This window comes from Anomaloglossus baeobatrachus, chromosome 4 (genome assembly GCF_048569485.1).
Source record: "Anomaloglossus baeobatrachus isolate aAnoBae1 chromosome 4, aAnoBae1.hap1, whole genome shotgun sequence".
Classification (NCBI taxonomy): domain Eukaryota; kingdom Metazoa; phylum Chordata; class Amphibia; order Anura; family Aromobatidae; genus Anomaloglossus; species Anomaloglossus baeobatrachus.
The window spans coordinates 686,076,276-686,148,364 of NC_134356.1; the positions used below are offsets into that span (position 1 = coordinate 686,076,276).

The following is a 72,089-nucleotide window of genomic DNA, read 5'->3' on the forward strand; positions in this document are numbered from 1 at the left end:
TTTGTTTTCGCATAAGTATATGTCCTTGTCACTTTCCCATGTGTTTGTGTTGTGTTGTGAGTTGTTTGTTACCTTTTGGACACCTTTGAGGGTGTTTTCTAGGTGTTTTTCTGTGTTTGTGATAGCCTGCAATTATTTTCTATGCGGTTCGAGTTCGGTTCGTCGAACGTTCGACGAACCGAACTCGAACGAGACCTCCGTTCGGCGAACCGAACTCGAGCCGAACCGGGACCGGTTCGCTCATCTCTAATCATGATGTCGATCTGGAAGACATCAAAGATACCAGGAACTTGCAGACATTTCAGCACCAAATTTGCAACACCAAAATGGCGTCAAAACTGTTTTTGCGCATTTTTTTGCCAAGACATGTATATTTGCTGCTGAAATTTTTACACCATATTCCTGCACTAAATCTACACCTCCTGATGAAAAAAACAGTAATATAGTTTTGAAATTTCAGCACCATATCTGTATCTCTTGGCAAAAAAAACATGTGATTTTGTGCCAGGTTTGTGAACTCAGTGATCTCACCTGAGCTAAGATCACTCAGTTCAATTTGGTCACTTGAGGTCAGGTTACCTGTAGTCACTGGTGGAGGACCATGGGACTCTCCAGCTGTGACCACCATTATCCTGAGTGATATCACCGCTCATCGCTGCTTCTCATTCTCTGCCTGATCATGATATTGTGCGGTCATATCCTATGCCTGCACGGTGTCAATTCAGATGTAGCAAAGCTGGAATAGTTGTGAGACCTTGTGTGGATTACGTTGGACCTGAATCTTTTAGGGGTGGTTAAAGGGGGGGTGAAAGAGGGGTTTTTTTTGTATTTTATTTCAAATAAAGAATTTTTGTCAGTGTTTGTGTTTATGTCTTTTCACATTTAGATTATTGATTGGGGGATCTAATAGCCACCTCTTATTACTAATCTAAAGCTGTTATTAACTCCGTATTACCCCGATTGCCAGTGCACCAGGGTAATCGGGATAAGCCAGGTAAAGTTTCGGTATTATCACATTTAATGGATGCGACAATCCTGGGTGGCTGCAGGGTGCTATTTTTAGGCTGGGATGGCCCAATAACCATGGGCCTCCCGAGTCTGATAATACCAGCTCCCATCTGTTCGGCTTTATCATGGCTGTGTGTCACACCATTTTTTTCATAATTTTGTTTCAATATTTTTTTTTAAAAATGCATGCAATCCCTCTTATTTTGATACACAACCAAGAAAAGCATATGGCTGGGGGCTGTACTCTTTAGCCGTATGCTTTATCTGTGGTGAGGGAAGAACAAATATTGCAGCTCACCCATATATTGTCCTCCAGGTTTGGATAGATGCCCGTAGTCCAATGGACAGGCAGGTCCGTGATCCAGAACAGTGGTAGGAAAGGAACAGGTAGGACTCAGCACAAATGTCATATAATAAAACTTGGAAACTTTATTTCATCCTTTTAAAATAATCAATGGTATGTCAAAAAGAACTTACCACCAATATACCTGATATCTAGTGAATTTTCCCTTTTATAGGAGACACCCTTCCCTTTTTTGGTATGGTTTTTTTTAGTAAATAATGAGCTAAAAATAGCATGAAATTAAGAGAACCGGAATAACAAATAAAAAAAATATAATAACACAGAATAACTACCAATTTTCCCATAATCATACGAATATAGGGATAAATATAAATATAATTATAAACTTAATGAATACGGATATAATATTAATAACACGTAGCATTTTCTACTTATGCAGTTATAAATTCCCTGAATCATACAGTTAGGTCCAGAAATATTTGGACAGTGACATAATTTTCGTGAGTTGGGCTCTGCATGCCACCACATTGGATTTGAAATGAAATCTCTACAACAGAATTCAAGTGCAGATTGTAACGTTTAATTTGAAGATTTGAACAAAAATATCTGATAGAAATTGTAGGAATTGTCACATTTCTTTACAAACACTCCACATTTTAGGAGGTCAAAAGTAATTGGACAAATAAACCAAACCCAAACAAAATATTTTTATTTTCAATATTTTGTTGCGAATCCTTTGGAGGCAATCACTGCCTTAAGTCTGGAACCCATGGACATCACCAAACGCTGGGTTTCCTCCTTCTTAATGCTTTGCCAGGCCTTTACAGCCGCAGCCTTCAGGTCTTGCTTGTTTGTGGGTCTTTCCGTCTTAAGTCTGGATTTGAGCAAGTGAAATGCATGCTCAATTGGGCTAAGATCTGGTGATTGACTTGGCCATTGCAGAATGTTCCACTTTTTTGCACTCATGAACTCCTGGGCAGCTTTGGCTGTATGCTTGGGGTCATTGTCCACCTGTACTATGAAGCGCCGTCCGATCAACTTTGCGGCATTTGGCTGAATCTGGGCTGAAAGTATATCCCGGTACACTTCAGAATTCATCCGGCTACTCTTGTCTGCTGTTATGTCATCAATAAACACAAGTGACCCAGTGCCATTAAAAGCCATGCATGCCCATGCCATCACGTTGCCTCCACCATGTTTTACAGAGGATGTGGTGTGCCTTGGATCATGTGCCGCTCCCTTTCTTCTCCAAACTTTTTTCTTCCCATCATTCTGGTACAGGTTGATCTTTGTCTCATCTGTCCATAGAATACTTTTCCGGAACTGAGCTGGCTTCATGAGGTGTTTTTCAGCAAATTTAACTCTGGCCTGTCTATTTTTGGAATTGATGAATGGTTTGCATCTAAATGTGAACCCTTTGTATTTACTTTCATGGAGTCTTCTCTTTACTGTTGACTTAGAGACAGATACACCTACTTCACTGAGAGTGTTCTGGACTTCAGTTGATGTTGTGAACGGGTTCTTCTTCACCAAAGAAAGTATGCGGCGATCATCCACCACTGTTGTCATCCGTGGACGCCCAGGCCTTTTTGAGTTCCCAAGCTCACCAGTCAATTCCTTTTTTCTCAGAATGTACCCGACTGTTGATTTTTCTACTCCAAGCATGTCTGCTATCTCTATGATGGATTTTTTCTTTTTTTTCAGCCTCAGGATGTTCTGCTTCACCTCAATTGAGAGTTCCTTAGACCGCATGTTGTCTGGTCACAGCAACAGCTTCCAAATGCAAAACCACACACCTGTAATCAACCCCAGACCTTTTAACTACTTCATTGATTACAGGTTAACGAGGGAGACGCCTTCAGAGTTAATTGCAGCCCTTAGAGTCCCTTGTCCAATTACTTTTGGTCCCTTGAAAAAGAGGAGGCTATGCATTACAGAGCTATGATTCCTAAACCCTTTCTCCGATTTGGATGTGAAAACTCTCATATTGCAGCTGGGAGTGTGCACTTTCAGCCCATATTATATATATAACTGTATTTCTGAACATGTTTTTGTAAACAGCTAAAATAACAAAACTTGTGTTACTGTCCAAATATTTCTGGCCCTGACTGTATATGCAGGGAGATATGTTAACGGACACAGTAAATAATCAATAAGATACACCATATACATGAATATTATAGGAAATAAATAAGAAATAAATAAATAATAAACAATACATAAAAAGTAATGAGTAATAAATAATGAATATAAAATAATATAAAAAAATAAAAAATAATTACAAAAAACAAAACATATGCAATAAATAACATAAGATGGTATTTATGCAATAAAAGATCAATAGACAATAAAAATCAAAATAGTTAACCAAACCGATTCAACTGCATATATAACATGAGAGTGGTATAAATAATATGAAATAAGTAATAATTCAAAATTATTTCCATAAATATTTTTTTTTTATTTAATTTTATTTTTATTTTTTCCGACATACAACTTTATGAATGACGGTCATGATATGATTTCATGCACTTGACATTTGTGCCTCTTTACATGCATGCATATCGCTTATAAATAATGCTCTCCCCCCCCCCCCCCGTTCTTATACATACCATCACAGGGGTTAATTATACCACATTCCTTTACTTCTTTCTCTCTTCTCATTTGCATTTCTTGGGGATACACCCTTCCTGCTCGGTGACAACCAATCACAGACTCCAAAACTGCTAGCGGGCGAGGAAAGCAATGCATATGCATGACATTAATGAGCGTCCTGAAAGCAGTGTACAGCTGTGCCAAAGATTCGGTAAGTACAGCGCGCATACTTTATTCTTTATTTCTTATTTTTAATTCTTTTATTTTCATTTCCAGAGTTCCCAGACTGAGCTTTACTCAGGGAACTCTGTACTTTTGCAGTCTTTGTTCACCTATCACTATTTATAATTGATTCGCAATTAAAAAATTAAATGTGAATAATATTTTCAGATCAAATTCAAGCAAACTGCAGAATTCAATTTCATCACATTCGAACAGGACAACTATAAAGCAATTTATTTTCTGTTTTGTTTACAAAACAATATTCATTGACTATTGTTTAGACTATTGGCCAGAAAAGACCTCTCCTAATGAGAGAATTAACAATCTTCAATCATCTAAACCGCCTTTCTAATCTGTATAGTTCAGTCACTTAAACATGATTCTCAGGATCTTCAGGGAATCTTCTGTTTTTCTAACACTGATTAAGACATCTGGGAAATGTTACCAATTACATGAGAAGATACAAAAATGGTTTTGTATCACATTACTACTGAAAATGGCCCAGATGTCTTCTTAGCCACCAATAATGTGCACTATTAATATAAAGAATTTACCTTACTGACACATAAATGTGTGCTGAGAATTAGACATAAATCATTTAGATCCGTCTTTTAGGATTTGAAAGTCTATCCAAATACTAAAATCTGTTACACTGTGTGCAGAATTATTAGGCAAAGGAATATTTTGATCCCATGATGCTTTTTATACATGTTGTCCTACTCCAAGCTGTATAGGCTGAGAGCCAACTACCAATTAAGTAAATCCGGTGATGTGCATCTCTGTAATGAGGAGGGGTGCGGTGTAATGACATCAACACCCTATATAAGGGGGGCTTAATTATTAGGCAACTTCCTTTCCTTTGGCAAAATGGGTCAGAAGAGAGATGTGACGGGCTCTGAAAAGTCCATATTGTGAGAGTCTTGCAGAGGGATGCAGCAGTTTTGAAATTGCCAAACTTTTGAAGCGTGATCACCGAACAATCAAGCGTTTCATGGCAAATAGCCAACAGGGTCGCAAGAAGCGTGTTGGGCAAAAAAGGAGCAAAATAACTGCCCATGAATTGAGGAAAATCAAGCGTGAAGCTGCTAAGATGCCATTTGCCACCACTTTGGCCATATTTCAGAGCTGCAATGTTACTGGAGTATCAAAATCCACAAGGTGTGCCATACTCAGGGACATGGCCAAGTAAGGAAGACTGAAAACCACCACCTCTGAACAAGAAACATGAGATAAATTGTCAAGACTGGGCCAAGAAATATCTTAAGATTGATTTTTCAGGTTTTATGGACTGATGAAATGAGAGTGACTCTTGATGGGTCAGATGTATTGGCCAGAGGCTGGATCAGTAAAGGGCAGAGAGCTCCACTCCGAATCAGACGCCAGCAAGGTGTAGGTGGGTACTAGTATGGGCTGGTATCATCAAAGATCAACTTGTGGGACCTTTTTGGGTTGAGGATGGAGTGAAGCTCAACTCCCAGACCTACTGCCAGTTTCTGGAAGACAACTTCTTCAAGCAGTGGTACAGGAAGAAGTCGGTATCGTTCAAGAAAAACATGATTTTCATGCAGTACAATGTTCCATCACATGCATCCAACTACTCCACAGCGTGGCTGGCCAGTAAAGGTCTAAAAGATAAAAAAATAATGACATGGCCCCTTTGTTCACCTGATCTGAACCCCATAGAGAACCTGTGGTCCCTCATAAAATGTAAGATCTACAGGGAGGGAAAACAGTACACCTCTGGGAACAGTGTCTGGAGGCTGCAGTGGCTGCTGCACGCAATGTTGATCGTAAACAGATCAAGCAATGACAGAATCTATGGATGGTCGGCTGCTGAGTGTCATCAGAAAGAAAGGGGGCTATATTGGTCACTAACGTTTTGGGGTTTTGTTTTTGCATGTCAGAAATGTTTATTTCTAATTTTTGTGCTGTTATATTGGTTTACCTTGTGACAATAAACAAGTGAGATGTGAATAGATTTGGTTTTTATTAAGTTGCCTAATAATTCTGTACAGTAATAGTTACCTGCACAGACAGATATCCTCCTAAGAGAGCCAAATCTAAAAACCCCTCCAACTGCCAAAAATATTAAGCTTTTATATTTATGAGTCTTTTGGGTTGATTGAGAACATAGTTGTTGATGAATATTAAAAAAAATAAAAAATCCTCTAAGATACAACTTGCCTAATAATTCTGCACACACTGTATTCATTGTAGTTATCTTGACTTACCATTGGGGAAAAAAGTATTTCATCCTCTACTGATTTTGAAATTTTCCTCACCTACAAAGAATATAGAGGTCTATAACTTTTAGTGTAGGTACACTACGACTCAAGAGACAGAATCCCCCAAAAATGCAGAAAATCACAATCTTTAAATCATGATCTTTAAATATTTAATTTTCATTTTACCCCATAAAATATGTATTTATATGTACAGTATATATATATATATATATATATATATATATATATATATATATATATATATATATATATATATATATTTGCAACCAAACAAAATTCTTAATTCAAGGCAATAAGTATGAATCCTGAATATTGAGATGTGGAAATTAATTTTTTTGGTTTATTCTTATTTTATTGTAAATCCCCATAATCCTGAAGCTTAATCTTAATGTGTTTACCTATCAAAGTGCGCATGTTGGTTCCAATAATTTTTGTATCCTTTCTTATTGCTATTCTACTTGAGCCACCTGAATACGGTGACCAGTCACAGGTGCATGCTTTTGAGATGTGATTCTACCTACATTTTCTAGTCCCATTCTCTTTTGTAAAGGCAGTTTGTTTTTTTACCTTTATCCTTTCAACTTTTAAATACTTGGTTTAATTAATAACTTTAGATACCATTCACTTGTTAATACACCCCAATGTCAACACATTTTTTTTCCAGTTACAAACCTGTTGGTGGCAACTTGCAAACTAAAATATTTGGATATCTTTTTTTTCAGTTTGGGTAAAGTGAGTATTGTCAATATTAAATAATAATAATAATAATAATACTGATTAAAAAAAAGAAAAGTTTCAAGAGGTTGTCTGCTTGCAGACTTGTGGATATAGACTGAACAACTCCTTGAAGGTTTTGCAACTGTTTGGGGTACTTTGCACACTGCGACATCGCTAGCCGATGCTAGCGATGCTGAGCGCGATAGTACCCGCCCCCGTCGCACATGCCATATCTTGTGATCGCTGCCGTAGCGAACATTATCACTACGGCAGCTTCACACGCACTTACCTGCCCTGCGATGTCGCTCTGGCCGGCGACCCGCCTCCTTCCTAAGGGAGCGGGTCGTGTGGCGTCATAGCGACGTCACACAGCAGGCGGCCAATAGAAGTGGAGGGGCGGAGATGAGCGGGATGTAAACATCCTGCCCACCTCCTTCCTTCCGCATATTCGGTGGAGGCAGGTAAGGAGATGTTCCTTGCTCCTGCGGCTTCACACACAGCGATGTGTGCTGCCGCAGGAACGAGGAACAACATCGTAACAGCGGTCGATCAGACATTATGGAAATGGCCGATGCTACACAGATCGCCGATTTACGACGCTTTTGTGATCGTTTATCGGCGCATCTCGGCTTTACCCGTTGCGACGTCGTTAACAGTGCCACACGTGCTTCACTTTCGATTTGACCCCAATGATATCGCAGTAGCGATGTTGCAACGTGCAAAGTACCCCTTTGACTCTTCACAATTAACAATCTTTGGAGCACATCAATTCTGCTGATTGCTGCTACAACTTAAGGCCCCTTTACACACTGCAATATTGCTAGTGACATCGCTGTAACGTCACCGGTTTTGTGATGTAATAGCAACCTCCCCAGCGACATTGCAGTGTGTGACACGCATCAGCGACCTGGCCCCCACTGTGAGGTCGCTGATCGCTACAAATCTGTCAGGAACATTTTTGGGTCCTTTGTTTCCCGCTGCGCAGCATGCATCAGTGTGTTTGACACCGTTACAACGATATCGTTAGCGACTTAGAATCCAGCCCGTAGGCGTGCTATAGCGTTCCCTTTCCTGCCCCCTTACCTCCGATTAGTGGTCATTGTTGCTTTCTTATTGGGCGGCTTTCACTGAAAAGAAGGCAACTTTAACGCTTCCGTCCTTTGTTTTAAAGCTACCTTGTTCCTCAGCGTGCTGGTTTGTGGATCATTAGAGAATTCTCCAATCTGCAATACTATAAAGCCTATCAGTAAGCATCATTTGATGGAAGCTGTATCGATTCTGTATAGATAAACCAGTGTGGAGTCGCCGCACAGAGAACTCTACAAAGATCCGCTAAGCAACAGAAGCTCAGGAACAAAGGATATACAATCGCGACTTTTGTCAATCTTTCCAAGCTCATGGTCGCCAATAAGAACGCACTAGCGATTACCAATCAGAGCTAAGGGGGGGCGTGTAAAAAGGACACCTGGGTGGCTTCAGCGCCAAACACTATGCCCCTAACATACAGTTAGGTCCAGAAATATTTGGACAGTGACACAATTTTGGCGAGTTGGGCTCTGCATGCCACCACATTGGATTTGAAATGAAATCTCTGCAACAGAATTCAAGTGCAGATTGTAACGTTTAATTTGAAGGTTTGAACAAAAATATCTGATAGAAATTGTAGGAATTGTACACATTTCTTTACAAACACTCCACATTTTAGGAGGTCAAAAGTAATTGGACAAATAAACCAAACCCAAACAAAATATTTTTATTTTCAATATTTTGTTGCGAATCCTTTGGAGGCAATCACTGCCTTAAGTCTGGAACCCATGGACATCACCAAACGCTGGGTTTCCTCCTTCTTAATGCTTTGCCAGGCCTTTACAGCCACAGCCTTCAGGTCTTGCTTGTTTGGGGGTCTTTCCGTCTTAAGTCTGGATTTGAGCAAGTGAAATGCATGCTCAATTGGGTTAAGATCTGGTGATTGACTTGGCCATTGCAGAATGTTCCACTGTTTTGCACTCATGAACGCCTGGGTAGCTTTGGCTGTATGCTTGGGGTCATTGTCCATCTGTACTATGAAGCGCCGTCCGATCAACTTTGCGGCATTTGGCTGAATCTGGGCTGAAAGTATATTCCGGTACACTTCAGAATTCATCCGGCTACTCTTGTCTGCTGTTATGTCATCAATAAACACAAGTGACCCAGTGCCATTGAAAGCCATGCATGCCCATGCCATCACGTTGCCTCCACCATGTTTTTTAGAGGATGTGGTGTGCCTTGGATCATGTGCCGTTGGCTTTCTTCTCCAAACTTTTTTCTTCCCATCATTCTGGTACAGGTTGATCTTTGTCTCATCTGTCCATAGAATACATTTCCAGAACTGAGCTGGCTTCATGACGTGTTTTTCAGCAAATTTAATTCTGGCCTGTCTATTTTTGGAATTGATGAATGGTTTGCATCTAGATGTGAACCCTTTGTATTTACTTTCATGGAGTCTTCTCTTTACTGTTGACTTAGAGACAGATACACCTACTTCACTGAGAGTGTTCTGGACTTCAGTTGATGTTGTGAACGAGTTCTTCTTCACCAAAGAAAGTATGCGGCGATCATCCACCACTGTTGTCATCCGTGGACGCCCAGGCCTTTTTGAGTTCCCAAGCTCACCAGTCAATTCCTTTTTTCTCAGAATGTACCTGACTGTGGATTTTGCTACTCCAAGCATGTCTGCTATCTCTCAGATGGATTTTTTCTTTTTTTTCAGCCTCAGGATGTTCTGCTTCACCTCAATTGAGAGTTCCTTAGACCGCATGTTGTCTGGTCACAGCAACAGCTTCCAAATGCAAAACCACACACCTGTAATCAACCCCAGACCTTTTAACTACTTCATTGATTACAGGTTAACGAGGGAGACGCCTTCAGAGTTAATTGCAGCCCTTAGAGTCCCTTGTCCAATTACTTTTGGTCCCTTGAAAAAGAGGAGGCTATGCATTACAGAGCTATGATTCCTAAACCCTTTCTCCGATTTGGATGTGAAAACTCTCATATTGCAGCTGGGAGTGTGCACTTTCAGCCCATATTATATATATAACTGTATTTCTGAACATGTTTTTGTAAACAGCTAAAATAACAAAACTTGTGTCACTGTCCAAATATTTCTGGACCTAACTGTACGTGTGAGTCGTCAAATAGCTGCTGTGTGACACATCCCCAATGACCAGCGAGGTCGTTCTGCAGGTCCGTATCGCTGCTGCATCGTTGGCCAGATTTGCCTGTTTGACAGGTCACCAGCGACTGTTTAGAGACTTTCCAGCGATCCCGGCCAGGTCGGGAGTCGGACCCCTGGTGGGATCGCTAGAATGTCTCAGTGTGTAAAGGGGCCTTTACTTTTCTTGCATCTCTTTATTCAGGGCTAAACATTTTTTAGAGCTCTGAGAATTTTAAACTGAAAATATCTCCCCACTTTACCAAACTTAAAATTAAAGTGGAAAAAAGGGATAAAAACAGTTACACACATTTTAATTTTTGCCTACATATTTCAATAGTCTATTTTGGCAACAATTTACCAAATCATTATAATTATGCTGTGTTTTGTTTAAGCATTACTAGGTAGTGTTTAGTGATGGGCTTCAAAGTTCGTGGTCCATACCAAAACTTAAGGGCACTTTACACGCTGCGATCTTGCTACCGATATTGCTAGCGTGGGTACCCGCCCCTGTCGGTTGTGCATCACGGGATAATCGCTGCCCGTGGCGCACAACATAGCTTACACCTGTTACACATACTTACTTTCCCTGCGACGTCGCTGTGGCTGGTGAACCGCCTCCTTTATAAGGGGGCAGTTCGTGCAGCGTTACAGCGACGTCACACGGCAGCCGTCCAATAGAAGCGGAGGGGTGGAGATGAGCGGGTGGAATATCCCGCCCACCTCCTTCCTTTCTCATTGCCGGTGGATGCAGGTAAGGAGATTTTCATTGTTCCTGCAGCGTCACACATAGCGATGTGTGATGCCGCAGGAACGACGAACAACCAGCGGCATGCACTACCAACGATATTATGAAAAGGAGTGACGTGTCAACGATCAACGATTTTTGACGTTTTTGTGCTCGTTGATCATCGCTCCTAGGTGTCACACGCTGCAATGTCGCTAACAACACCGGATGTGCGTCACTAACGATGTGACCCCGACAATATATCGTTAGCGATGTCACAGTGTGTAAAGCACCCTATAGTGTCCATACAGGGACCCCAAACAAGGGTCTGTGTTATGGTTCGAGTTCCGCCACCTGGATAAAATAAAGTTAAAAGGAAGCAAAATAGAGGTGAAAACAGGACAGTTATACTTACCAAGTCTCCTGTGTGGCTGTCACACTACTTCTGGTTCCCCTCATTAGCTCTCATGAATATTTACTGCTTTCCCCTTCCACCCTCTGTGACAGCATCTGTGATTGGTTGCAGTTAGACTGCCAGCATGCCGGTGTCAGTGCTTGGTTGCTGAATGTAAAAATAAATAAATAGAAAAATGAAGTAGGGTCTGCCCCAATTTTATAACCAGCGCAGGTAAAGCTGACTACTACAGGCAGCAGCCCCAAGCAGTGTGTGTTATCTTGGCTGTGTATCAAAATATGAGGGACCCCATGCGACTTTTTTAAAATATTTAAACAAATTTAAAAACCTGTTGTGCAGTCCCCCAATTTTGATACCCAGTCAAGATAAAGCAGACAGCTGGAGCTGGTATTCTAAGGCTGAGGAGGCCGATGGTTATTGGCCCTTCCCAGCCTAAAAATAGCAGCCTGCAGCCTCCCCAAAATTTCTGCCTCCATTAGATGCACCAATTCCAGCGCTTTACTTGGCACATCCGGATTGCCCTGTTTCAGTGCCAATCGAGGTAATATAAGGGATTAGTAACTGTTGTGATTTATCAAAAATATCACAGCGGTTATTAAGCCCAAGATTAGTAATGGGGAAGGGTCTGTCGGACCCCTATTACTAACCCTGTAAGTAAAAATATACACAAAAAACACAGAAAAATAGCTTAGCAGCTATGCAATAACTTTGCAGATGATATGTACAATATGAAGCATCTGAATGTTCTTCATTGGCTTACACTCGTGATCAAAGTTTAAACAAATTGATTTGCAGTGCTCAGCCTAAGGTCAATAATCTGAGGCTGTCAAATGAGAGACCGACTCCTCGGATCTGCAGCTTTTCTTTTGTTTAATCAGAAAGGCTTAGGGGTACTTTGCACACTACGACATCGCACGTACGATGTCGATGGGGTCAAATCGAAAGTGACGCACATTCGGCGTCACTGTCGATATCGTAGTGTGCAAATCCTTTTTGATACAATTAACGAACGCAAAAGCGTCATTATCGTATCATCGGTGTAGGGTCCGACATTTCCAAAATGCCGCTGCTGCGACGGTACGATGTTGTTCCTCGCTCCTGCGGCAGCACATATCGCTGTGTGTGAAGCCGCAGGAGCGAGGAACATCTCCTACCTGCGTTCTGCCGGCAATGCGGAAGGAAGGAGGTGGACGGAATGTTTACATCCTGCTCATCTCCGCCCCTCCGTTGCTATTGGCCGCCTGCCGTGTGACGTCGCTGTGACGCCGCACGACCCGCCCCCTTAGGAAGGAGGTGGTTCGCCGGCCAGAGCGACGTTGCAGGGCAGGTGAGTGCATGTGAAGCTGCCGTAGCGATAAAATTCGCTACGCCAGCAATCACAAGATGTCGCATGTGTGACGGGGGGGCGGGGACTATCGCACTCGACATCGCAGCATTGGCTTGCGATGTCGAGATGTCACAGTGTGCAAAGTGCCCCTTAGTGTCTTCTTTGCTGGATGACCCACATGTGGTTTCGCACCAATCCATCATACTCACTTGGCCACTGGACTGGATCATCCAAGTTTTCCAAGTCTTTTCAAGCCAAAACTACTCCCAATATAATGCTTGTAGTAATACCAATAATAATTTCTGTAATTATAGAATTAATGACTGTGTTATTTTTAGGCGTCAGAGTTAATTAGAATAATTTATTGTTTTGTTTGTCAAATGTTTATTATAGAAATCCCATCACGTCATTTCTATTTCCCTGGTGCCATCCTGGGGATGTTGTTGTGCCGAGAAGTAAAGTATAAATGTGACGGAAATGTCACTGGTGGCCTCATATCTGCCAGATCTGTCCTGGGAGGGGATCACGGTGACAGATAACCTGCGGTCATATCCTCAACTCTGCTCCAGTCCGAAAGATATTGTAAGTACAATATATGGAATCTGTCTACTCTCCCTGGCAAAAATAAATTAAGGACCACAGGTGGTTGCTTTCTAACTCAAACTATTCCCAGAGTCCTTCATGAATAACAGACATAGTTTGAAGACTGAGCATCCATATTATACTGGCTGTGCTGCTGGAACCACACATCTTCAGAGATGAACCAAAAGCCTCATATATGCCAATGTAGTTGTTAGACAAGATCAGGAGACCAGTGGTTGGGGGACGTATTGTTCTCCGGGGGCCAAATGTGTAATAGGAATTTTTTCAATCTGCTTTACGATGCTGGTTTGCATCGAAGTGTAGTAGAACTGTGTTATTCCAGGTTTGCTGACTTCTCTTTCAATGTTTTACATTAGTGATCTTAGGTACTGCATGCCATTCACTCTCTTATGATGCAAATAAAGTTATTCCCTGGGTCTCTAACTAGTGGAAAATTCAAAATTCTTTGGAAAAGATGATCACTTTTATCTTTTAGGAATCCGATTTTTAGGATTGTAGCTGATCACACTAAAATGGAGCCACAGATGTAAGGCATCTCTTTAAATGCTTCAAACGGTATAGCATATCATCCAAGGCTGTAGCCAGGCTTTCCTTCATCTGGGGTAAAGGTTCAATTAATCATCCTAGTTATGTATCTAAATACCTTGCACCTTTTCAGGCACATGCAATGTAAGCCTTCCCCTAGATACACCCCTGTTATACAGTGGGGGAAAAAGTATTTAGTCAATTGTGCAAGTTCTCTTACTTCTAAATATGAGGTCAGCCTGTAATTGACATCATAGGTGACCATAACTATGAGAGACAAAACAAGAAAATAAATCCAGAAAATCCCCGCGTCTGATTTGGAAGATTATTTTTTGCGATTTTTGGTGGAAAATAAGTATTTGGTCAATAACAAAAGCTTATCTCAATATTTTGTTATATATCGCTTGTTGGCAATGACAGAGGTCAAACATTTTCTGTAAGTCTTCAAAAAGTTGGCACACACTGTTGGTGGCATGTTGGTCCATTCCTCCATGCACATCTCCTCTAGACCAGTGATGTTTTGCACCAGTCGCTGGGCAACACGGACTTTAAACTCCCTCTAAAGGTTTTCTATTGGGTTGAGATCTGGAGACTGGCTAGGCCACTTCAGGACCTTCATACACTTCTTACAAAGCCACTACTTCATTGCCCTGGTGGTGTGCTTGGGATCATTATCATGTTGAAAGTCTCAGACACGTTTCTTCTTCAATGCCCTTGCTGATGGAAGGAGGTTTGCACTCAAAATCTCATGATACATGGCCCAATTCATACATGTACATGGATCAGTTGTTCTGGTCTTTTTGCAGAGAAACAGCCCCAAAGCATGATGTTACCACCACCATGCTTCACAGTAGGTATGGTGTGTTTTTGATGCAACTCAGCATTCTGTCTTCTCCAAACATGACGAGTTGTGTTTTCACCAAACAGTCCTACTTTGGTTTCATCACACCATATGACATTCTCCCAATACTCTTCTGGATTATCCAAATGCTCTCTAACAAACATCAGATGGGCCTGAACATGTACTGGCTTAAGCAGGGGGACACATCTGGCACTGCAGGATCTAAGTCCCTGGTGGTGTACTGTTTTACTGATGGTAGCTTTTGTTACGATGGTCCCAGCTCTATGTAGGTCATTCACTAGGTCCCCCCATGTGGTACTGGGATTTTTGCTCACTGTTCTTCTAATCATTTTGACCCCATGGAGTGAGATCTTGCGTGGAGCCCCAGATTGAGGGAGATTATCACTGGTCTTGTATGTCTTCCATTTTCTTATTTTTTCTCCCACAGTTGATTTCATCACACCAAGCTGCTTGCCTATCGCAGATTCAGTCTTCCCAGTCTGGTGCAGGGCCACAATTTTATTTCTAGTGTCCTTCGACAGCTCTTTGGTCTTCACCATAGTGGAGTTTAGAGTTTGAGGTTGTGGACAGGTGTCTTTTATACTGATAACAAGTTCAAGCAGGTGCCATTACTACAGGTAATGAGTGGAGGACAGAGGAGCCTCTTATAGAAAAAGTCACAGGTCTGTGAGAGCCAGAAATCTTGCTTATTTTAAGGTGATGAAATACTGATTTTTCACCTTAATTTGCAAAAATATTTTGCCAAATCAGACGCGGTGATTTTATAGATTTGTTTTCTCATTTTGTCTCTCATAGTTGTGGTCACCTCTGATGTCAATTACAGGCCGACCTCATCTTTATAAGGGGGAGAACTTGCACAATTGATGGCGGACCAAATACTTTTTTTCTCCACTGTATGCCAAAAATCTACCTATTAACTATCAATGTTTAATTCTTAGACTAACGATTTTTTTTGTATAAAAGTATAAAATTAGGAGATGTTACATAATATTGCTTTTAATGAAATGGTAGTTGTACCTTATGTTACATAAATCTTATCTAACAGCATTTAGCTAATATTGTTATTATTATTATAGCACCATTTATTCCATGGCGCTTTATATGTGAAAAGGGTATACATAATAAAAACAAGTACAACAATCATGAACATTAGAAGGCAGAGGCTGGTACAGAGGGAGAGAGGACCCTGCCAGCGAGGGCTCACAGTCTACAGGAGGGGAGAGGACCCAGCCCATGAGGGCTCACAGTCTACAGGAGGGGAGAGGACTCTGCCCACGAGGGCTCACAGTCTACAGGAGGGGGAAGGACCCAGCCCACGAGGGCTCACAGTCTACAGGAGGGGAGAGGACTCTGCCCACGAGGGCTCACAGTCTACAGGAGGGGAGAGGACTCTGCCCACGAGGGCTCACAGTCTACAGGAGGGGAGAGGACTCTGCCCACGAGGGCTCACAGTCTACAGGAGGGGAGAGGACCCTGCCCATGAGTGCTCACAGTCAACACGGAATGGGCGAGGATACAGTAGGTGAGAGTAGAGCTGGTCATGCTGTGGTCTGGAAGAAAGAGGATTGCTGCAGGTTGTAGGTATGTCGGAAGAGGTTGGTCTTCAGGTATCTTTTTAAGGTTTTCATGGCAGGTGAGAGTTTGATATGTTGGGCTAAAGCATTTTACAGTATATGGGAGGCACGGGTGAAATCTGTATGTGATTGTGTGAAGAGGAGACAAGAAGAAACTAGTAAAAGAGTGAGGATCAAAGGTTACGTACAGGTAGGTACCGAGAGACTAGGTAATAAATGTATAGACACAGGTTGTGGATGGGTTTGTATATCATGATTAGGGTTTTGAAGATGCTCCTGTCCAGAGGGTGACAGGCCGTGCCGGGTGATGTGATGCAAGACTCGCGGGAGTCTCTCCAAAGTGTGACTCTGGCATTAAGGATATTTCCATTATTTGTTTTTTATCTGCATTGGTGAGTTGGCTCTGTGTAAGTACAGCTTTTTTTGCTTGGTAATGTTGTTACAGTATTTTATTCTCTGATCTATTTTCTTCCAGAAATGTGACATCAATCAGTATTACTTGTTTTCATTCTACTCACTGATAATGTGTGATGGCAACCAGACCGAAGTCACAGAGTTCCTGCTCCTTGGATTTAAAGGTCTATATAAATACAAATTTCTGCTCTTCATCATTTTCCTCTTTTCTTACCTGGTGATAATAAAGGGAAACCTTCTTATTATAGTGTTGGTGTCCACGAACCACAACCTGAATGTCCCAATGTTCATCTTTCTCAAGCATCTTGCTGTGGCCGACATCCTCTCAACTACGACCATTGTGCCCATGATGCTAAATATAATACTCTTCGATACGATGGAGGTTCCAGTGAGTAGCTGTATTATCCAACTTCACATGGTATTTATTTTTGGCTTCATCCAGTGTTATCTCATTGCTATAATGTCCTATGATCGTTACTTGGCCATTTGTAGCCCGATGCATTATAATTCCATAATGCAACCTCTTGTTTGCCTCAAGATGGTTCTTGGCTCCTGGTTCTTGATGTTTATTTTATCCTTTGAGATCATTTTGATTTGGCAGTTGAAATTTTGTGGTCACAGTGCCCTTGACCATTTCTTCTGTGACCTCAGATCAGTGCTTGAATTGGCTTCCTCAGACACTTACCTCTTGACTTCAGTCGATTTTGTAGTTTCTATAATTGTGGGCATTAACCCTTTTGCTTTAATTCTTATAACCTATGTCAGGATTTTCTTCAGTATAATGTCCCTTTCATCCACTGGTGGACGGGGAAAAGCCTTCTCCACCTGCAGCTCCCATCTCACCACTGTAGGTGTCTACTATGGAACCCTAATGATGGTCTACATGGCGCCAACAGATGATACTTCATTGATTATTAACAAATTTATGTCTCTTCTGTACATTGTGGTCACTCCAATGATGAATCCCATCATATACAGCCTGAGGAACAAGGAGATCAAGAGAACCATGCATCAAATGTATAAAAAACTAACAGTGTATTATTAGATACTATAACAACAATAATTGCTTGTTACATGTATTTTATGAAAAATAATATATTTTATTAAAAATTAAAGGTGCTCTCTCCATTTTACAGTGATGTGAATAATCATGACAGTACTGTAGGTAGTACTCGTTTGGATTTTAATTTTTTGCAATTCAGATAGAGCAAGAGCAAGGTTGTGTATAACAGCTACATCTAAATAATGCAAACCTGTATTATCACTATACATGATACCTAAATAATGCCACTAGGGATAGGAGAGCACTAAAATACTCGGGTGCTCGTTACTCAAGATAAGCACTTTCTAATGCTCAGGTGCTCGTCTCGATTAATGCATATAATGGAAGTAAATGGGAAATGCAAGCACCTGCAGACACTGACGGCAAACCATGGAGGTCTCTGGGGAAGGTCTGGGGAGTGAGAGACCACAACCTGAAAAGTTCTGGCTCCTAAAACCCCTGAAATACTCTGTGCTGCTGCTGGAACCTGCACTTTTCAGCTTGTAATCTACTGCAATATCTCAACATTCATTTCATGAAATACTCTGTGCTGCGGCTGGAACCTGCACTTTTCATCTTGTGATCTACTACAACATTTCAACAATCATTTCCTGAACTACCCCGTTTTGCTGGAAGATAAATCCCCTTCAACTGTGTATCTTAGTCTGTAAACAGTCACAAGATTACTATACCCTTGAAAAACTCTGTACTGCTGGATTACTCTTCTTCTTCCACTTTGAAATTTTCAGTCTGTGACCCACCCTAAGGTTAGTGCACTTCTCTAGTGAAAAGTTTTGTGCTGCTGTGAGACTCCACTTTATTGTATAGACACAGCATAATAACTAGAGATGAGCGAGCCTCTAGAGGCTCGAGTTCGATTCGGTTCGTCGAACGGAGGCCGCGTTCGAGTTCGGTTCGTCGAGCCGTTCGATGAACCTCTCGAACCCCATAGAAAACAATGGGAGGCAATCACAAACACATAAAAACATATAGAAAACACCTTCAAAGGTGTCCAAAAGGTGACAAACAACTCCCAAGACAACACAAACACATGGGAAAGTGACAAGGACATATACTCATGCGAAAACAAAACAGCTAAAAGAGGAAAAAGAGGAGACACAGATATAGGCATGGCACGCCCTTCTAAAATCATGTAAAATACAGCAAGGAGACTCCAAGCAGAGTCTCCCTTTTTTCCAAAAATTGGGCCTCACAGACACCGCTTCAATGGCATCACTTGTGCCCCAGTTGTACACTTCACAGCTAGATTTGCATCAAGCACATTACAAAATACGCCAGCCTTAACTGTCCCCAGGATGGCACCGGGGTAGGTAGCAAAGTCTTTGCTGATCCATGATTTATTCATCTTGGATCATTTTTAAAAACACAGCATGAAAGCGGACTCCAAGCAGAGTCTCCCATTTTTTTGAAAAATTGGGCCCCACAGACACCACTTCAGTGGCATCACTTGTGCCCCAGTTGTAAACTTCACAGGTACATTTGCATGAAGCACATTCCAAAATACGCCAGCCTTTACTCTCCCCAGGATGACACAGGGGTAGTAAAGTCCTGGCGGATCCATGACTTGTTCATCTTGTTGAACCTTAGTCTGTCCACATTGTCACTGGACAGACGCGTGCGCTTATCTGTCAGCACACACCCAGCAGCACTGAAGACACGTTCAGAGACAACGCTGGCTGTGGGACACGACAAGATCTCCAAGGCGTAAGTGGAGAGCTCTGGTCATTTTTCAATATTGGAAGCCCAAAATGAGCAAGGCTCCAGTTGCAAAGTCATGGCATCGATGTTCATTTGGAGATACTCCTGTATCATCCTCTCCAGCTGTTGACTATGTGTCAGACTTGTTGTCTCTTGTGGCCTTGCATTGGATAGTCTAAAAAAATTATGAAACAATTCCATAAAATTGCTGTTACCCAGCACCAGATACGGTGCTGCTGGTACTGCTTGACTGATAATGATGAGACAGTCCCATGCTTGGCAAGTTACAACTGGGAGGTTCACTCCATGCACCACTGGTGTTTGGTGGAAAAGCCGAGCTAAGATGGAGAAACAGCTTCTGCTGATACTCCTGCATACGTGCGTCCCTTTCTATGGCTGAAATTATTTCGCCAAATTTGGACTTGTACCGGGGATCTAATAGTGTGGCAACCCAGTAGTCATCATTACTTCTAATTTTGACAATACGAGGGTCATGTTGGAGGTAGTGCAGCAAGAAGGCGCTCATGTGTCTTGCTCAGCCATGCGGACCAAGTCCTCTCTGTGTTTGTGGCAGCGGGGTGATAACCGTGCTTTCTTCCTCTGACATCTCCCCCCAACCTCGTTCAACTGAAATTTGACCAAGGTCTCCCTCAACTGCTGAGTTTTCCATGTCCATCGAAAGTTCGTCCTCCATTTCTTCCTGGTCTCCTGCACCTTCCTCAACATTTTGGCTGCTATCACGCGCCCTTGTTAATCCCTCTCCCCCACCGTCCCATGCCTGCCGCCTTGGTGATGATGAACGTCTGGACCTTGGTGATGTTGTTGTCCCTTGCGCATATGAATCCTCCTGTAGTTCCTCCCCTTCCTGTTGTCCCACCCCCTGACTCCGAATAGTGTTTAGAGTGTGCTCAAGCATGTATATAACTGGAATTGTCATGCTGATAATAGCATTGTCAGCGCTAAACATATTCGTCGCCATGTCGAAACTGTGCAAAAGGGTGCATAGGTCCTTGATCTGAGACCACTCAATCAGCGTGATATGCCCCACCTCTGCATCTCGTTGGCCCAGGCTATACGTCATAACGTATTGCACCAGGGCTCGGCGGTGCTGCCACAATCGCTGTAACATGTGGAGAGTCGAATTCCAGCGTGTCGGCACATCACATTTCAGGCGATGAACCGGCAGGCCGAAAGACTTCTGGAGCGATGCAAGTCACTCAGCAGCGGTGGTTGAACGGTGCAACTGAGCAGAGGATGACCGTGCCCTGTGCAGAAGCCCATCTAGGCCGGGATAATGGGTTAAAAATTGCTGGACAGCAAGGTTCAACACGTGAGCCATACAAGGCACGTGTGTCACCTTATCCCGGTGAAGGGCCGCACCTAGGTTTGCAGCATTGTCGCACACGGCCTTACCAGGCTGCAGGTTGAGTGGAGACCACCATTTACCAAACTCAGTCTCCAGAGCTGACCACAACTCCTCCGCTGTGTGACTCTTATTTCCAGGACATTTCAAGGTAAAGACCGCCTGATGCCGTTGAGCTCTGCTGCCAGCATAGTAAGGCCGGCTTCTCACTTGCGATTTTCTCGCAGTACTGCAATGCGAGAAATTCTCGCATTGCACTCGGACACATGTTAATCAATGAGGCAGCTTTCATCTGCTATTTTTTTCTCAGTCCAAATTGGACTGAGAAAAAAGTCGCAGCATGCTTCGTTTTGGAAAGATTCTCGCGCGAGTCTCTTCAATGCAACTCTATGGGAGCGGGTAAATAAACGGATGTCACACAGACCGGCACTCACACCATCCTAGTGACATTCTTTTTTCTAAATACATTTATCGCTTGTTTCACAAAACACTGGAAATGAGTAAGGTCTCACAATGTCGGTCAATCTCTATCTCTGTCAGACGGTCTCTCCCTCTCGGTCTCTATTCTCTCTCTGTCGGTCGGTCTTTCAGTTGGTCTCTCTCTCTGTCAGTCTCTCTCTCTCTGTCCATATCGGTCTATTCCTTTCCCCTCCCTCTCTCATACTAACCGATTCCCGATCACCGGCGCGGCGCTGCACGGCTTTCACTGCTCCGGCGGCTTTTCCTCTTTTGAAAATGCTCATTATTCAATCTCGTATTCCCTGCTTTCCCCACCCAACGGTGCCTATGATTGGTTGCAGTCAGACACGCCCCCACGATGAGTGACAGCTGTCTCACTGCAACCAATCACAGCTGCCGGTGGGCGGGTCTATATCATGCAGTAAAATAAATAAATAATTAAAAAGAAACGGCATGCTGTTCCCCCCAATTTTAATACCAGCCAGGGTAAAGCCACACGGCTGAAGGCTGGTATTGTCAGGATGGGGAGCCCCACATTATGGGGAGCCAACCACCCTAACAATATCAGCCAGCCGCCGCCCGGAATAGCTGCATCCATTAGATGCGACAGTCCCGGGACTGTACCTGGCCATCCCGAATTGCCCTGGTGCAGTGGCAATCGAGGTAATAAGGAGTTAATGGCAGTAGCCCATAGCTGCCACTAAGTCCTAGATTAATCATGGCATGCGTCTCCCCGAGATACCTTCCATAATTAACCTGTAAGATTAAGAAAATTAAGACAAACACCAAAAAATGCTTTATTTGAAATAAATAACAAAAAAAACCAACCCACTTTAACCACTTTATTCAAGTCCCCAAATACCCTTCCATGTGCGACGTAATCCACAGAGATCCCTCGACGTTGTCAGCTCTGCTACATCAGAAGCTGACAGAGAGCGGTCACAGACCTTGACCGCTTTGTGAGCTCCCCGCAGCGACTGAAGTGAGTCGCGCTATCAGCGATGACATCACTCAGGTTACCCACGGCCACAGCAGAAGTCCTTCAGCTGATATCTGTGGCAGCGGGTAACCTCAGTGACGGCACCACTGATCGCGCGGCTCACCGCGGTCACTCAGGGGATTTGCGGTCACTGGTGAGACCTTCACCGGTGACCAAAAATTAGGCCATGCCACACAGAGAGAGCCGCAGGATGACAATAAAGTTGGGTGAAGTTCATCCGACTTCATTCTGATCGTGCGGCTCTGTCTGTGTCTGCTGTCAGCGGCCATTCAGCTCTGCTACATGGCTCTGTCTGTGGCTGCTGTCAGCAGCCATGTAGCAGAGCTGAATGGCAGATGACAGCTCATGAGAAAAAAAACAGATCCCATAAGCATCAAACACGCATTGCACACGCACTGCAATCATGAGAAAAATCCCAGGATCGCAGTGCAGTTGCATTGCACACTGATCTTAACGTGAACTAAAATTGGCCAATTTTTTATCATGCAACTCGGACCGATTTTACACGCATAAGTGTGTTTCCAGCATAAGGAGGTGTTCCTGATTCTTTGTGCGCAGTTACAATGCAGGTGGCCTAATAAGGCAGGCTTGAGGTGGAGGTGCAGGACCCAGACAAGGTTGAGGAGGCAGAAGCAGTGGAGGAACTTCGACATACAGAGGATTGACGCACAAGTCTTGGGGATGGCAAGACTTGTTCAGCTGACCCTTCTCCATCTGTCACCATAGTTACCCAGTGCCCAGTCAACGACATGTAATGCCCCTTTCCATGCTTACTGGTCCAAGTATCAGTGGTGAAATGCACCCGGTCACACACAGAGTTTCTCAAGGAAGCGGTGATGTTGTGTGCGACATGCTGGTGTATCGCAGGCACACCTTTCTTGGAGAAGTAGTGGTGACTGGGCATCTGGTACTGGGGCACTGCGACTGACACAAGGTCTCGAAAATCCTGTGTGTCCACCAGGCGGAAAGTCAGCATTTCGGTAGCCAAGAGCTTACAGAGGGTGAAAATTAACCTCTTAGCTTTGTCATGGCTCGGAGGAAATGGCCTTTTATTTGTCCAATTCTGAGGGACAGAGATCTGGCTACTGTGTGTAGACGGTGTTGAGTAGGGTGTCCCTGGAAAACTGCAGGTCTGTGAGGAAAGTGCAGGCGGAGACATGATGTTGCCTTCATCCAAAGTTGGTGCTCTCGATGTCTGAGAGAGCTGTACACCCACACTTGTTTCCCCTTCCAAACCAACTGACGACCTGACAAACAAACTGCCTGTTGCGGTTAAAGTGGTGGAAGGTCTGCATGGAAAAACAGGTGTGACAGCTGTCCCCACAGTCATAGAAGATGAAGAGCACGCGGAGGAACTTGAAGGGGCAGACGGTGTTTGGCCCGCTCCGCTAGGCCGCATTGCAGCACGGTGAGCTTTTCACTGGGACTTATGCTTGGTATTCATGTGACGATTCATGGAAGAAGTTGTCAAACTGGTGGGGTTTTGGCCTCTACTTATAGATTACCGACAAATTTTACAGATCACATGATTTGGGAGATCCTTTGCAAGGTCAAAAAAGGACCAGTCTAGGCAAGGCTTAGAGGCCATGCGACCTGCAGAGCCACCCAAATTTGTGCTCAGAGGCAGAGTTGTGGCTGAGGATGCAGTTGTAGACGTGCTTCCAGTACTCCGACTCTGTCCAGGAAGGCGCAAGGTAACTTCGTCGTCAGTTGCATCTTCTTCTACCACTTCTGGTGACCTCCTCGAGTGCCTGACTGTGGGTTGACAGTAAGTGGGATCTAGAACTTCATTATCAACCATTTTTGTTTGCACTTCCCTCACCCTCAGACCTAACCTCTTCCTGCCCTGACTGAATAGTTAAGTTGTCATCCCAATCTGGTATCTGCGTCTCATCGTCATCAGCATGTTCCTCATTGTCTCCACCAACAGGTGTTACAGTTTGGGAATGAGGGGCTACATTATGCTCAGAAACTTGGTCATCAGGGCCTGAATCTGACTCACAAAGCTTCTGGGCATCACTTCAAACCATTTCCTGGTCTCTACTCACTGTAGCTTGGGAGCAGACCTCTGATTCCCTGGCTATAGTGTGACTGAACAGTTCTGCTGACTCAGCCATCTCTGTTACACCATACTCCACAGGGTGGGTGGAGACTTGAGAGCTTGGAGAAAGCAAGTGCGATTGGGATGACAACTCAGAGGACTATTGTTTTTTGGATGTTGAAGTTGAGGTGGAGGAGAGGCCACTTGTTGGAGCACTTGAGATTCATTCAAGAATTTTCTTTTTTTGTGCATCATTTACCTTTGTTACCGTTGTTCGGTTCCGTAAAAAAGGGAGCACATCGATTGTCCACGGAAAGTAGTAGACATCTTACTTTTGCTGGAAGATGGCTTATCTTTAGCAGATGTTAATGTAGCTTTCCCACCTTCCTCACGGACACAAACTTTTTTTCCTTTTACAACACGCCTAATCCACTTTCCACCAGCATCTGTCCTTTTGCCACTGATTTTGTTAGCGACAAGATTGGACACTTGCAATGTGGTAGCAAAAAAGAAGAGGTGGTTTAGATTGCAGAGGTGTTCTAGCTTTATTGACAGCTGAAGGACCAACACTGACTATGACAGACAATTGTAGTATGCCCCTAACAGTGGCAGCACAGTTTGCAATTAGAATTGCGTAGCTAAATTGGACAGGTGGGTAGAGTGCCCAGGTTTTCTGTGTAGCAGGACAGGAAAGGAACACTAACTTAGTATTCCAGACACTTTTAGGATGGCACAAAAAGTGTCAGCTCTTTGGGAAAATAAAATAGCGTGGAAAAACTGGGCAGGTGGGTAGAGTGCCCGGGTTCTGTGGGTACCAGGACAGGAAAGGAACACTAACTTAGTATTCCAGAAACTTTTAGGATGGCACAAATAGTGTCCGCTCTTTGGCCAAATAAAACAGCGTGGCAAAACTGGGCAAGTGGGTGGAGTGCCCGGGTTTTGTGGGTACCAGGACAGGAAAGGAACACTAACTTAGTATTCCAGACACTTTTAGGATGGCACAAAAAGTGTCAGCTCTTTGGGCAAAAAAATTAGCGTGGCAAAACTGGGCAGGTGGGTACAGTTTCCGGGTTCTGTGGGTACCAGAACAGGAAAGGAACACTAAGTTAGTATTCCAGACACTTTTAGGATGGCACAAAAAGTGTCAGCTCTTTGGGCAAAAAAATGAGAGTGGCAAACCTGGGCAGGTGGGTACAGTGCCCGGGTTCTGTGTGTAGCAGGACAGGAAAGGAAGCCTCACTTTCTATCCCTGCTAATGAAAAAATGCAGCAAGGAATTTCCTGAGCTGAGGTAGCCAGACGCTGTTATCTAAAGCTGTACACAGCGTTTGCACGGACCTACCTAGCAGCTATGGCTATGAACGTCTGGAAATCAGCACTGAAAAAGGCTAAAATAACTAGCAGTCCCTAATCCCTAAAGTGCGGTGTAGATTGCACTATGTCTATACCGCACACAGCAGGAGTGGCAGCAGCAGCGTGAGAGGTGACTGTCACCCACACGCAGAAGGCAGATAATGGCGGCGAAGGGGAAAATTGACATATCTTATAAGGCAAGGACATGTGACATGCACAGCCTATCACACATGCCCTTGCTTGTCTGGCAAAAATCCACTTTGCTGTGTGTGTGTCTCTGATTGGCTAACATCCGCCCCACTGCACGCGCGGTTAGGAAAAAAAAAAAATGGCGATCGGAATTCTATCAGCACTGAGCAGCAGCACAGATCTAAACCGCGTCCTCCCTGCACACTATACGCTGAAATTTGATAATAGCGTGAATCACAGTGACTCACACTATTACAGTGAAAAGCCAGCTAATAACTAGCTAGGCTTTTTGGTGATCGAACCGTTCTCGAATGTAACTCGAACTGACGAGCTTTTAGCAAAATGCTCGAGTTCGTGTTCGATCTCGAACACCCCCCAAAATCACTCGAACATGAAATTGGCGAACCTCAAACATCGCTCAACTCTACCCGTCACCGATCCTGGATTCCACCTGGATACTTTAGCCTGCACGTCCCGCTGGATCCGGATCCCGTCTGCTGTTACTACTCGGCACCTGTACCCGGTTCCAGTCATTCGTCCTGCCTACGGTTCCCGTTGGACTATTAGTCATCTCCCGTACAAACTTCTGAAGGACCCGTACTCCGTACCCCTGGTATTCCGGCTACCGTGCATCTAGGCCCTCTGGAGGGGTGATCGTACAGTCCCTGTATAGAGATTAGCTCCTGGTTGCCTCTCTGGGGGAGTCCAGTGCTCAGTCCCGTGGATCCACCTCCAGGACGTTAGAGTATGCTAATAATAAACAAATGGTATTGTAAAAATTTCCTCGGAGTGTCCTAGTGTGGAATCAATTGTCCCCCATGACTTGCCTTGGTGGAAAAAAGGAATATCAGGGTGAGAATTATGTTGTCCAGACCCCTGACTGTTAGACTTTACTGTATGATAGACAGGGTGGTGGTGGGAAACAGACTGGAAGTAACACACCCCCCCAGGGCCTTGGAGTTACCCGTTACCCTACCGAGTGCATTTTCTGGGATGTCACAGAAGCAGGGCCTGGCTCTGTGACCCTGGTGGTGTCGTTTAAATGAAGTTGGGCATTATTTACAGGGGATAAAGTTTGTGACACCACCTGTAGTATGCGGCAACATGGTTGCCGCCGTTGCTTTTGTTTTCCCCTGGGGTCGATGGTGATGCAGCATAGTTGGTATCCAGGGTCCCAGGGCTGAAGACAGTGTTGTGGAGTGGCGGGTTGCAGGGCTGGAGGTGCAGGGAATAACTGGCCAACACAGGAATGCAGTCACAAGGTCTTTACTCACAGTTCAGAGTTTCAGATTATCACGTCCTGACGATCAAATGCTGCCCTTGGAGTGCTCAGTTCTGCTGTGACAGGCCCCAGCCAATCCCTGGAAAGTTTGGAAGCACAACCCAGTATACCTTTCAGTGTTTTTCTCTGGTCATCTTCCTTTGCTGGCCTTTCCCGCTTGCCCCAAGCCAAAAATACACAGAGCCCTGAGCCGGTGTCTGCTGACCCTGTGGCTTGAAGGTCTATCACTTGGCCCTATGTGGTCACCTTTTCACTGGATGTGTGCAGATGTGGCTCCAGTACTTGCAGTAGCTTTAGCCTCCGGTTTGCTTGCTCAGTCTTAAAGTTCTCTACTAATTGAGGGGCCAGTCCCCTATGTGGCCAAGTCCCTCCACACCGGAATACCAGCGTGGAAAAGAGCCACGGGTGTGGTGCACTTCTCGTGAGTCTAGGACCCCTTCTTTCCCACGATCCGGAGACGAGACGATCCAGCTCTCGCCCCAGGACCGCTTTCCTCCGCGTCTTCTTCCAACTGACAAATGTTCTACATTCTGCTCCCACTAATTCGACTCCATCCCCAGGCTGGCTTTGGACTGTGCTTTCCAATGGCGACATCAAAGGTGGAACTTGCCCTAACCATGGTCTAGTGGAGTGTTGCTAAATTAGGAGTGTTTGTGTTTGTGTATATTGACTTGTGTCCCCCTCCTTACCCGGGAATGGGACACCACACCTCTGGCTGAGGTGCAGTACCTCTGTGGTGACTGGAGCCTCAGGGGCACCTCAGAAGCATTATCTGCCATCCAATCCACCTCCAGGTATATTTCCAATATTTGTTGTGCTCCTTCAGAAGTCACAATTTCACCTGGCACATGGCCTCAGTCTCTGCATGCACCATAAGCAACATGTCCACTTCCCAGTTCCTCACTGCATGCCTTACACATATTAAAATAGGTATGCAGCTAAGAGCAATATTAATAGGCAGTTAACTAGAAGAGATGTAGGCCTGAAAAGGTCTTTTGGTTTTATGATGGAGCAGGAAGGACTGTTAGGCAATAATCCCTGTCTATATGCCTATTACTGTATGCAAGGCTAATACACCATACCTCTTTCAGCAGCTCTCCCTAAACTATTTCCAGGAACACTGCGCAAAGCATGGCGTCACTGGGTCTTATTTAGACCCGAGAACACGATATAACCGGTCAATCAGAGTAATGTTCGTAGCCAAAAAGGCAATGGCATTACCATGCTTGTTGGCAATCCTCGCATGTCTAGGGGCTGAAAAATAGCTTCAAAATATGTGATGCGGGGACTCAAGCATGGTGCTCGAGCTCCAGGATACTCAATTAAGTACGGAGCAGTGCCGAGCATGCTCGCTCATCAATAACTGAGACTGTAAATGTTTCTTTTTGTCTAATTCATTTTTGATAGGTATCATAAGACACAATATAATTCCAAATATCTGTGTATAAGTGAGTGTTCTTCTGTGGCTTACACTAATGATACACTTACATGGTACATGATACACCTGGTAATATCTGTAACGATGGAGGTTACATAAGTAGGATATTTTTAGAGATAATTAATAATACAATGTTTTGTTTTTCAAATGCAATTTCCCCGGTGCCATCCTGGGAATGTTATTGTGTTCAGAAGTAAAGTATAAATGTGATGGAAATGTCACTGGTGGCCTCATATCTGCCAGATCTGCCCTGGATGGAGGTCACCGAGACTGACTAATTGCTGTCATATCCTCAACTCTGGAACTCATTGTAAGTATGATACATGGGATCTGTCTATTATTCATGGCAGATGGAGACCTGTCAGTCTTTGTAGGGGTTGTTCGTGACCTCCTTCATGAAATACAGCCACAAAGCCATGGCTAATGTGCACTGCCACTTATGTATTGTATGGATTGTGCTTGGACTTCAATATCCAGGACTATTGTGGGTATTCTGGGAAAGACAAACTTGCCCTGATGGGCTGTTGCCAAGTATACTTGTCATTTAAGACGTTTTCCACCTTTAAAAAAGTTAACCTTCGTGCTTCCTGTAATGTAAAATAACAGTTCTCATCCTCCCCAAATCCAATGTCCGCCAAGGCCTCTGTCATATCTTCTAAATTATCATTTGCTTTTTTTGTCCACTTTCTGCTTTTTTTCGATGTTCGTTTCAATTGTTTTTGACAAATTCCACATGGAGTAAGCAGTTTTTGAATTTTACTTAAAATCTTGAACCTTTTATGAACTTTTTAGCACAAACTCTGGTAGGATTGATAAAATGTAGCACAAATTGTACAAAAATTGTATAAAGTCACTCCATGAAGAAACTAAAGTAGATTTGCATAAAAATGTAATAAGATTTTTAAACACTTCAAATGTTAAGTCAAGAACATCCAGAAAGCCTATACGATAACCTCAATGCAAAACTAAAAAAAAGAATAAAAGACAAACACATAAAAAAGTTAATTGAAAAGAACCAAATGAAATTATGATTATGGCGTATAAAAAAACATATAAAACACAAAAAACTAGACAAAAAATAAACAAAGACAATGAAGAATCGTTCTTTTGAGTTTTGGATGCAGTGAGGACTTCATGAGCGTACGTCACTGCAGCAGCCGATCACTGAGCACACTGGCTCAGGTCATCTACATCGGCGGTATAGAACCAGCCTTGGAGATAGGACCATGTGGATAGGCCCATTCAATTTTGTTAGTTATACTGCAGGATGTGTTTTGAGTAATGATGGGCAAGCAGTTCTCGAAATGATGCATTAACACTATAATGTTCGAATGCTCCTTACTTGAATCGTTGTAATACTGTAGGGGGGAAAAAAGCGCAATAGGTTCTTTCCCGGTATGAGGGTAGACAGACAAGACAAAGAAGCACTCACCTGGTGAGGTTGTGACAGTCACAACCCCTTATGATAGCCTGTGAGTGCCCGGTGGTTTAGCTGCAGCCCCGGGAGAGGAATTTTGTATCACACAGGTAGAAGAGAAGACCGGGATAATGCCGCGCTGAAAACCACTGATGCCTGTAAATTAAAAGATTTCCTTTTTATTTGACAGTTCCTATGCGTTTCAGGGACATCCGTCTCCATCCTCAGGAAAAGAAATCATCATTATTTATTTTCCTGAGGAAGGAGACAGATCAACCATCATTAGTTTTTAGTTTATTTTCTGAGATCACATAGATTTAAATCATAAGACACATTTCACTTTCATAGAAAAAACTTCTCTGGAGATTGAATTTCCTGGGAAATTTTGCATAGACAAGTGAATTTGAATTTTGCTTAATCCACCCATCTCTAGTCATTAATGTTTAGGTTTCCGAAAACCTATAAAAGTATAATATTAGGATGACAGTGATATTTTTGAATGCTATAGGCAATCAAAATGAAAAAGAAAAAATAAAGTAAAATATCCTTATACTCACCTCACCTCTCACCTCTGCGGAGCCACCATAACCTCACCATAACCATCACCATAACCCTTCTGTTCCCCTCCTAATTTTTTGCTTCCCACTCTGAGCACTAATATTCCTGAGCCTCTCACACTGAGCTGACTTCCAGCTCTGGTGAAGTTGGGTATGGTTATGGTCCTACATGAGCAAAGTCAGGACGCATGTCCAGATGGCATAACCTTTTTTGTATTTGCCTTCCCCGACCTCATCAGAACTTGAATTCCCGGCTCAGTGTGACAGCCCTTATGATTTTAGTAGTCGCAGCAGGAGTCAGAAGCTGCAACAAGGACTGGACAGGTGAGGAGTTGAGGCACTGGACAGGTGAGCCGTGGGATGAGTATAAGGATTTTTTTTGTTTTTTATTTTTATGCTCTGTGGTGTAGAGACCTCAAAATGCAAAATAAGATATTACATTTGCAGAGAATAATTACTCCAACAATTCATTTCAATTCCAACAGGCGAATTCCAATTAATCCTGATCTGATCATTTGTGGTCATCAGTTCTAAAGTCTCTGAGAACTTCCTATATTGTTGCTGAAAGTATTAAATTAGATACTACATTAACTTCTCTTATTTTGTATGAAATGGGAGGAATATTTCATGCTGCTTAAATCATATGTGTCAACAAATTACTCATGAGTGTAGTCTCAGTGTCCACCAAGATTCACATAGTTACAAAGCTACTGTTACGAATCGGCGCCGCCATAGCTGCAAGCAGCCTGCTGCTGTTCCAGTTGCGCCCAGGCGTCGGCTGCCGTTTTTGGCCGTGCCTCGGGTCGTCCAGCTGGCTGCTTGCACCTCCACGTCTAAGTGTGCAGAGGTGGCTAGTGCGCATGCGTGTCACGATTTACTCCAGCCGGAGGCTAAGTCCAGTGTTTTGCCTAGTGAGCATGCTCAGCCTGATAGTGCCATTTCTGAGGCTAAGTCCTCGGTTCGGGATACAGCGCATGCTCCTACACTTAGGGTATGTGCGCACGTTGCTTTTTACCTGCTTTTTACCTGCTTTTTTGCTGCTTTTTCTTCTGCGCTGTTTAATGCCAAAATGGATGTGTTCTTCTATTCAAGCAAAGTCTATGGGAATTTGGGTTTCTTGTTCACACTATGTTGTTCAAAATGCTGCCTTTTTGAGGCAGAACTTTGGTCAAAAACTCAGCTTTTCATTGAAGCAACATGTCAATTGTTTTTGCCATTTGGGTTTTGCACTGCAAAGCTGAGTTTTTGACCAAAGTTCTGCCACAAAAAGGCAGCATTTTGAACAACATAGTGTGAACAAGAAACCCAAATTCCCATAGACTTTGCTTGAATAGAAGAACACATCCATTTTGGCATTAAACAGCGCAGAAGAAAAAGCAGCAAAAAAGCAGGTAAAAAGCAGGTAAAAAGCAACGTGCGCACATACCCTTAGTGCGAAAAGCCTCTTTGCACAGGTACTTGGACTGCGTGCTGTGTCTAAGTCCTGTGTTGTGCCTACTGAGCATGCTCAGGCTGATAGTCTGATTTCTGAGACTGTTGTCCAGGCTACTGAGCATGCTCAGGCACTTAGTGCATTGGAGGCAAAGTCCGGGAAGGACTTCACTGGGCATGTCCGTGAGGTGGCAGGCCCTGATAGGCCAGAGGGCATCAGGTGTCATGATGATGTGGCCACTCCGAACTGGCTCGCGGAGGCCCAGCCCTATTACACGACACCTCACCATTGGTCGTCAGACGATGACTGGTGAAGTGTTTGGGGCGTCGCTGCCATAGGGTCATCAGTGACGTGGCGGTTCAGGATAGGCTGCTTGTGATGTCGCTGATGACATGGCACTCTGCTGTTGGACTCTGGAGGTGCCATTGTTGTCCACCCTGGGTTTGGGGCAGACCCAGGTTATAAAAGGGGCTGGAGACAACATGGAGGTTCGCAGTCTTCACATTTGCTCAGACAGAGCACATCTCTATGTTAGAGCCTTATTGCGGCATAAGCCTGTGTTTGGAAGCAGTAGGTAGAGTTAGGCGTCCGGTGCTTGTCACGCCAAGACACCCGTGGCTCAGCACGTTAGGGTCAGGCGCCGGGCTTCCACCTCCTGCCGTCCAGTTCTGCTGTGCAGCCCACTGGAGTTAACTGGGCTGCGGCTGCTGCGCCTCCTGTCCGGTTGTGCCCCCTATGTACACTGACAACGCACCTGCTGCGCCTCCTGTCCGATTGTGCCCCCTACGCACGCGGACAATGTACCCCAGGAGCCCTGTGGCGTTAACAGGGTGTTCCTGGATTAGGTGTGTATCTTCCTTGGCATCCCAGTCAATGCTACTGGTGTGATTTCTTGGCCTGACGTGTCCTCTACACACGTGGCCATTCGCATAGTGACCAGAAATGCTAATCCGAGGACCGCTCGGCCTGTCGTGTCTAACACAAGTGGCCGACAGGGCGCTATCGCAGCGGTCTTCTCGGTCAACAATACCTGGTCACCATCCGGCCTGACGTGTTCCCTGCACACGTGGTCAGGATTGCGCCAATTCCACCGAAACGCTAACTGGGTTGTCGTCCGGTCTGACGTGTTCCTACACACATGACTGGTTTCCTGGGTTATCTCATAGCCATTACGCTCTATAGTCACCCACAGGGTGCCAGCAGCTCCTTACCATCTGGAGCATGGTGGGCCCCGACTGGCGATTCGGATATATACCCCCTGGTCCTAATCTGCTGGTCCCCCCGTAACAGCTACTAGGTAACTATCTAAAATACAAAGTATGGACTACCGTAGTCTTATAACTTAATATTGTGAGGCACATCTCCATGTGTTTTTTTTATCATCATTGATAAGTTTGTCTCTATCTGTCTACGAGGCTTTTTTTCATCAATTAATCAGTTGTTCTTGTTTTTAGTATACAAACTCATTAAAAATGTGTGATGGCAATCAGACCGAAGTCACATAGTTCCTGCTCCTTGGACTTAAAGGTCTATATAAATACAACTTACTATTTTTCATCCTTCTCCTCTTTTCTTACCTGGTGATAATAAACGGAAACCTTCTTATTATAGTGCTGGTGGCCACCAACGACAACCTGAATGTCCCAATGTTCATCTTTCTCAAGCATCTAGCTTTAGCCGACATTCTCTCAACTACGACCATTGTGCCCATGATGCTACATATAATACTATTTAATATGAAGGAGGTACCAATAAAGAGTTGCATCATCCAACTCAACATGGCCTATATTTTTGGCTTCATCCAGAGTTTTCTCCTAACTATAATGTCCTATGATCGATACTTGGCCATTTGTAGTCCAATGCACTACAATTCCATAATGCAACCTCATGTTTGCCTCAAGATGGTTCTTTGCTCCTGGATCATCAACTTTATTTTTTCCTTTGAGATAATAATGGTTTGGCAGCTGGAGTTTTGTGGTCAGAATGCCATTGATCATTTCTTCTGTGATTTCGGTCAACTTGTTGAATTGACTACCTCCGACACTTACATGTTGACTTTGGTTGATTTTGTAATTTCTATTTTTGGAGGTGTTACCCCATTTGCTTTTATTCTTATCAGCTACTTGACTATTTTCTTCACCATATTGACCCTTCCATCCACCAGTGGATGGACAAAAGCCTTCTCCACCTGCAGCTCTCATCTTACCACCGTGTGCATCTACTATGGAACCCTCGTTACAATCTACATGGCGCCCTCAGCTGACAGATCATTGAGCATGAACAAATTTTTATCTCTGCTGTACATTCTGGTGACTCCAATGATGAATTCCATCATATACAGCCTGAGGAACAAGGAGATCAAGAAAACCCTTCATGAAATGTTTAGAAAATATAAATGGTATACATAAATTCAGCTGACATATATTTATGAGCCAGTCTACCCTGTTCACTTTACGTCTCCAAGGGGAAAAGGAGGAATAGTAGATATTTCTTCTCGATCTTTCTGGCGGGACATTCACAGCATACCATGAATAAGATGATTGAATGAGACCATTTTTTGCAGCAGTCTGTAATGTATAGGAACACGGCACTTCAGAAGTCAGTTTTAATGGGTGCTCTGGTAGGATCCAATTCCGGAAATGCAATAGAATAGAACCAGGCACTCCCATGTGGAAAAATCAAAAGACAGCAAAAAATGCTTAATGGTTGACAGCAAACAGTTTGATGTTTCGATTAAATTATTGACCTTCATCAAAGGAACTTGCTGTATGTGCGTAAACGGAACTGACGGATGAATGAATGAGAAAATGTTGAATCCGGAAGTATAATGAGAAGTGTATTGGAATAATGAAATTATTAATTAAATTGAAAAATGCGGAGTCAAAGAAGCTGGGAGCAATGAGGCCAAGTAATGGGAGGGTCAGCAGCTTGTCTTGTGGTGAATTAGAATAGATAGCCAGAGAAGTTAATAGACACCTGTTAACAACACGTGATGTTACTCGCTGGTGTGTAAGAGTAAAACGTGGTGTCATTTATGTAGTAACAGGACAATCTCTATATGGTAATAAGTTATAGATTCAGTACAGTGATGGCCCCCAGGAATCTAAACATGAGGTCTAGTCATGACCGGGAATCTAAATGTAGAGAAAGCAGGAGGAGGACACACAATGTCCACCGCTCGTGTGTGAGAGAGAAGAAGACTCCTATTTACTAATTAATTTGTTAACTTTATTCTTCCTCTGATATATAGAAAACTTTAAGTAATCTCCTTAGTGTTTCACTGTTTCATATAAGCGGCTACTACTAATTTAAATGAACCACCACGTAACCTATAATCTATCATAGATGTAATGACTATGTCTGATAGGGATCCAGTGAGTCACGAGACAGAAATGCAGGCAGAAAGTTAACCAAACTGAGTTTACTGACAGGGTTGGGGGAAGGGATGTAACGTAAAGAACAGTGCGCAGTCTCTTCCCCCAGACTACCACAGTACTACCATACAATGAGATATACTCATGGGTCAGTGTGTGAGAGATTCCCAGATTATGTTTTACAGCAAACTCGGAACAAATTTATGTAACAGTACTCAGGCTGAATAACTAGCACAGCAACAGGGGGGTGTAAATCATGTGAGTGCAACTCCAGGGGGATCTCTGGGACTTCACACCCAACCTACAAGTTATCTGCTTTTAACTGCAACACAACACAACACATAAGAATTGACAAGACACAGTATATGCGCATATACTCTAGCAATTGGTACATCTGGGTATATTTGCACTAAAGGTACCATTTGTTTGGCAGTGTCTGTCACAGACCTGTAAGGGGTCCCATCCGCAGCCGCTTTTGGTGTCTTTGGTGCCAACCAACAGAATCCAAAGTCAAGCAACAAATCTGTCCTCTCTATTACACAGCATTCAAATTTCTTTGGCCATGTCGCTCACAGTTCTGTCAGCACAGGGATGACAGTCTTCCGTACGGGTGTAGACCTTTATGGAACGGGTCTACCACACTCTTCAGCAGTGGGGAACTTCTTCACACTTTCCAGGTCTCAGGGTAATGTCTTGATCAGCAGCTGACCTTCACTTCAGTCAACATGGTCCTCCATAACTCTCTGAGCTCCTCAGAGCAGGCCCAAACAGTCCTTTCTCTAGTTTCCTGTGTTTATGTAGGCTCCTTCTCTATTAGGCCCCAACCTTTTCCAGGAAGGAGGCCTCTGGGTCTTAGTGCATGAACAGTTTTCTCCTCACATAGTGACTCACACACTGGGAGAGACTTGTCAGAGTTCACAGCACTTTGCACACTGTTACATGCCACTGCACTAGAGGTTGGAGTCTACTACACACCTACACACTTAAAGTCATCTTGTACATAGCGCTGCAGCAGTATACCCACTGTAGCCCGAGTTGACCTCATGGGGCTGGGTACAGAATCACTAGCCTCCAAGACTACAGGCTCTTCACAAACAACTGCACCAGAAAGAGCTGACGAGACTGCTCCATCCCGCGGTGTCACACTGTCAGATATATTGTCCTGATTAGGTTCTTGTTTCTGATCAGCGACCCTCGAAAGGAGCACAGGGCATGCAACATTTTCTTTGTATGAGAGTACATTTATTTCAAAGGAAGGATAAGTTAGTACAGAGAGGGGCACCTCACACCACTCAAAATTACTAGGAGGTCTCACCCCTTCGGAGTGATCTCCGACCTCTCAGAATTGGGGATCACGTTCTCGAAACTACACCACTGCAACATATTAAAATGGAGGTTGTGGCTCTGCTCCCCGGTTGCCACTGGCTCTACTTCATATACCAAAATGTCAGGACCCACCCTTCTTTTTATCACATACTGTGTCACCTCCCAACACTGTATCCCCTTAAGAAAATGGGTCAGTTTGCACCGGTCGCGTGTCTTGGTCAGTTACTTGATTAAGTCGGTCGCCCACCACTTGATGTACCACTCTGAACCGACACTGGAGCCCCTGTGCCCACTCAGACATAGTCCGAGGGGGATTGGAGGAGAGATCTGGCATCTTTAGCTCCTCAATGTCTCAGCCAGGCCTGTCGAACATCACCATGTATGGCGAATGGCCGATAGTGCTATGTGCCCTGTTATTGTAAGCCCACAGCAACTCAGGGAGTTACTCACACCAACAGGTTTGCTGCTCATCCTTCAATGTCCTCAACATTTGTAACAGAGTGTGGTTTAAGCGCTCACAGGTGCCGCTACCCTGGGGGTAGTACGGCGTCATCATCGACTGCTCGATCCCATACAACCAAGACAGCTCCTTCATCAGAGTTCCCTGAAAACATGCCTCCTGATCTGAATGTATTCTTTGCGGACACACAAAAACCTGAAAGAAGTGTCAACCCACAGCCCTAGCCGCAGACTCTGCCGTCTAATATCTGGTTGGTACCACCACGGTGAACTTGGTAAATTGTTCAGTCATGATTAGACAATATGAACACCATGATGTAGAATATCCTTTCAGGAAGTACTCAATGATGAGCAGCTCTGGTAGGACTGAAGTCCTAATGGACTGTGTCGGGGCCCGCTGTTCAGGGTTTTTACTCAAGCCACAAGGTGGACACTGCCGACACCTGTCTGTCACCATTTTCCTTAGATCGGGGTAGTACAGAATCCTTTATAACCACTTGAGTATTTTCTCACTCCCAAAATGAGCATCTTTTTTGTGCACTTCACAAGCGACCACTGGGCCTAGTGATACCGGGATTACCAGCTGGTATCGGTGTTGTAACTCGGACTGCAGGTAAACCTTGTGATACAGCAGCTCCTGTTCCACGCACAACTTATCCCACTGCCTCAACAGCTTTTTGCCTTACGCTGACAGTTGGGCCCCCTCTTCTAGCTGTGGCCAGACCCTGTTTTGCACCCATGTGAATACCATTTTTATGTCAGGGCAAGCATCCTGGTCTTTTGCCCAGTTAGTGTTTTTTTTTTTTAAGGATACCACCCCACGTGAATATACCACACTCTGAAAGATGGGTAACTGACTAAAGTCAGGAGTCTCAATATCTTTGAGTTCATCATCAGGATCCCCCCATGAGATCCCCAGAGGGACCCGTGACAGAGTATCAGCCATTCTCCCACCTAGATCAGAATTTAATGCGATAGTTAAACTTTGCCAGGGAGTGGCCCAGCTTTGTTCTAATGCCCCCAGTTTCATGTTCTCTTAGTGGGCCAGGGGATTATTGTCCATCATAACCAGCACTTCAGCCCTTGTCAGATACTCGGTAAACTGCTCTATCATCGCCCACACCAATGCCAACAACTCCAGACAAAACGAGCTGTAGCTGGCTGGGTTGTGCTTTGTGTCTCTCAAAGACCAACTGCCATAGGCTATTACTCTCTTCTGGCCATCTTGTACCTGAGGTAGGACCGCTCCCAACCCATGGAAGCTACTATCTGTGTACAACACGAAAGGGGTGTCAAACTGGGCATATGCAAGCAGCGGGGCACTTGTCAGGGCGACTTTCACTCCCTCAAATTATTTTTGATTTTGGGGGCGATTGGGCAATTTATTGGGGCCTGCACTGTCCCTCTCGAGAGCTCATTCAGGGGGCCTACCAGGTGAGAGAACTTAGACACAAACCGTCAGTAGTACCCAGCCAAACCCAAAAAGGCCCTTAACCCTTGCAGTATATGGAGCGGTGGCCACTGCTGAACAGTCGCTACTTTGCTAGCCACGGGCACTACCCCTTCTCGAGTTACTATATACCCCAGATACTCGATTTGGTCCCTCAACAATTGGCACATTTTATGCTTTATTTTCAGGCCATTGAGGCTGAGCAGCCGGAAAACCTGATGCAGCTTCACAGGGTGGTCTTCAAATGACCTCTCAAACATCACTATGTCATCTATGTAGATCAAGACTGACTCAAAATTCAAATCACCCAAGCAGTGCTTCATCAGGCACTGGAATGTTCCCAGGGCATTGTTAAGCCCAAATGTCATCCGGTTTAACTCCTAGATCCCTATGGGCAGTATGGACTCCATCTTGTCACGGTCTTTCTCAGCCAAATCTAACGTCAAGAAGTACTTTGACCTACTCAACATTGAAAGGAACTCTTCTATCCAAGGCAATGGTTATGCATCACGCACCGTGAGGGTGTTCAATTTTTGGTAGTCCACACAGAATTGAAGGGCTCTTTCTTTCTTCAATACCGGCAGCACTAATGCCACCAATGGACTCTGACTCTCATAGATCACTTGATTGTTGAGCATGCTGGCAACCATCCCTTTCACCTCTTGGTAAGGCTACGAGGGAATTTGATTGGAGGGCTGTCTCCCGTAGGGATGTCATGATCTTTAGTTCGGCTACATCCAAAATCTTCCCCGTGCAGCGAAAAGACCTATTTATACTCCCACAGGACTTTCTCCAATTGTTCCAGTTGGATGGGGGTCAGCTTCTCCCAGTCCACGTCTATTTGATCCATAATCCCCCAGCCACTCCAGTCTCTGGTGGTATGCTCAGGCTGGGTCAATTCAACTGTATAAGTCCAGGATGACCATTGATCCGAGAGTAACTCAAACTCCGTCCCCTCTTGTATCTTCTCTGACGGCACAAATAGCTCAGCAGGTACAGTTCCAGTCAGGATCGTGACAACCTTGATTAGTACGTTTACATTGATGCATCGATCTGGCACCCATCCACCCTTCACGACCACAAAAGCTCGAGCCACATGCGCCTTGACAAATGAGGATCTTTAAAAGGCAGGTTCAAGTAGTACCTCCAGACCATTCAGCCTTTGTCCTGCTCCAACCAGCAGCATCAGGAGTTGCACTTGTCATGGCACCAGTGACACTGGGATTCATACTGGCACCCTGACCAAGCCCACTCATTGCCCTGAGACTGCACTCTTCAGCTGGTCGTAGCTCAGCACCAGACGGGGCAACAATTTCTGCGTGGGTCAGTGCCTGGTCACGTTAGTCCAGTATCTGGGTCCCTCACTGGCATACATCTGATTATTCAAGTCTCTCAGCACGATCATCCCGAGCATCACCTCCATCCCCCTCCTAGGGGAGTGATCTACCAGCACAACCCCTTTCTGGGCTAATTCGTGCCCAAACAGTCTCAGCCGCATCCATACAATCCCCTTCACCATCATCTTGCCATTGTTGGCGGCGGTAAGACGTATCACTCAGCCATCCTCTGGGACCATACTTTGGCTGAACTACCTCTCGTACACCTCTAGAGGGGTAGTGATTGGGGATGTTAATGCCGGTGGAGGAGGATTGGGACCTGTGGGGGATTCAACAATATTAAGCTTTATGCCCTCTACATCCACACTTCCTAAAAGCAATTCCCATGTTGGGCAAGGGTTGCGGTCACTCATGCTGGAGTGCGGGACAAGTGACATCTCCGTTGGAGTGGACACCGCCCCCATTCTAATCTTAGACACCTTCGGCTTCAGCTCCCTTGAAGCATAAAGCGCCTGCACGACTTCTATAAGGCCTCCGCCTGGTCCAGTGCACCTTCCAACTGCACACTGCCCAGCCTTTTCTCCCTTACTGGGGTGGACTACTCTTACCTCTCTACCGTGGGCAGGTATACAGTACAGACCAAAAGTTTGGACACACCTTCTCATCTGTAGAACAACTATTAAGAGGAGACTAAGCAGCATGCCTTCATGGTAAAATAGTTGTTAGGAAACCACTGCTAAAGACAGACAACAATCAGTAGAGACTTGTTTGGGCTAAAGAACACAAGGCATGGACATTAGACCAGTGGAAATCTGTGCTTTGGTCTGATGAGTCCAAATTTGAGATCTTTGGATCCAACCACCGTGTCTTTGTAGAAAAGGTGAACGGATGGACTCTTCATGCCTGGTTCCCAACGTGAAGCATGGAGGAGGAGGTGTGATGGTGTGGGGGGCTTTGCTGGTGACACTGTTGGGGATTTATTCAAAATTGAAGGCATACAGAACCAGCATGCCTACCACAGCATCTTGCAGCGGCATGCTATTCCATCCGGTTTGCGTTTTGTTGGACCATCATTTATTTTTCAACAGGAAAATGACCCCAAACAAACCTCCAGGCTGTGTAAGGGCTATTTGACAAAGAAGGAGAGTGTTGGGGTGCTACGCCAGATGATCTGGACTCCACAGTCACCAGACCTGAACCCAATCGAGATGGTTTGGGGTGAGCTGGATCGCAGAGTTAAAGCAAAAGGGTTAACAAGTGCTAAGCATCTCTGGGAACTACTTCAAGACTGTTGGAAAACCATTTTCGGTGACTACCTCTTGAAGCTCATCAAGAGAATGCCAAGAATGTGAAAAGCAGTAATCAAAGCAAAAGGTGGCTACTTTGAAGAACCTAGAATATAAGACATATTTTCAATTGTTTCACACTTTTTTAAGTATTTCATTCCACATGTGTTAATTCATAGTTTTGATGGCTTCAATGTGAATCTACAATTTTTCGTAGCATGAAAATAAAGAAAACTCTTTGAATGAGGAGGTGTGTCCAAACTTTTGGTCTGTACGGTATCTGCCAAAAGAACAGTTCTGGTGCAGCCCAGGCCATCTCCAGAAGTTTATCTCTAAGGAGCCTATCTGACAACCCTGTTATAAAATGATCCAAGAGCAGACGGTCTATTTCCCAAAATGCCCTCATGGCCCCTGGGTCTAGTCGCTGTACCTCTTTCAGTATCACTTGAAATGTAGTTGAATATTGCAATAGGGACTCACATAAAGCGCTGCGTAATTAATAGCGCTATATAAATAAATAAAATTATTAAGTATTATTGTTATTGCCCCTGCCTTTGGTTAAAGAAAAGAGACCCGACCTGTGTCATTTGAGCGTGGCCCCCAAGACCCCCCTCCTACAGCGCAAGAATCTTATGCAGTGTTTTAATTTCTGCAACTGGACGTACCATCAGTATACACCTAGTATCTACTTTAATGCATTTAATGCTAGCTCTGCCTGCAAAAGGGGGGGATAAATTACACATCCGCAGGATGTTCTGCAGGATGTTCTACACCCTCTCAGCCCACACAACCACACACAGAGAGTCGCTAGCTCTCTTTTACTTTTTCTTTTATTAGGTATTGCACTCTTTCTCCACAGAATTGCATAATACAAACCATGAAAAGAAATGAAAGGATAAAGTAAATACTGCAAGAGTTTAATACCAAATTCCTACTAAGAAACAAATAGATACAGGTTGAATAGCATAAAACATAGAGACAACAAAATCCAACCTGTTCTTTCACTGACTGGCATAAAACAATGATATTATGGCCTGATATCCATATGAAATCTCACCAGCAGGAAATACCAGCAGGGGAAGGTATTTATAGCCAATCCCAAAAGGTGACTGGACAGACAAATAAGTAAATTAAGAGATTTAATCTTAATTTGAAAGATGAAAGAAAGCATAGCATCTATTAAACAACCAAAGAAAAGATGTATCCGCTGTGGCTCAAGGGAAAGGCAGGCCTACCAAAATCATTGCCTTAAGGGTTCGAACCCAAAGGCATGACAGTACCCCCTTTTACAAGGAGCCTCTGGACTCTCTGATGTCCCCAACCGCTAAAATCACTGACAGAATTTTCTCACAAGGCAAACCACTTGCAAAACTTGTGCATTAACCCAGGAATTATCCTCTAGACCAAAACCTTTGCATTTAAGGAGATACTGTAGTTGACGTCTGACAAGTCTGGAACCCAAAACTCATTCCACATAAAACTCTCTCTCCTTTTCCAAGTCTACCTAAAAAATGTCATGAGGACCTTGTGTTCCTTTAAACCATTTCAGAACAGAGCAATAGAAAGATTTGTTGATCCTCCATGCCAGTTAGGAGCTTGACTGTCATAGGATTAATGATTTTAATTACTGTGATGGTGTGATATTGTGGGTTATGTATCATTTTGTGTGGGTTAATGTTTAGGCGTGGTTCACTGTCCATTCTCTGTATTGCTTGTGTGTACATTGTATTGTCTGTAGGTAATTACCCCCTGTAGTGTTTCAGTCCCTTTGTCTGGGGGAGGGGGGCCTGGGATCCAACTAAACTCTCTGCTTACCTGAAGAATTGGGCAGTCTGAGAACTTGAAGAGAGAAGGACGAAGATTGATCCTTTGGGCTGAAGCTGTGGCTTCTCAGAGAGATCTATTCATTTCCTTATCGCTTTCTGGACTATATTCGTGTTTCTAGACTAATTGTACCCTCTGTGCGGTGGACTCAATTATGAATCTTTTGATTTGCTTGGAATAAATGCTTATTGGATTGTTCAGCCATCTCTCGCTCTGTTGATTGTGTGATATGGATGAAGGACCTCGTCACAATTACTTTAAACGGTCCAACAATTTAAGGAGCACATCTTTTTATGGAACTTTAAGTCTAATGATGAGTGAACTTGTTTGAAAATAGTTTGCAAATCTCAAATTTGGCCCGATCCTTGCCCATTCAGATTTGGATTTGGATTCCCAAACACTCAAACCCCTCCCAAAATGATTTTGTCACAATCTTAAAATATTCGGCCTTTGTTGGTAACAGTTCATGTTTGCACTGATGCTTTCCTTCTACCATATTATGACTGGCTAGGATAGCGGTGCCGTATGATGAGTGGTGGGGGGGTTGATGAGTGGAGGGGGTGGAGAGAAGTCAAATGAGCTCTGAGCTGTTTTTTTTTTTCTTAACTTAATGAGTAGAAGCCAATCAGAGAGCAGAAACCATCCACAACATTCAGACATAAGGGCTTGTGTCTTTGGCTGCCTAAGCCACATGTTCCTCTGCATGTAAGGCCCGATTCACACGTCAGTGAAAAACACAGACGTTTTTCACTGGCGTGTAAAACACGCACATGTCCCTGCGTGTGCCGAAAATCACGGCACACGTGGGTTGTCTAAGTGCAATCCGGGCTCCGTTCTCCGTGGCCCGTGATTGCACTTAGAGATTCACTCACCTGCGCCCGCTCCCGCTGTCCATGGTGCTGATCGCTCCCGCGGTGCAGCATCCGGCCGGCGGTGACCCCTGCAGGAGCTGCTTCCGGGTCTGCTGTGTCGCGCATAATGAATATGCGCGACAGTAATCAGCCGGCTTAGAAGCAGCCGGCAGAACGGGCTGCAGAGGACATCGCTGGACGCCGGGTGAGTTAAAATGATTTTTATTTTAAAAGCACGTTTTTTTCTGGCACGTGTTTCACTGACCACACCACTGCGTGGTCCGTGGAACATCAGTGATGCCAGAAAAAAATAGACATGTCTCCGTGCGGCAATCACGCACACGCGGGTACGCTGCACGGAGACACGTGCAGTGAAAAATCACTGACGTGTGAGCAGACACATTCATTATAATGGGTCTGCGTATGTCAGTGATTCTGGTACGTTTAAAAAAAAGCGCAAACGTACCAGAATCACTGACGTGTGAAAGGGGCCTTAGAAAGGGACATGAGGAATCGGTGCCATTTTGAGATTGCTACAGATTGGGGAGGGTGCTGCTGCATATATATCACTCCAAATAAATACTAATTCATAACTCTGTGCTCCAGGCACAAATAGACATTTCAGCATCATTGTTAATTCTGTGGTCCTGCAAGAGATTGAAATTTCAGCATAAAAATTCTGATTGCTAAATCTGTTGTCCTGCAGCCTTCCACAAATACCCATTTCGACATATAAATACAGATTGATAATTCTGTGTTTCCATATGAAACCCTACATCAATTTCTGACCACACTTTTTATAAAAAATATATTACGTTTTGTTGAAAGTTATTAAAAATAAATGTGATGCAACGACATACAAAAAAGGGGAATAATAATAATAATCTTTATTTCTATAGCGCCAACATATTCCGCAGCGCTTTACAATTCAGGAGGCTCATATACATATCATATACATAAACATATACAAACAAGTAACAATTATAGAAGATACAATATTTAAAGGGAAAAAAGGCAACCCTGCTCGTGGGAGCTTACAATCTACAATGAGATGGGGGGAGGGGCAAGGTGCAAGTGCTTATTTACAATAACAATCCAGCCATCTCAAGGGAATGGGGGATAGATAATGGCTTCCTGGACCAATAGGCCAGAGCCTTGAGATGCATTTGGGTGCCATGGAGTTTGACGTGGGGTTATGTTCTGAGAAGTTGTAGAGGGATTAGGTGAAATTAGTTTGGCTAGGGATTGTGATAGGCCGCCCTAAAAAGATGCGTTTTTAGGGAGCGTCTGAAGCTGAGTAAGTTGTGATTTGTCCTAACTTCTTGGGTAGAGCGTTCCAGAGGTTTGGTGCAGCTCGGAATAAGTCTTGGATTCGGGAGTGGGAGGTTCGAATTAGTGTGGATGTTAGTCGAAAGTCATTTGCAGAGCATAGAGAATGGGTGGGATGATAGACAGAGAGGAGGGTGGAGATGTGGGGGAGTGCCGCACTGTGGAGGGCTTTGTGGTGATAGAGAGGAGGGTGGAGATGTAGGGGGTGCCGCACTGTGGAGAGCTTTGTGGTGATAGAGAGGAGGGTGGAGATGTAGGGGGTGCCGCACTGTGGAGAGCTTTGTGGTGATAGAGAGGAGGGTGGAGATGTAGGGGGTGCTGCACTGTGGAGAGCTTTGTGGTGATAGATAGAGAGGAAGGTGGAGATGTAGGGGGTGCCGCACTGTGGAGAGCTTTGTGGTGATAGAGAGGAGGGTGGAGATGTAGGGGGTGCCGCACTGTGGAGAGCTTTGTGGTGATAGATAGAGAGGAGGGTGGAGATGTAGGGGGTGCCGCACTGTGGAGAGCTTTGTGGTGATAGATGAAGAGGAGGGTGGAGATGTAGGGGGTGCCGCATTGTGGAGAGCTTTGTGGTGATAGAGAGGAGGGTGGAGATGTAGGGGGTGCCGCACTGTGGAGAGCTTTGTGGTGATAGACAGAGAGGAGGGTGGAGATGTAGGGGGTGCTGCACTGTGGAGAGCTTTGTGGTGATAGACAGAGAGGAGGGTGGAGATGTAGGGGGTGCTGCACTGTGGAGGGCTTTGTGGTGATAGAGATGAGGGTGGAGATGTAGGGGGTGCCGCACTGTGGAGAGCTTTGTGGGTGAGAACAAGCAGTTTGAATTGGATCCTGTGATATATGGGCAGCCAGTGCAATGACTGGCACAGAGTAGAGGCATCCGAGTAGTGGTTGGCCAGATAGGTGACCCTGGCTGCTGCATTAAGGATGGACTATAGAGAAGAGAGTCTAGTTAGGGGTAGACCAATTAATAGAGAGTTACAGTAGTCAAGGCGAGAGTGGATCAGGGCCACGGTGAGGGTTTTTGTCGTTTCCATTGTGAGAGAGGGGCGGATTCTAGAGATGTTCTTGAGGTGCAAGCGGCAGGAGCGGGCAAGAGATTGTATGTGGGAGGTGAAGGAGAGATTAGTGTCAAGTATAACCCCCAGGCAGCGGGCTTGCTGCCTAGGACTTATCGTTGTGCCACACACAGAGAGGGAGATGTCAGGTTTAGGAAGGTTGGGAGATGGAGGGAAAAGCAGAAGTTCAGTTTTAGAAAGGTTAAGTTTCAGATAGAGAGCAGATATGACGTTGCAAACTGCAGTCAGGCAGTCACTTGTGTTCATTAGTACAGCAGGGGTGAGCTCAGGGGATGAGGTGTATAGCTGTGTGTCATCAGCATAAAGATGGTACTGAAAGCCAAATCTGCTGATGGTCTGTCCAATTGGGGCAGTGTACAGGGAGAAAAGAAGAGGGCCAAGGACTGAACCTTGAGGGACCCAAACAGTGAGAGGAAGAGGAGAAGATGTGGAGCCAGCAAATGATAAGCTGAATGAGCGGCCAGAAAGATAGGAAGAGAACCAGGAGAGCACAGTGTCCTTTAGGCCGATAGAATGGAGCATAGTGAGAAGGAGATGGTAATCAACAGTGTCGAAGGCGGCAGAAAGGTCAAGAAGAATAAGCAGAGAGTGGTCACCGTTACGTTTTGCTGTCAATAGGTCATTGGTCACTTTGACAAGGGCAGTTTCTGTTGAGTGTAAATGGCGGAAGCCAGATTGTAAAGGATCTAGAAGAGAGTGAGTGGAAAGGTAGCGGGTGAGGCGAGAGTAGACCAGGCGCTTTAAAAGTTTAGAGATGAAGGAGAGATTGGAGACTGGTCTGTAGTTGCTTGTGCAGGACGGATCAAGAGAAGGTTTTTTCAATAATGGAGTAATGACAGACTGTTTGAGGGAGGAAGGGAAGATACCAGAAGAGGAGAGAGATTGAAGATTTTAGTTAGGTGAGTAGTGACAACCGGAGAGAGCGTCTGGAGTAGGTGTGAGGGGAAGGGATCAGTAGGGCAAGTGGTAGGACGAGAAGAGGAGAGGAGCCTGGAGACTTCCTCCTCTGTGACTGGGTCAAATGTTGAAAGTGAGCTGAATGGGATATGGGGAGGGATGGGATTCACAAAGCTTGGTGGCTGGGAGCTGATCTCTTGGCGGATGTTTTCTATTTTCTCTGTGAAATACGAGGCCAGGTCATCAGCATGAAGGTCTGCGATAGGGGTCTGTGCTTTGGGACTGAGGAGGGAGTGAAAAGTGTCAAAGAGCTTTTTTGGATTGTTGGATAGTGAGGAGATAAAGGCGGTGAAGTAGGTCTGTTTGGCGAGGTGAAGGGAAGAGTTGTAGGTCCTTAACATGAACTTGTAGTGGATGAAGTTTTCTGGTGTGCGGGATTTCCTCTATAGGCGTTCGGCACTCCTAGAGCATCACTGGAGAAATCGAGTTTGTGATGTGAGCCAAGGCTGTTTTACTCGGTGTTTAGAGGTTCTGAGAGTGAGGGGTGCTACTTGGTCCAGGGTGCTTCTGAGTGTGTCATTGTAGTGCTTTACAGCCAGATTAGGACATGAAAGTGAGGAGATAGGGGGTAGTGATAAGTGTAGAGAGTCTGTAAGTGTCTGAGAGTCAATGGCCTGTAGGTTTCTGAATGTGTAATAGGTGGGAGAGTGCTGGGGTGGGCGAGGGTTTGTGAGCTTGAAGGAGAGGATATTGTGGTTAGAGAGGGGAAGAGGTGAGTTGTCAAAGTGAGAGATTGAGCAGAAGCGGAAAAAGACAAGGTCAAGGGTGTTACCATCTTCATGTGTCTCAGTGGATGAGAGCTGTGAGAGGCCAAGGGAGGTGGTTAGAGATATAAGCTGGAATGCAGATGGGGAGGAGGGGCTGTTCATGGGGATGTTGAAGTCTCCTAGGATGAGGGTTGGCAATTCAAAGGACATGAAGTGTGGCAGCCAGGCTGAAAAGTGGTCAAGGAACTGGGTGGGTGAGCCTGGTGGATGGTATATGACAGCTACTCTGAAGGGAAGGGGATGGAAGAGCCTGATGGTGTGGACCTCAAAGGATGGGAATGAGAGTGATGGAGCTGGGGGGATGACCTGGAAAGTGCATTGTGGAGACAGGAGTAAGCCGACTCCACCACCATGTCTGTTTCCAGGTCTTGGTGAATAGGTAAAGTGTATACCACCATGAGAAATTGCAGCAGGGGAAGCAGTTTCAGAATCCTGAATCCAGGTTTCAATGAGGGCTAGTAGGTTAAGAGAGTAAAACACTAGCAATGGGATACCTCAAAATAAATATGATGATATGCTAGTAATGAACAAATGGATTTGTAAAGATTTCCTTAGAGTGTCATAGTGTTTCTCACTTTCTTGGGGGGAAAAAGGAAGATCAGGGTGAGGATTATGTGGTCCAGACTCTTGACTGTGAGACTAGACCAAGTGGAAGACAAGGTGGGGCTGGGAAACAGACTGGAAGCATTATCTGCCATCCAGCCCACAACCTGTTCTCACTATTCTGGCTTCAACAGTTTGTGTCCATCAAAGTGGGACAAGAAGGTAGGCCTTGTGGACAGGGCCGCCATTAGGGCATTACTCCTGGAACTCCTGTAGCGGGCCCGGTGAGCAGCAGGCAGGAGTGGGGCCCGAGCACGCTGATAGGCATAATAGGTAAATTGCTGTAATAAGCAACATGCGTCAATAGGTTCCCCTGTAAACAAACACTTCCTTTTTAATCCTTTAGATGTGAAAGTAATAAATCCCACCGCATTCGGTCAGACCCAGAGCGATCCCCTAAGAGACTCCACCTTCAAAGACCCAAATAGGGTCCCGAGTGCCGATACACATCTACCCACAGGGAGTGGTGCTGGAAATCCAGTGCGGTGCCTGTGTCCCATACGATATTGGTGTCCTATATGAAAAAACTCTAGACCGAGCAGTAAGGGGGTGTAAACAAAAGTTTTAGTCCAATCAAGTATCGCAGGGCAGGGCTTCATGACGTAGAGAGATCTGCACATCCTTCTTGGATTGGTCAGTCCATGCTCCAGGAATTTCTTTGTCCATCGTCCCATGTGCAAAACAGGAAGCGGCAGCCATCTTCAAGCTATATATATATATATATATATATATATATATATATGTATATATATATATATATATATATATATATATATACATATATATATATACTAGTATATACTGTGTCTAAGGAAAAATCACTGAATATGCAATATACATATATACATGTTAGTAAGAAACAGAAGCATTCACAAATATGTGTGTTAGTTTTCATCTACTGAACTATATAACTGAGTCTATGAAATGGCTGAATTAAGTATTTTTGTATACTCAATTCTTGTCCTCAACAGTTGTGAATAAGTGCTTTTCTCCCCCAGAAATCATTTTTCCCAACGGATGATTACAGGACATCTGGACTCAGCCTAACTCTGCCTTATGTGGCATTTCTTGTTCACAACCCTCCTCAGCTTTCATAAAGAACAACCATCAGTTTAAATCTCAGTTTAAAACGCCATGCATGGCCGGGCACCGATCTGACCTGCATCCTCATATATGCTCTGAGGCTGCTGAGGTCAGGTCAGGAGACCCATGGCCAGTCCATGCACTGTCCAAGTGTAGACCGGTTTTCACGGACTGCTGAATGAGCCTTAAAGTGAATCTGTCAGCAGGTCCTTTCTCCCCCATCCGAGATCAGCACAATATAGAGACAGAGACCCCAATTCCAGCGATGTGTCACCCACTGAGCTGCTTGCTGTCATTGTGATAAAATCAATGTTTTCTCTGCTGCAGATCTGGCAGTTATACAGAGCTCATGAATAGGCTGGACTACCTGTAGCATGCCAAGTAGTCCTGTAATGATAATCTCCTGCTGATTAATTAGTGATGTTATCAAAACTACACCAAGCAGCTTAATAAGTAACAATTGCCGGAACCAGGACCCCCTCCCCCACGCCATGCTGTGCCCAGATTAGGTGTTAAAAACCTGGTGACAGATTCCCTTCAAAGGGGTTGTCAGGTCTAAATACACAAGTCTGCATTATCACAATTTGGTTTCAATTAGTTTAAAAACCTGTTTGTGAAAAAAAAAAGATATACCAAAAATGAATATATACCAAAAGTTAGTTTTAAAAAGAAAAAAAAAGTTAGAATAGAGTAGGGCCCGGCCAAAAGAGTCTACCTTGTCGTAGTGACAGGCTTACAAAAATATGATGACCAAAACAAAATCTGATGTCTGTGTGTGTGATACAGTGTTCAATGTGAAGGGTTAATGTGTGATTGGTGAGGCTGTAGTGCAGAAGTGAAGTTTTTCCAAGAGTGGCAATGAGACAATGGAAGATTCGCGAGGTGGAGGCGGAGCTGGGGTGGAGGCGGAGCTGTGGCGGAAATTTTGCCAGTATGGGGCCCTGAAATTCCTAGTGGCAGCCCTGCTTGTGGATGAGCATATTTGTGCTCCTGCAGTTGTCACAGTTTCACCTTCACCATAAGCAACATGTCCACTTCCCCATTCCTTACCGCATACCTTGCGCATATAAAATTAAGTATGCAGCTAAGAGCAATATTAATTGGCATTTAACTAGAAGAGACGTAGGCTTGAAAAGATCTTTTGGTGTTATGATACAGCAGCAAAGACTGTTAGGCAATAATCCCTGCCTATATGCCTATAAGGCAAGGCTAATACACCATACCTCTTTCAGCAGCTCTTCCTAACCTATTTCCAGGAACACTGTGCAGAACATAGTGTCTCTGGGTCTTATTTAGACTCGATGACATGATTAGTGATGAACCACCCCCCTAGTGCTCGAGTTCTGTTCGGTTCGTCGAACGGCGGGTGTGTTCGACGAATGTTCGACGAACCCATTCAAACCCCATTGAAAAGAATGGCAGGCAAACACAAACATAAAAACACATAGAAAACACCTTCTAAAGGCCGCTTTACACACTGCGATATCGGTACCGATATCGCCAGCGTGCGTTCCCGCCCCATCGGTTGTGCGACACGGGCAATTCGCTGCCCGTGTCGCACAACATCGCCCGGATCCGTCACACTACTTACCTTCCCTGCGACGTCGCTGCGACCGGCGAACCGCCTCCTTTCTAAAGGGGGCGGTTCGTTCAGTGTCACAGCAATGTCACAGCAGCGTCACTGAACCGCCGACCAATAGAAGCGGAGGGGCGGAGATGAGCGGGATGAACATCCCGCCCACCTACTTCCTTCCGCATTGTGACCGAGAGGCAGGTAAGGAGAGCTTCCTCGTTCCTGCGGTGTCACACGGAGCGATGTGTTCTGCCGCAGGAACGAGGAACAACTTCGTTACTGCTGCAGTAATGATATTTGAGAATGGACCCCCATGTCACCGATGAGCGATTTTGCACATTTTTGCGATGATGCAAAAACGCTCATAGGTGTCACATGCAACGGCATCGCTACAGCGGCCGGATGTGCATCACAAAAACCGTGACCCCAACGAGCTCGCTGTAGCAATCTCGTAGCATGTAAAGCCCGCTTAAGGTGTCCAAAAGGTGACAAACAACTCACAAGACACCACAAACACATGGAAAAGTGTCAAGGACATATACTAATGCGAAAACAAAAGAGCTGGACGAGTAAAAGGAGGAGGAGACACAGATATAGCAAGTGGACTCCAACCAGAGTCTCAATTTTTTCCAAAAACTGGGCCACAGACACCACTTAAGTGGCATCAATTGTCCCCCAGTTGCAAACTTGACATGTTGATTTGCATGAAGCACAATCAATATCCACCAGCCTTTATTCTCCCCAGGATGACACAAGAGTAGAAAAGTCCTTGCGGATCCATGACTTGTTCATCTTGATGAAGGTTAGTCTGTCCACATTGTCAGTGGACAGATGCGTGCGCTTATTTGTCAGCACACACCCAGCAGCACTGAAGACACGTTCCGAGAGAATGCTGGCTGCGGGACATGACAAGATCTCCAAGACGTAGGTGGCAAGCTCAGGCCAATTTTCCAGATTGGAAGCCCAAAATGAGCTCCAGTTGCAAAGTCATGTCATCGATATTCCCTTGGAGATACTCCTTTATCATCCTCTCCAGGCATTGACTATGTGTCAGATTTCTTGTGTCTTGTGGCCTTGCAAAGGATGGTCTAAAAAAATTCATGAAACGATTCCATAAAATTGCTGTTACCAGCACCAGATACGGTGTTGCTGGTACGGTTTGACTGATGATGACTCGACAGTCCCATGGTTGGCAAGTTACAACTGGGAGATCCACTCTGTACACTACTGGTGTTTAGTGGAAAAGCCGAGCTAAGATTGCGTAACAGCTTCTGCTGATACTCCTGCATACGTGCGTCCCTTTCTATGGTAGGAATTATTTCGCCAAATTTTGACTTGTACCGGGGATCTAAGAGTGTGGCAACCCAGTAGTCAGCATTACTTCTAATTATGACAATCCGAGGGTCATCTTGTAGGTAGTGCAGCAAGAAGGCACTCATGTGTTTACGCATCCATGCGGACCAAGTCCTTGCTGTGTTGTTGGCGGTGAGGTGAGAATCATGCTTCCTTCCTCTGCCCTCTCCCCCAACCTTGAACAACAGAAATGTGATCAAAGTCTCCCTCATTTGCTGAGTCTTCCATGCCCATCGCCAATTCGTCCTCCATTTCTTCCTGGGCTCCTGCACCTCCCTCAACAGTTTGGCTGCTGCCATGCGCCCTTGTTAATCCCTCTCTCCCACCGTCCCATGCCTGCCGCCTTGCTGATGCTGAACGTCTGGACCTTGTAGATATTGGTATTCCTTCCGCATATGAATCCTCCTGTACCTCCTCCCCTTCCTCTTGTCCCACCACCTGACTCCAAATACTGTTTAGAGTGTACTCCAGCATGTAAATGACTGGAATTGTCATGCTGATAATGGCATATTCGTCGCCATGTCGAAACTGTGCAGAAGGGTGCATAGGTCCTTGATCTGAGACCACTCAATCAGCGTGATCTGCCCCACCTCTGCATCTCGTTGGCCCAGGCTATACGTCATAACATTATGCACCAGGGCTTGGCGGTGCTGCCACAGTCGCTGCAACATGTGGAGAGTCGAATTCCAGCATGTCGGGACATCGCATTTCAGGCGGTGAACCGGCAGGCTGAAAGGCTTCTGGAGCGATGCAAGTCGATCAGCTGCGGCGTGTGAACGGCGGAAGTGAGCACATAGTGACCATGCCCTGTGCAGAAGCCCATCTATCTCGGGATAGTGGGTTAAAAATTGCTGGACAACAAGGTTCAACACATGAACCATACAAAACACGTGTGTCACCTTGCCCTGGTGAAGGGCCGCACCCAGGTTTGCAGCATTGTAGCACACGGCCTTCCCTGGCTGCAGGTTGAGTGGAGACAACCATTGATGAAACTCGGTCTCCAGAGCCGACCACAACTGGGCAGCTGTGTGACTCACATTTCCCAGACATTTCAACATAAATACCGCCTGATTCCGTTGAGCTCTGCTGCCAGCATAGTAAGGAGGTGTGCGGGATTCCTTGTGCGCAGTTGCAACGTGGGTGGCCTGATCAGACAGGCATTGGGTGGAGGTGGAGGATCCAGATGAGGTGGAAGAGGCAGAAGCTGTTGAGGAATGTTTACATACAGAGGATTGATGCACAACTCGTGGGGACGGCAAAACTTGTACAGAAGACCCTTCACCATCTCTCACCATAGTTACCCAGTGCCCAGTCAGCGACATTTAACGCCCCTGTCCATGCTTACTGGTCCAAGTATCTGTGGTGAAATGCACCCTGTCACACACAGAGTTTCTCAAGGAAGCGGTGATGTTGTGTGTGACATGCCGGTGTAGCGCAGGCACACCTTTCTTGTAGAAGTAGTGGCGCTGGGCATCTGTTACTGGGGCACTGCGACAGACATAACGTCTCGAAAATCCTTTGTGTCCACCAGGCGGAAAGGCAGCATTTCTGTAGCCAACAGCTTGCAGATGCTGAAAGTCAACCTCTTAGCTGTGTCATGGCTAGGAGGAAATGGTCTTTTACTTGTCACATCTGAGGGTCCGATGGCTGGCTGCTGTGCTGAGACGGCATTGAGTAGGGTGTCCCTGGCAAACTGCTGGTCTGTGAGGAAAGTGCAGGTGGAGACATAATGTTGCCTTCATCTAAAGGTGGTGCTCTCGATGTCTGAGGGAGCTCAACACCAGCTGCTGCTTCCACTTTCAAAAGAACTGACGACCTGCCAATCACACTGCCTGTTGCGGGTAAAGAGGTGGAAGGTCTGCGTCGAAAAGCATGTGTGACTGCTGTCCCCACAGTCATAGAGGATGAAGAGTGCGCAGATGCACTTGAAGTGGCAGACGGTGGGTGGCCCACTCCGCTAGGCCGCATTGTAGCACAGTGAGCTTCCCACTGCGACCTATGCTTAATATCCATGTGACGGTTCATAGACGAAGTAGTCAAACTAGTGAGGTTTTGGCCTCTACTTAGAGATTGACGACAAATCTTACAGAAGACATGAGTTGGGAGATCCTTTGCGATGTCAAAAAAGGACCAGGCTAGGCAAGGCTTAGAGCCCATGTGACCTGCAGAGCCACCCCGACTTGTGCTCAGAGGCAGAGTTGTGGCTGAGGAGCCAGTTGTTGACGTGTTTCCAGTACTCTGTCTGTGTCCAGGAAGGCACGAGCTAACCTCATCATCAGTTGCATCCTCCTCCACCGCCTCTGCTGACCTCATCAAGTGCCTGACTGTGGGTTGACAGTAAAGGGGATCTACAACCTCATCATCACCCTGTGTGTTTGCACTCCCCTCGTCCTCAGAGCCAACCTTTTCCTGCCCTGACTGAATACTTAAGTTGTCATTCCAATCAAGTATCTGAGTCTCATCGTCATCAGCATGTTCCTCATTATCTCCATTAATAGGAGTTACAGTTTGGGAATGAGGGTCTACATTATGCTCAGAACCGTCTTCATATGGGCCTGAATCTGACTCACAAAGCTTCTGGGCATCACTGCAGATCATTTCCTGGTCTGGACTCACTGTATCTTTGGAGCAGACCTCGGATTCCCAGGCTATAGTGTGACTGAACAGCTCTGCAGACTCAGCCATCTCTTTTACTCCATACTCTGCAGGGCGGGTGGAGACTTGAGAGCTGGTAGAAAGCAAGTGCGATTGGGGTGACAACTCAGAGGACTGGAGTTTTTGTGATGTTGAAGTTGAGGTGGAGGAGAGGCCACTTGTTGGAGCACTTGAGATCTATTCAAATATCTGCTGTTTTTGTGCCTCATCTAGGTTTGGTAGAATTGGTCGTTTGCGTAACAAAGGGATCATATCAGATTGTCCATGGAAAGTAGTAGACATCTTACTTTTGCTGGAAGATGGCCTTTCTTTAGCAGATGTTACTGTTGCTTTACCACCTACCCCACGGACACAAACTTTTCCCTTTCCAACACGCCTGTTCCCCTTTCCACCAGCATCTGTCCTTTTGCCACTCATTTTGTTTGTAAACAAATTGGACACTGTTTGTTGCACTTAAAATTGCGTAGCAAAAATGGAGAGGTGATGTAGAATGCAGAGGTGGTCTAGCTTTCTTGTCAGCAGAGGAACCCTCACTGACTATCCCAGACAATGAAACTTTGCCCCAAGGAACTGCCTGACCTTTTTGCACTTAAAATTACGTACCAAAAATGGAGAGTTGGTGTAGAATGCTGAGGTGGTGTTGCTTTCTTGTCAGCAGAGGAACCCTCACTTACTATCCCAGACAATTAATCTGTGCCCCAAGGAACTGCCTGCACATTTTGCACTTTAAATTGTGTAGCAAAAATGGAGAGGTGTTGTAGAATGCAGGGGTGGTGTGGCTTTCTTGTCAGCAGAGGAACCCTTACTGACTATCCCAGACAATGAAATTATGCCCCAAGGAACTACCTGAGCTGATTTAGACAGACGCTGTGATAAACCCTTGCACAGCGCTGGCACAGACCTGCCTAGCAAAAATGGCTATGAACTAGTAGTTCCTAATCCCTAAACCGATGTGTAGATTGCACTGCAGCGGAAGCAGTGATTGTCATACACCTGCAGCAGAGAGATAATAGCGGCGAAGGGGAAAATGGCCGGGTCTTATAGGGCAAAAACAAGTGACATGCACAGCCAATGACACATGCCCTTGCTTGTTTGGCAAAAATCCACTTTGCTGTGTGTGTGTGTGTGATTGGCTGACATCCTGCCCCCCCCCCACTGTACGCGCGGTTAGGAAAAAAAAAAAACCCAGTCCCCCCTGCACACTATACGCTTACTTTTGATAATATCATTAGTAACAGTGAAAGTATTACAGTATTACAGTGAAAAGCTACGTTTTTGATGATCAAACCGTTCTCGAACGTCACTCGAACTGCCGAACGTGAAGCAAATTGTTCGAGTTCGTCGAACGACCTGAACACCGCCTAAAATCACTCAAATTTGAAATTGGCAAATGGTTCGATTCGAACATCGCTCATCTCTAGACACGATGCCACTCGTCAATCAAGGTAATGTCAGTAGCCAACAAGGCTATGGCATTAAGGTGATTGGTAGGCAATCCTCCCATGTCTAAGGGCTGAAAAATAGCTGCAAAACATGCAGAGTGGGCACTCAAGCATGGCGCTCAAGCTTCATGATACCGGATCATGTACTGAACAGTGACAAGCACACTCGCTTCTTACTGAAAGAGACTTAAATGTTTCTATATTGCCCAGTACATTTTTGATAGGTAAGCATAAGACACAATATAATTCCAAATATCTGTGTGTGAGTGAGTGTCCTTCTGTGGCTTACACTAATGATACATTTACATGATATAAACCTGGTAATATTAATGGTCATTACATAAGTAGGGTATTTTTAGAGATAATTACAATAATACAAAGTTTTATTTTTCAAATGCTTTTTATAGAAATCCCATCACGTCATTCCTATTCCCCCTGGTGCCATCTTGGGGATGTTGTTGTGTTCAGAAGTAAAGTATAAATGTGACGGAAATGTCACTGATGGCCTTATATCTGCCAGATCTGTCCTGGGAGGGGATCACGGTGACAGATAACCTGCTGTCATATCCTCAACTCTGCTCAATCTGGAACTCATTGTAAGTATGATACATGGGATCTGTCTGTTATTCCTCGCAGATGGAGACCTGTCAATTTTTATAGGGATTGTTCCAGAACTCCTTCATGAAATACAGCCACAAAGTCATGAATAATGTGCACTGCCACTTATGTATTGTATGGTTTGTGCTTGGACTTCAATAACTCTGGCATTATTGTGGATCTTCTGGGTAAGACAAACTTGCCCTGATGGGCTCATACCAAGTATGCTTATCATTTAAGGGGTTTTCCACCTTTACAAAAGTTCACCTTCATGCTTTCTGTAATGTAAAATAACAGTTCTCATCCTCCCTAAATCCAGTGTCATTTCTCTCAATTTATCATTTGTTGTTTTTTATGTCACTTTTCTGGGTTTTTTTAGATGTTCGTTTCAATTGTTTGTGACAAATTGTTCAACATGGAGTAAGTGGATTGTGAATTTTGCTTAAAATCTTGAACCTTTTATGCAACTTTTCTGTATAAAGTCTAATAGGGTTGATAAAATGTAGCACAGATTGTACAAAAAAATCTGGTGCATAAAAAGTCATTCCATGAAGAGACTAAAGTAGATTCGCGCAAAAATGTCTTGGCTTTTAAAAGTTGCAAATATTAAATCAGATGAAAACATCTAGAAAACCTATACCATAACCTCAATGTAAAATTAACCAAAAAAAAGAGAAAAAAAGACCCAAAAAACATAAAAAGGTAATTCAAAATAAGCAGATGAAATGATGAATATGGTGCAATAAAAAAACATACAGAAAACACACAAAACTAGACAAAAAAGAAACAAATGCAATGAAGAATCGCTCGTTAGAGTTTTGGCTGCAGTGGGGCCTTCATGAGCGTACGTCACTGCAGCAGCCGATCACTGAGCACAGTGTTTCTGGTCATCTACATCAGCGGTATAGACACAACCTTGGAGATAGGACATAGGACTATTAAATTTTGTTATTTTACATTGCAAGATGTGTTTTGAGTAATGATGGGTGAGCAGTACAATACTCGGTGTTCAGTATTCCTAATGATGAGTGATCAGTGCGCTGCTCGGTGCTCGTTACTCAAGTTGGGCAGCTCAGATGGGCTCAACTCGAGCAACGAATGTAATTGAAGTCAATGATTGGGCAGTTCGGCTCTCCTCCCACATATGGCCAGGCATAAACAGTACATTTCATGGGAGGGAGGATAGGGTTTGGGGTTTTTTTGGACACACTATATCTGAAACCGTTGTTTCTTTACCCCAATGAGAGCCAGTCAGAAACTGCAAGGAGCTCTACCAGGGGTGCCGGCTCCCATCATTCATTGAGGGTGGACAGTTCTTTGTGCTGGATGTCTCACCAACGAAACATCCGAGCAATTGAGATACTGGTCCGAGCACCGCGAGTATCCTGATGCTGGATTGATTACTGAGCAGTGCTGAGCATAATCGCCCATCATTAGTTTTGAGTTTACTTTCTGAGATCGCATGGATTTTAATTACAATAGGAGTCATTACGTTTTCATAGAAACAATTTCTCAAGAAATTGAATTTCATGGGAAATTTTGCATAAACAGGTGAATAATCCATACATCTCTAATCATTAATGTTTAAGTCTCCAAGAACCTATGTTATTATGTATAAAAGCATAATGTTAGGATGACAGTTATATTTCTAAACAGGATAGGCCATCAAAATGAAAAAAATAAGTAAAATATCCTTATACTCACCTCTCCTCTCATCTCTGTGGACCCATCGCTCCTCACTGTAACCCTTCTGCTCCCCGTTGCATGTTCTTCTTTCTACGGAAAGCACTAATATTACTGAACCTCTCACACTCAGCAGAGACTTCCGGCTCTGGTGAGGTTGGGTATGGCTAGGGGCATACATACGTAACGTCAGGGCTCATGCCCAGATGGATTAGCCTTTTTGTATTTGCTGTTAACCTTCCCCGGCCTCATCAGAACTTGAATGCCTTACTCAGCATTAGAGCCCTGAGGATTTTCTCAGTCGCCGCAGGAGTCAAAAGCTGCGACAAGGACTGGACAGGCAATGGTGAGGAGTGGAGGAACTGGACAGGTGAGCCATGGGATGAGTATAAGGATTTTCTTTTGTTTTTTATGCTCTGCAGTGAAGAGACCTCAAAATGCAAAATGAGATATTACATTTGCAGAGAATAATCACTCAAACAATTCATTTCAATTTCAACCGGTGAATTCCAATTACTCCTGATCTGATCATTTGTGGTCATCAACTCTTAAGTCTCTGAGAACTTCCTATATTGTTGCTGAAAATATAAAATTAGTTACTACATTACGTTCTCTTACTTTTTATGAAATGGGAGGAATATGTCATGTTGCTTAAATCATATGTGTCAACAAATTACTCATGAGTGTAGTCTCAGTGTCCACCAAGATTCACATGGTCCCACAGCTACTTGGTAACCATCTAAAATACAAAGCACGGACTACTGTAGTCTTATAACATAATATTGTGAGGGAAATCTCCATATGTTTTTCATCAGCACTGATAAGTTTGTCTCTATCTGTCTCCAAGGCTTCTTGTCATCAATAAGTTTCTCTTGTTTTTAGTATACTCACTGATAATGTGTGATGGCAATCAGACCGAAGTCACAGAGTTCCTGCTCCTTGGACTTAAAGGTCTATATAAGTACAACTTATTGTTTTTCATCCTTCTACTCTTCTGTTACCTGATAATACTGAATGGAAACCTTCTTATTATAGTGTTGGTGTCCACCAACCACAACCTGAATGTCCCAATGTTCATCTTTCTCAAGCATCTAGCTATAGCCGACATTCTCTCACCTACGACCTTTGTGCCCATGATGCTGCATATAATACTATTTAATATGAAGGAGATACCAGTAAAGAGTTGCATCTTCCAACTCAACGTGGCCTATATTTTTGGCTACATCCAGGGTTTTCTGCTAACTATAATGTCCTATGATCGATACTTGGCCATTTGTAGTCCGATGCACTACAGTTCCATAATGCAACCTCATGTTTGTCTCAAGATGGTTCTTGGCTCCTGGATCTTGAACTTTATTTTAGCTTTTGAGGTAATAATGGTTTGGCAGCTGAATTTTTGTGGTCAGAATGCCATTGATCATTTTTTCTGTGACTTCGGACAACTTCTTGAATTGACTACTTCCGACACTTACCTGTTGACTTTGGTTGATTTTGTAATTGGTACCTTTGGAGCTGTTACCCCTTTTACTTTGATTTTTATCAGCTACTTGACTATTTTCTTCACCATATTGACCCTTTCATCCACCAGTGGATGGACAAAAGCCTTCTCCACCTGCAGCTCTCATCTCACCACCGTGTGTATCTACTATGGAACCCTCTTCGTGATCTACATGGCGCCATCAGCTGACAGATCATTGAGCATGAACAAGTTTTTATCTCTGCTGTTCATTGTGGTCACTCCAATGATGAACCCCATCATATACAGCCTGAGGAACAAGGAGATCAAAAAAACCTTTCATGAAATGATTAGAAAATGTAAAGGATATACATAAGTTCAGCTGACATACAGTTAGGTCCAGAAATATTTGGACAGTGACACAATTTTGGCGAGTTGGGCTCTGCATGCCACCACATTGGATTTGAAATGAAACCTCTACAACAGAATTCAAGTGCAGATTGTAACGTTTAATTTGAAGGTTTGAACAAAAATATCTGATAGAAATTGTAGGAATTGTACACATTTCTTTACAAACACTCCACATTTTAGGAGGTCAAAAGTAATTGGACAAATAAACCAAACCCAAAAAAAAATTTTTAGTCTCAATATTTTGTTGCGAATCCTTTGGAGGCAATCACTGCCTTAAGTCTGGAACCCATGGACATCACCAAACGCTGGGTTTCCTCCTTCTTAATGCTTTGCCAGGCCTTTACAGCCGCAGCCTTCAGGTCTTGCTTGTTTGTGGGTCTTTCCGTCTTAAGTCTGGATTTGAGCAAGTGAAATGCATGCTCAATTGGGTTAAGATCTGGTGATTGACTTGGCCATTGCAGAATGTTCCACTTTTTTGCGCTCATGAACTCCTGGGTAGCTTTGGCTGTATGCTTGGGGTCATTGTCTATCTGTACTATGAAGCGCCGTCCAATCAACTTTGCGGCATTTGGCTGAATCTGGGCTGAAAGTATATCCCGGTACACTTCAGAATTCATCCGGCTACTCTTGTCTGCTGTTATGTCATCAATAAACACAAGTGACCCAGTGCCATTGAAAGCCATGCATGCCCATGCCATCACGTTGCCTCCACCATGTTTTACAGAGGATGTGGTGTGCCTTGGATCATGTGCCGTTCCCTTTCTTCTCCAAACTTTTTTCTTCCCATCATTCTGGTACAGGTTGATCTTGGTCTCATCTGTCCATAGAATACTTTTCCAGAACTGAGCTGGCTTCATGAGGTGTTTTTCAGCAAATGTAACTCTGGCCTGTCTATTTTTGGAATTGATGAATGGTTTGCATCTAGATGTGAACCCTTGTATTTACTTTCATGGAGTCTTCTCTTTACTGTTGACTTAGAGACAGATACACCTACTTCACTGAGAGTGTTCTGGACTTCAGTTGATGTTGTGAACGGGTTCTTCTTCACCAAAGAAAGTATGCGGCGATCATCCACCACTGTTGTCATCCGTGGACGCCCAGGCCTTTTTGAGTTCCCAAGCTCACCAGTCAATTCCTTTTTTCTCAGAATGTACCCGACTGTTGATTTTGCTACTCCAAGCATGTCTGCTATCTCTCTGATGGATTTTTTCTTTTTTTCCAGCCTCAGGATGTTCTGCTTCACCTCAATTGAGAGTTCCTTAGACCGCATGTTGTCTGGTCACAGCAACAGCCTCCAAATGCAAAACCACACACCTGTAATCAACCCCAGACCTTTTAACTACTTCATTGATTACAGGTTAACGAGGGAAACGCCTTCAGAGTTAATTGCAGACCTTAGAGTCCCTTGTCCAATTACTTTTGGTCCCTTGAAAAAGAGGAGGCTATGCATTACAGAGCTATGATTGATAAAACCCTTTCTCCGATTTGGATGTGAAAACTCTCATATTGCAGCTGGGAGTGTGCACTTTCAGCCCATATTATATATAGAATTGTATTTCTGAACATGTTATTGTAAACAGCTAAAATAACAAAAATTGTGTCACTGTCCAAATATTTCTGGACCTAACTGTATATTTATGAGCCAGTCTACCCTGTGAACTTTACGTCTACAAGGCAAAAAGGAGCAACAGTAGAGTTATCATTTGGATTTTTCTGGCAGAACATTCACAGCATAACATGAATAAGATGATTGAATGAGACCATTTTTTGCAGTACGTCATATTTTTTTTTCTTTTCAAATTCCTCTTTTTTTAAGCGAGTTTATTGCTACTTAAGTGAAAGGTATTTCTTTAAATCCTAAATTGTTCCATACACGGTCATAAAATTATGTGGAGGCTGTTGCTTTTTATATGCATGTTATTAAAAATTATATATTTTATTAAAATACTTTTTACTGTGTATATTTTTAGTTAGAGAAAACAATTTATTATATTTTTGTTTTAGTAATATTGTGGCTACAGGGCCCTGGACCACCAGGGGGCCAACTCGCATTCTGCAGCCAGTGGCCTACCACCTACCGCATCTCAGTTGCTGATACAATTGAAAGCAATGATGACAGTGTGAGCGGTGCACTGCCTCTATCATCATTCTCCCGCTGTGTCTGTGCTCTGAAAGCTCAGCACAGGAGAGCGCAATGACGTACCTATTGAGCGCCTGCTGTGCTGAGCTGAGCAGAATGGCAGAACAGTGGACTCACTGAGGAGAGCAGCGGAGGAATAAGAAGAAGTGAGTATGTAATCATGGTGAGGTGTGAGAGCAAGAGGTCTAATCCAGTCACTCATCCAAATTTTTATTTTGAAAAATTTTATTGCCAGGCCACATCCTATGTGTTACATGGACCATAACTCCCTGATGTGCAAAGCCACTATAGGGAAATAGGGGCAATTTATGCCACTGTCCTGCTTGCCTGCAATGTTTTTACATATCAAGACTAGAGATGAGCGAACCGGCCGTGGTTCGGCTCGAGTTCGGTTCGCCGAACAGAGGTCTCGTTCGAGTTCGGTTCAGCGAACCGCTCGAACCGCATAGGAAACAATGGGAGGCAATCACAAACACATAAAAACACCTAGAAAACACCCTCAAAGGTGTCCAAAAGGTGACAAACAACTCCACAACACAACACAAACACATGGGAAAGTGACAAGAACAAATTCTCATTCGAAAACAAAACAGCGTTATGAGGAAAAAGAGGACGAGACACAGATATATGAGTATATGCAAAGGAACATCGATGCCATTACTGTACAACTTGAGCCTTGCTCATTTTAGGCTTCCAATCTGGATAAATTGCCTGAGCTCGCCACGCACGCCTTGGGGATCTTGTCGTGTCCTGCAGCCAGCGTTCTCTCGGAACCTGTCTTCAGTTCTGCTGGGGGTGTGCTGAATAATAAGCACACGTGTCTGTCCACTGACAATGTGGACATAGTTCTCAGAGGACTTTTCTTCCCCTGAGTCATCCAGGGGAGTTGAAAGGCACGCGTATTTTTGAGAGTGCTTCATGCAAAGCATCTTTTTCATTTTCAAAAGGGGGGGGGTCAACTGATGACAATCAAGTGGGGTGTGTGTGGCCCAATTACTGGAAACGAGGGAGACTGTGGTTGGAGTCCCCTCGCTGTGTTTCTCAAAGAACCAAGATGAACAAGTCATGGCTCTCAGAGGACTTTTCTTCCCCTGGGTCATCCAGGGGAGGCGAAAGGCACGCGTATTTTTGAGTGTGCTTCATGCAAAACATCTTTTTCATTTTGAAAAGGGGGGTCAACTGATGCCAGTCAAGTGGTGTGTGTGTTGCCCAATTAGTGGCAACGAGGGAGATTCTGGTTGGAGTCCCCTCGCTGTGTTTCTAAAAGAACCAAGATAAACAAGTCATGGTTCTCAGAGGACTTTTCTTCCCCTGGGTCATCCAGGGGAGGCGAAAGGCACGCGTATTTTTGAGAGTGCTTCATGCAAAGCATCTTTTTCATTTTGAAAAGGGGGGGTCAACTAATGACAGTCAAGTGGTGTGTGTGTTGCCCAATTAGTGGCAATGAGGGAGACTCTGGTTGGAGTCCCCTCGCTGTGTTTCTAAAAGAACCAAGATGAACAAGTCATGGCTCTCAGAGGACTTTTCTTCCCCTGGGTCATCCAGGGGAGGCGAAAGGCACGAGTATTTTTGAGAGTGCTTCATGCAAAGCATCTTTTTCATTTTGAAAAGGGGGATCAACTGATGCCAGTCAAGTGGGGTGTGTGTGGCCCAATTAGTGCCCATTGCAGTGCCCCAAGAGCCGATGGCCATTTGCCACTCCTTCTCCAAGAAAGGGGTGCCCGCGCTAACACAGCAGGTCGGACACAACATCACCGCTTCCTTGAGAAACTCAGTGTGTGACTGGGTGCATTTCACCACAGATACTTAGAACAGTAAGCATGGACAGGGGCGTTACATGTCGCTGACTGGGCACTGGGTAGCTATGGTGATAGATGGAGAAGTGTCTGCTTTACAAGTCTTTCCGTCCCCACGAGTTGTGTGTTTCAATCCTTCCTCTGTATGTACAAGTTCCTCCACTGTTTCTGCCTCATCAACCTCGTAGTAAACGTCAGAAAGAACTGTGGAAAAAAGCGCACATAGGGTCTTATCCGATGATAAATGGAGATATAACAAACAGGACAGGTACTCACCTGCTATGGTTGTGACAGGCACAACTCCTGGGAAAGCCAAAACAATTGAATGTAAAGAAAGCGGTCAGCTGCAGCCCCGATAAAGCCGTGGAGAAAAAACAATTGAGATAAAGAATCGGGTTTGATGCTGCGCTAAAACAGCCTACTACTTTTATTTTTCCTTGTCCTGATGAAGAAGGCGGACATGCCTTTGAAACGCGTAGACCTTTGGAAATAAAGAAAAAGTTTTTTTACAACCTTGGATATTGTGGTTTTTAGCACAGCATCAAACCCGATTCTTTATCTCAATTGTTTTTTCATCAACCTCGTGTTGTTCCTGCACCTCAGCCCAAACCCTGTGTGGTCAGGCCACCCTTCCTTGTAACTGCGCCCAAGGAATCCCACACACCTCCTTACTATGCTGGCATCAGAGCTCAAGGCCATCAGGCGGTCAAATATTTATTTTGAAATGTAGGGGAAATGTGAGACACCGCTGAGGAGTTGTGGACGGTTAGCTCTGCAGAGTGAGACCGAGTTTCGTCTCCACTCAACCAGCAGCCAGGGAATGCCGGGTGCGACAATGATGCTAAACAGTCTGCGGCCCTTCTTCAGGGCAATGTGACACACGTGCCTTGTATGGCTCACGTGTTGAACCTGGTTGTCCAGCAATTTTTAAAACATTATCCCGGCCTACATGGCCTTCTGCAGAGAGCACGGTGTAACGCCTGCCTGGATCGACACACTCAGATGGGCTGTAAAGGATAGGCTAGAGGGAAGCCACTCACCAAGCAGGAGCCCAAGAACCCTGAAACCCTTTAACCCCTATACAGTGATTTTGAATGACACAGGGCCCAAGTTGATCAACCTGTGGAAGGCTGCAGTTCCAGAGAATAGTAGTCATGCAGGGTCAAAACATTAATTGAGGAAGAGGAACAGAATGGGACGGCCAGGACTTAATCAGAACACAAGCAGAGGTGAAATGCAAATCGGCCAATGAGGTACCTAAACCGCAAGCAGGAAAAGTAGTCAAACAAAGCAACAAGCACAAGCAAAGTAACAAGCACACAAAGTCATAAAACTAAACTGGGGGTAACAGTAACCAGAGGTTCATAGCTATGTCTGGCAGTGGTCTTCAGACAGGAGGGGCCTAAAAAAGGGTGTTGTGTCTTCCCATTGGTTGTAGCTGAATGATGGTACTTCATCTGTGAGATACCCACCACCTGCATTCAGCCATTGGTTCTGCATCTGTCAAGGTATCGCAGCCCAGTGGGTGAGCATAACCTGCATCCACCTGCGCCGCTGGCATCGACTCCTCTCCCATCATCAGCACTATGCACGAAAGGAACACGTTGTCACCTGGTGACCAGAGTACAAATTGACGCAGCAGACTACGGTGGTGACTTAACAGCCGTGTGCGGCAATGATGCAAACATGGCAGCGTGCCTTCGTCAGGCCAATGTGACACACGTGCCTTGTATGGCTCACGTGTTTAATCTGATTCTCCAGCAATTATTAAAACAACATCCCGGCCTACATGGCCTTGTGCAGCGGGCACGCTCACTATGTGCTCACTTCCATCGTTCGCACCCAGCAGCTCAACAACTTTCATCGCTCCTGAAGTCTTAAGGTCTGGCGGTTAAACGTCAGAAATGTGATGTTCCGACACGCAGGAATTGGAATCTGCACATGTTGCAGCGTTTGTGGCAGCACCGCAGAGCCCTGCTGAAATACGGTATGACGTATACCCTGGGCTAACTTGATCCAGAGGTGGTGCAGATCACGCTGCTGGAGTGGTGTCAGATCAAGGACCTATGCACCCTTCTACACAGTTTACAAATATCGACGAAGATCTTTAGCACTGGCGATGACATTCTCAGCGTGACAATTTTGGTCATCTACAAGATGGAGCACACTGTAAGCATTATTCGTAGTCAGGTGTTGGTCCAAGAGGAAGGGAGGAAGTACTGGAGGAGTCATATGCGGAAGGGTGTTAATAAGATCTACAAGGTCCAGACGGTGAGCGGCACCTAGGCGGAAGTCAAGGGACGGTGGGGGAGAGAGATTAACAAGGGCGCATAGTATCAGCAAAAATTGTTGAGGAAGGTGCAGGAGCCCATGAAGAAATGGATGACGAACTGGCGATGGGCATGGAAGATTAGTGAGAGCTTGCTCACATTTCGGTTGTGCGAGGTTGTGGGGAGAGGGCAGAGGAAGGAGGCACGATTCTCACCTCTCTGCCACCAACACACCAAGGACTTGGTCTTCCTGGATGCTCAAGACACATGAGCGCCTTCTTGCTGCACTACCTACAACTTTACCCTCGGATTGTACGAATTCCAAGTCATGCTGACTACTGGGTTGCCACACTGTTAGATCCCTGGTACAACACAAAATTTTGCGAAATAACTCCTGCCATAGAAATGGACGCACGTATGCAGGAGTATCAGCAGAAGGTGTTACGCAATCTTCGATCTGCTTTTCCACTAAACACCAGTGCTGCACAGTGAATCTCAACGCTTTTTCATCGATAGGAGGAAATGATCTTGCTTGTCCACATCTGAGGTACCGAGGGCTGACTGCTGTGCTGAGACAGCGTTGAGTACGGTGTCCCTGCAGAGTTGCATTTTTGGTCATATACAAACTGAGTTGAAAAAGGACAGACGCTGGTGGAAAGGGGAACAGGTGTGTTGGAAAGGGGAAAAAAGTTTGTGTCCGTGGGTTTGGTGGTTAGCAACATTAACATTTGCTGAAGAAACAACATCTGTTATGGTGGGACTGGCAGATTTGGATAAGGTGGTATATACTATGTTACTGCTATATAAAAAATATTAAGAAGAAAAGAAAAGAAAGAGAAAGGTAGATATCCCAATCGCCATTCGGTGTCCACCGTGCTCCCAAATGGAAAAGGAGAGGTCGGCAACTGGAAGGTTAGGTGGAGGATACAGAGCAGGTTGACTATCAAACAAATAGTAGCCTGAACTGAGTTAGACACCACTCGGATCTGGAGACTGGGAGCCTTGTTAGCGTCACAGGGTTCACACGACCCTGAACTCCTGAGCCCCGGAACTCCCTGTTAACAACACAGGGACCATTGGTTACGCTGTCCGTGTGCGTAGGGGACACACCTGTGGACAGCAGGTGCATCAGCAGCAGCAGGCCTGTTTATGCCTCTGGGCTGCACTAGCAGGACTGGTAGGACAGGAGCTGTTCTTAAACATTCTGCGTTACCAACTGTGGTGACGGCCTGCATCGATGACCTATCCCTGCCTACCTCTGGCCTAAAGCCGCAATGGGTTCAACACATGGAGGTGTGCTCTTTCGGAGCATAATAGAAGACTGCGCACTTCCTTGTTGGCTCCAGCCTCTTTTATAACCTGGGTCCGCCCCAAACCAGGATGGACCACAATGCACCTCCTGGAGACAAAAGCAGAGTGACACGTCATGAGTGGCATAACTAGCGTCCTATTCGGAACCGCCACTTCAATAATGACCTCATGGCTGCCACGACCCAAACACCTCACCAGTCATCGTCTGACCATCAATAATGAGGTGACAAGTCATAGGGGCGGGCCTCTGCAAGCCTTTTGAGAGTGGCCTGGCCAAATTGCCAGGACACCTGATGCGCTGTGGTCTATATGGGCCCCCCACATCAGGGGCAGGGCCAAAGAGTTCATTACCAGCCTCTGATGCAGTAAGTGCCTGAGCATGCTCAGTAACATGAAATACAGTTTCTGAAAAAAAGACTATCAGCTTTAGCATGGTGTCTAGGCACAACACAGGACTTAGACCCGGCACGGAGTGCAAGTACCTGTGCAAAGAGGCTTTTCTCAGTCAGTGTGAAGCCCCACAGATGTTGTGTTGGTGCATTACCTTCAGGGACTCCACGTGGAGGAAGAGTCTGGTCACACTTAGGTTGCTTCTTTATATGTTTTTTCGTGATGCCACTCTCGGTATTGCGGTCAGTGGGGACCGTCACTGCAGTGTAAGGGGACACCTGGGGCTGATGTTGGGTGCAGTTAGTTTTAGTGGCCTCCCGAGAGTGAGTCAAGCACCAGTGCCCTGTGTAAGTGTGTTGAGCCGCAGGTCGCAGAATGACTCAGGCACAGTCCAAACGAGCATGTGCTGTAGCCCAAAATTAAGACTTTGCCTCAGGAATGACACAGTGAGGCAGAGCATACTTAGTTGGCGAAACACTGGAGTTAGGCTGCGGCTGGGGTAAATTGGCACACAGGAAGGAGCAACCGCGGAAACACTTCGTTCAATTGTGAGGGGAGTCATTTTGGAGTTTGGTGAGTTGTACCGTAACGCCAGTGAGCAGCATCCTGTGCCACAGACCAACATTCTTCCAGTGCTGTCTATACTGTTAACCATGATAGGAGCGTAAAGTTTGTATTTATGGCAACTGGACATAACAGTACCCGGGTACGGTAGGCTGTGCCCAGACAGTAATGCGTGCACGCAACACTTTGTTTTATTATGAAACCTCATATCTGTTCTGGGTAGGCCGACTATATAGACAATAACACTTGCTGCCTCTGCACTGTCAAATTGTCACGTACAGTTTAAATCATAGAGGGACAGCGACACATGTTTGCATTGAATGTTGCTTTTCAATATTTACATGACTGTGTTGCAGAGCTGTGTGGTTTGCATTCACACTGTTATCATCTGCATTATCTGTGAGGCTTCAGCTAACAAGGGTATTCAGGGGGGGTAATGTGTTTTGTCTATGTTTAGGTACATAACTGGGAAGCTCTTGTGATGCGCCACTAGTAAGTTGTCTTCACACACACGCACAAACACACAATTCCTGCTGCTACGCAGAGGGCTTAGCAAGCAGAAGGCAACTGAATAGATTGTTCTATTATTTCAATTTAATGCATGGTTCTTATTGTTTGTTTTGGGAAAGTGAAAGAATCATTTATCAACCCAACTGCAAACAGTGCTTTTCATGTTGCGTTGTTTTGCTGCATACTGTGGATCCCACCAAATACCAGACTTAAAATGAAGCATAAGTCGCAAAGGGAATTTCACTGTGCTACAATGCGGCCTAGCGGGGCTGTGCCACCACCGCCTGCCCCATCACGTGCATGTGCGTGCTCTTCATCTTCTGTGACTGTGGGGACAGCAGTCACACATGGTTTTTCACACTGAACTTCCACCCCATTACCCAAAAGCGGGAGTGTGATTGGCAGGTCATCACTTGTTTTTTAAGTGGAAACAGAAGGTATTGTTGAGCTGTCAGACATCGAGAGAACCACCATTGGATGAAGGAAACATTATACCCACACCTGCACCTTCGTCACAGATTGCCTGGACTACCTGCAGTTAATAATTGCATTCCAGAAATGGAAAGGAGTGTAGAATGCACATGTGTTGTACCTTGCTTGGCAGCAAAGGAACACTAACTTAGTATTACAGACAATTTTAGGATGGCAGAAAAAGTGTCAGCACTTTGGGCAAATTAAATAGCGTGGCAAAAGTGGACAGATGGGTACAGTGGCCGTGTTCTGTGTGTACCAGGACAGTAAAGGAAGCCTCACTTTCTATCCCTCCGAATGATCAAATGCAGCAAGGAATTCCCTGAGTTTGCTATAAATATAGCGCTGCAAAATGTGCATGAGGGTATAATGCAGAGGTGCTAGAAATAGCTTGGCACCAGTGGGGCACAAATGGAGTACAACAGCCACTTTTAGGATGCCACTAAGTTTCCTCAGTGTTTGCTAGTATAATGGTTTAGTGACAATGAGCTTGAGTGTGCAAAGGGCAGGAGGGTACAGTGGCAGGGTTGTGGGTCTGTGTAGAGGAAAGGAAGCCTCATTTTTTATCCCTCCTAATGGTGAAATGCAGCGAGGAAATCCCTGACCTTAGCTACACAGACGCTGTTATCTGTAGCTGTTAAAAACTGTTTCCACGGACCTGACTGTCACCTATGGCTCTGAGCATGCTGTAATTAGCCCTTACAAGGACTGAAAGAAACTTCTATCCCTATTCTGTAGAGCGCTGTGTATAGAGCGTACACAGCAGTTTCGGCAACAGGAGCTGCGTGAGAGGTGACTGACACCCAGAGGCAGAAGGCAGATAATGCCATGCTGGAACAAAATGTCCATTTTTATAATGCAGGGACATGTGACATGGACATCCTATCACACAAGCCATTGCTTCTCTGGCTAAAAGTCCACTTAGCTGTGTGTGTGTCTGGGATTGGCTGACATGCTGGCCTGCCCCACTTCACGCGCGCTTAAGGGGGCTTTACACGCTGCGACATCGCTAATGCGGAGTCGTTGGGGTCACGGAATTTGTGACGCACATCCGGCCGAATTAGCGATGTTGCTGAGTGTGACACTGATGAGCGATTTTGCATCGTTGCAAAAACGTGCAAAATTGCTCATCGGTGACATGGGGGTCCATTCTCAATTATCGTTACTGCAGCAGTAACGATGTAGTTCGTCGCTCCTGCGGCAGCACACATCGCTATGTGTGACGCCGCAGGAACGAGGAAGCTCTCCTTACCTGCCTCCCGGCTGCTATGAGGAAGGAAGGAGGTGGGCGGGATGTTACGTCCTGCTTAGCTCCGCCCCTCCACTGCTATTGGGCGGCCGTTCAGTGACGTCGCTGTGACGCCGCATGGACCGCCCCCTTAGAAAGGAGGCAGTTCGCCGGTCACAGCGACGTCGCCAGGCAGGTAAGTATGTGTGACGGGTCTGGGCAATGTTGTGTGGCACGGGCAGCGATTTGCCCGTGTCGCGCAACAGATGGGGGCGGGTACCCACACTAGCGATATCGGGACCGATATCGCAGTGTGTAAAGTAGCCTTTAGGGAGGGAAAGAAGAACAGAAAAAAAAAATTTGGCGATCGCCATTATCCCAGCAGCAGTGATCTGAATGCGCTGTTCCCGCACACTATACGCTGAAATTTCATAATAGTGTGAGTCACAGAGTGACTTACACTATTACAGCGGAAAGCCAGCTAGTAATTAGCTTGG

The 72,089-nt window shown here is 44.9% G+C and overlaps 2 protein-coding genes and 1 pseudogene across 2 annotated transcripts; all 3 read left to right on the forward strand.

Annotated features, from left to right (window-relative positions):
- Nucleotides 1–16,838: 16,838 nt before the first annotated feature.
- Nucleotides 16,839–17,774, forward strand: LOC142302846 (olfactory receptor 5G26-like). Its single transcript, XM_075343956.1, has one exon. It carries the CDS (start codon nt 16,839–16,841, stop codon nt 17,772–17,774), a length of 936 nt encoding a protein of 311 aa, XP_075200071.1.
- A 15,718-nt stretch (nt 17,775–33,492) lies between these two features.
- Nucleotides 33,493–34,428, forward strand: LOC142302847 (olfactory receptor 1E16-like; annotated as a pseudogene).
- A 25,513-nt stretch (nt 34,429–59,941) lies between these two features.
- Nucleotides 59,942–60,877, forward strand: LOC142302849 (olfactory receptor 1500-like). The gene has a single exon (XM_075343957.1). The coding sequence runs from the start codon at nt 59,942–59,944 to the stop codon at nt 60,875–60,877; it is 936 nt and encodes a 311-aa protein (XP_075200072.1).
- Nucleotides 60,878–72,089: the final 11,212 nt, after the last annotated feature.

What these genes read in the sequence shown, in the direction of transcription:
- LOC142302849 (XM_075343957.1), top strand. Translation starts at nt 59,942, where the DNA reads ATGTGTGATGGCAATCAGACCGAAGTCACAGAGTTCCTGCTCCTTGGA.
- LOC142302846 (XM_075343956.1), top strand. Translation starts at nt 16,839, where the DNA reads ATGTGTGATGGCAACCAGACCGAAGTCACAGAGTTCCTGCTCCTTGGA.